Genomic DNA, 72,089 nt, shown 5'->3' with positions numbered 1-72,089 from the left:
CAACAGCAACAGCTGCGACGGCTGCATCAGGAACAAACGCGTTAGACACATTGACACGCCCTAAACAGTGTCACACAGATACACACCCACACATAAGCCGGCACACAGATATACACAGATATATCCACATAATGCTGAAAGCAATGACGACACCAGCTACATTGTCAGCAGAGTTCGCCGCTGCCGCTGCTGCTGCGGCTGCTGCTGCTGCGATGGATGACGATGTCCCCACGAGCATTTTTGAAATAGAACTGCCTGCCATTTTGCTCAACGAGAGCCTCTTCATCGAGCTGAATGGCAATCTAACCCAGTTGGAAGGCACGACCACCAATTTGAGCCAAATCATTTGGAATCGCAGCGATGACAGTAGCAGTGGCAGTGCAAACGGAAACGGAAATGGAAGCCCCATCTTCGGTCTGGACGAGCAGCGGCGGGTGGTCAGCGAGCGTCAGCAACATCTGCATTCGTTTGATTTGCATATGGTGCCCGGAGGAGGTGGATGCGGGTCCCAGACCGAGTGGGGATCTGAAATTTGCCACAATGCACTCTGGTGCCACTGGAGCCATGTGGATTCAATAACAAAAGCCAGCTAAAAGCGCATAGAGATTAGAGCTGAGTACGTACATGGATTTACAGAAGTAAAAGAGGAAGTTTGTAGGCGCCCAGGGAGTACAAGCGAGTCGAGGAGTTACCAACATGATCATAGAACCCTTTGGCAGGCGGAGTATGATCTCATGGCGGGTAGTGACTGGTCGTGGAAATTATCTGATTGGCACACTGCTCCCTTGCATGTCGCGGCTACCTTAAACCACCACGCCTTTTTCTCACCTTTCTGGCTTAACCTTTTCCCGGTTCCGTGGCGTGCTTGTAACAATTTTGGTTTTCCCTTCAGGCGGGTTCCTGCTTCACTTCTCTGCTCGGAAAACTCTACACACCTACGTTATTTTCCTCTTCTGTCTTTCTCCTTTCCTGTGGTTCTGTTTACCTTAGAAAGTGAAAATTATTCGCCATTTCTCAAGCCATGCCTCGCCTTTCCCTTCGGTCTTGCTCTCTCCTATACGCTTGCTCTTACACATTGCGTATACGCATACGAGTTCTGTAGAGTTTGTTGTAATTTTGTCAGTTAGAACGGAAGTGCCGTTAGAGAGAGAGAAAGGTTCGTGTGTGTGTATGTGTAAATGCATTTTCCGTCTACCCTGTGGCGTCACGTTTATTTTGGCAGCGACTGTAACCGGCTTCCCTCATTATTACGAACTCTTTTCCTATCAAGTGCCTCTGGTCGTTTATCTCTTTCTGAATACCGTTGGCACTGCAAATAAACTGAATCGAAATGAGCACTCTTTCACACTACATATCGTATGCTCCGTCTCTGTCTATCTGTTAATTAACCATTGAAGCTAAATGAAATGAAATTCTTCAAAGCGCCACTCCAGTCCTCCCTGTCGTTCGTTCACAGTGTCCTTCTGTTTCTACCGTTTCTGCGTTGGGTCGGGCGTTAATTAGCGGCTATAATATTTATACGCGACTGCAGCGGACCAGCACCAGAGCAGGGCTGCACTCGTTTATTGGAATTTATGGCGTGCCACAGTCCTGACTTCTAACCAGCCCTGCCCTGCCCTGCCCTGCTCTGCCCTTCCTTGCCATGCCAGCAATCGAAATGAAAAGCAGAACTCGCACGCCAACTCCACTGGCATTTCCGGACAGGTCATGTCCAGGAGCAGGACCTGTCCAAAAATACACCCAGACCATAGACCGCGCTTGGGGTGGGCGTTGCGTGCCATTTAACCGAAAGCTGTCATTTTATTGTTAGCCAAATACAAATCAAAGTGCGCTAATAACAGTCAACAGCAGCAGCAGCAGTGGCAGTGGCAGTGGCAGTCGCAGCTGCAAAGGCAGTAGGCGTGGTACCTCGTTCATGGCATGCAACTGAAAGTCCCCCTCCCCTGCCACACCCCCCTGGTGTATAGGAGGTGTGGCCGCAGCTCGGGGCGAGCTAATTCCTTTTGATTGCAGTGCAAAAGTGTGAAATCAAAATTCAGCGCGTGCTAAACCCTCTGCTTCTCACAAACACAAGCACACAAGACTAGTTCTCTCACTCGCATTGTGTTTTCGGGTTTGTGTCTTGTGTGTTTTTGTGAGGGTTTGCTTTTTTTTGTGTATTGCAAAGTGTATTGTAAGTGGCACAACGGCCGCCGCCGCCGTTGCCGTCGCCGCCGCCTGCTGTTCCAAGTCCAGTGTGCTTCGTCCACTTTTTGGGAATTTGTTAATTTTTGGCACGTTCTCCGAGTGCCTCGCTGCATTTATCTCTTCATCTTTGGCTGCCACGGCCGTGCCATGGTAATGAAGTGACTAATGGCTGCCAAAGCGAACTTCCGGTGTTAAACCAAATTGAAAAAACAGGCAGCCAAGCAGCCTGAGAGTCAAGAGGAGGCGAGGCGAGGGTAGATGGTGGATTTCTCTCAACTTTAAGTAAAGAAACATCCCAATCCTTTAATCGAACAATTCCTTCAGCTGCAGCTCTCAATCGTGGATTCCTCTTAACTTGATTATCATTCAGCTAGAAGTAAAGCAGCAATTACACATACTGAAAAATAAAAGAGAAGGAAAGAAACCCAACCACAAGCAGACATCTAGAGTTACAAAGGAATCCGACGGCTGCAGCTGTCGAGTGGGCCCCTCGCCAATATATCAAATGTCAGTTGGGCTTTGGCAGCATTTGAAATGTCCAGAGAGTCCAGAGTTCCCAGTGTATTCATAGTATCCAGACAGGACACACGAGTGCACGAACACGTATTGTATCTGCATGGCTCTTGCTCCCTGTCCCGTTCAACCTCCCGCCTCCTCCTTAATCTTGGCGAGGTTTTTGGTGTGATTGTGATGAATGCGAACAGGAGCGGCAGCAGCAGCCGCAGCCGCAGCCGCATCACCAGAGAATGTATCATGTGTATGGCAGTGGCTGGGGAAAGGAGACACCAGGCTACCCCCGCCCCCGGGTAAAGGCAAAACAAATAGCCCAAATTAATTCGCAATGCTCGGACCGATCCCTGCCAGGTCCAAAGCCGGAGCCGGAGCCGGAGCCGGGCCTGGCCAGGCACATTTCTTGCACAATCAGACGGCCTAATAAATGGCAGTGCATATATCAGAGCCACACCACACCACAGGCCTCCTACTACATCCATCCATCCATCCATCCATCCATCCATCCATCCATCCGGCTAATAAAATGCCCTCATTAGGTGCATGCAGGTAAACGGAGCGGCTCGAAGCAACGGCCCAAGTCCTTTTGATGTTTTGATGCCAGAGCATTTAATATCAATTTTCAGCTTAAACATGCAACAGGACTGAACATGAACCGGAACTGACCCCAGCACTGACATCACCTCAACCTACAAGGCACAACCTATGCCTCTGACACTCTGACTTTACCCCTTACTCTACAAGTACGAGTACGTGTGGCAGTTTCAATCGCTTTCGTGCGTCTAATCGCTAAATGGCCAAAACAAAGTAACAAAAGCAGAAATAATGCCTGCTCCAATTGTTGCGCGCCACTTACATTACATATTCCAGCCCCTGTTGCTGTTTCTGTCTCTGCCATGTCCACCTGCCACTGCACACTTTTATCCCCACATTACTAGCCGGCCGGCCACGCCCTCAAATTGCATGGTCTCACGATAATACCTTACTTTGCATACAAATTGTTGGCAGCGCCTCCAGCAGGGGAGAAGGAAGAGCTAAACGTAAGCCAAACCCAACCCAGCACAGCCCAATCCAGCCATGGTTCAAAACTGCCACCGTCTCGTGCCAAAGTTGGCTATAAATTTGTAGTACATGCCAAGAGGCAGGCAGGGAAAAGAGGCATAGCTTTGGGACGGACAGGAGAAGGGTAACCCGTTACTTCGTACCTATCAATGTGTGTTCTACCAAACCATAAATTATGTCTGAGGTTATATTCTCATAACAAAAATATTGACAAGAGCTCGTAGTCTATTTTAATTGTTATACATAACCAGAGGCAGTCATTCCCTCTGGAATAGAGCCCACTGTGGCCAAGACCAAGATTAACTTCCCGCCGCCACAGACTAATGCAAAACCAAGCGGATTTGTCTCTGGTTAAAGTGCTTTTTAACTTATCGCCGGCGCCACGACCACAGAGAGAGTTCAGAGGACTAAGCCGCGCCAGAACGGGGCCAGGACACAATGGGGAATTTCAATTTAACACCAAAGAACGCTCTATGATAAATTGCGGCAACGGATGCCGTCGATACAAAGAGTTATGAGCACGGGACGACCTCCATGGCCATTTAAATATAAATCATATGCTCGGAATGATCCAATGAAGATGGGCAACTACGGGTGTTCCTTCCAGACAAACGACCATTGTCAAGGTCAGAGATGTATCCCTCTACTGCTACTGTTGCTGCTCCGCCTCCTGCTCCTAATGTTGTAGTTGTTTTGGCCTTCCTGCTGCCGGTTCTCTGTCTGTTTTTATTAACATAACTAACGGCAGAAACATGCCCTACGTGGGGAGTGGCGCTGGCGCTTTGATGAATCGCTGGACCCCGAAAATGGAAATAAATATCAATGCGATTTCTCTTCTGATTTGCACGAGCCTTTGTTTTTGTGCAGCAACAGGGGATCTCTATCCGTATTGGAATCTGAATCATAGCAGTGTCGGAGTCGAAGACGGGGACGGAATCGGTCGTGTGATAAATGGATTTCTCGTGGCGCATGATAAATGTTAATTCGTCAACAAAGCCAAGCAGCTGCCGCTGAAACATTGACCTTTGACAAATGCCAAATTCATGATATAGGTTACACACACAGGACCACATATGGCACGCATCGAGATCGAGGCCAAGTCTTTACCGCACTTGTGGGGTGGGTTGATGAATCTAATACATAATGCAAGCCCTGAAAATATTCCCAGCCCATTGCCATAGATTGCGTAACTGCATTTTCAACGGCAGAAGCATCTTCTCAAGTAACTGAAGCAGAACAAGCTGGAACGTTGTGAGCCACCGCAAGGGCCGCGGCTCTGCTTTTATAAACGGTTTTCAGTCACTCAGTAACTCAGATAAAATATCTATTGTATATTCTATAATGACAATGGATGGGTGTTACACACATCCGCATCCCCCCAAAACCTATATATAAAACGAGGGGGAACGTTGTGAGTTGCTGCGGAGACCGCAACTCTACAGTTATACCCTATACTAAGTCAGTATGGCTCTCCTCCGGCAGACGCCGCTAATATTAAACGACACGACAAGGAGTGCGTGCGAGAGAGACAGAAAATCAGTCTGAGCGTGACGTCGGGTGCTGCGTAGCCAGTGCAAATTGATTTGTTCCTTTTGGCTATAAAAATGATCTGATCTGATCCAGATTCAGCAGTCTGATATATATGATCATTATCTATGATTCTGCGTTTTTAGTTTTCTCGTATCCTCAATATTGTGGATGCAACAGATTTTCGTCTTTTGTGGGGGCGGAAGGGGGTGGGGCGAAATTTTGAGATATACGTTTTATAGTGAGATCTAACAGGAGTGCGGATACCAAATTTGGTTACTCTAGCGTTAATAGTCTCTGAGATTTGATAATATCCCCAGATTTTCATCCTTTGCGGGGGCGGAAGGGGGTGTGGCGAAATTTTGAAACAAACTCGTCTCGGTCCGATATATTAGGAGTGTGGATACCAAATTTGGTTGCTCTAGCTTTTATAGTCTCTGAGATCTAGGCGCTAATGTTTTACTCTAAGCAAAGCCGCCTATGCTACGTGTGTGTTAGAGAGAGACAGGGCGAGAAAAAATGAAATTGTTTTCTTGATTCTGGCTATAATAATTATACGATCTGGTTCAGATTTTGCACTCTAGAAGATATAGTCATCTTCTACGATTCTGCGTTTTTAGTTTTCTCGTATCGTCGAAATTGTGGATGCCACAGATGTTCGCCCTTTGTGGGGGCGGAAGTGGGCGGGGCAAAGTTTTGAAATATTCTTGTAGCAGTGACATATCACAAAAGTCTGGATCCAAAACATCATTGCTCGCGCTCTTATAGTCTTTGAGCACTAGGCGCTGAAGGGGACGCACAGACGGACAGACGGACGGACGGACAGACGGACAGACGGACAGACAGACATGGCTCAATCGACTCGGCTATTGATGCTGATCAAGAATATATATACTTAATGGGGTCGGAAACGATTCCTTTTGGACGTTACACACATCCACTTTTACCACAAATCTAATATACCCCAATACTTATTTTGAGTATCGGGTATAAAAACAGGGGATTATTTTACATACATACGTGTTTGTGTATAACTATTATTTTGGGAGCTCCGAGTAGCTAGGGGGCGTGGACCAGAGCACGCTGGAGTTGCGCTTCAGCTGGCTGAGATCGATGTTGTGGAAAATCAGTTTCAGGTCCGGCGTGGTGGGGCCACCGAGAAGAAGCTGTCGATGACATCGGTGGGACAGTGGCTCTGCATGGCAATCGCTTCGCCGCGTACATGGCCTGAAAATGGGTCACAAAATTTTAGATTAGATCAGACACTGGCTAAAGAAAACGCTAACTTACTGCGACTCCAGGTGGGTGCTGGCGGACGCTTGTGGGTGACCTTTCCCTCGTCATCGGTGGCTCGTGCAGCATGTCCCATGTGTATTTTGTCTTCGGCGGCGGTGGCAGAATCTTCTTCTTGGCCCCGGTCAACTGTACCAGCTTCTTAGTCAGTATGGCTCTCCTCTGGCTGACGCCGCTAATATTGAACGACACGACAAAGAGTGCGTGCGAGAGAGACAGGAAATCAGTCTTAGCGTGACGTCGGGCGCTGCTTAGCCACTGCAAATTGATTTGTTACTTTTGGCTATAATAATGATCTGATCTGATCCAGATTCAGCAATCTGATAGATCTATGATTTATGATTATCTATGATTCTGCGTTTTTAGTTTTCTCGAATCTGCAATATTGTGGATGCAACAGATTTTCGTCCTTTGTGTAGGCGGAAGGGGGTGGGGCGAAATTTTGAGATATACGTTTTATAGTGACATCTTAAAGGAGTGTGTGTACCAAATTTGGTTACTCTAGCCTTTATAGTCTCTGAGATTTGTGGATGCCCCAGATTTTCGTCCTTTGCGGGGGCGGAAGGGGGTGTGGCGAAATTTGGACACGAAACGGTCAAGGTCCGATATCACAGGAGTGTGGATACCAAATTTGGTTGCTCTGGCTTTTATAGGTTCTGAGATCCCTGAACTCATATTTTGCAATTGGCAAAACCGACCATGAAACCTGTGTGTTAGAGAGAGACAGAGCGAGAAAAAATGAAATTGTTTTCTTGATTCTGGCTATAATAATAATACGATCTGGTTCAGATTTTGCTCTCTAGAAGATATGGATATCTCCTACGATTCTGCGTTTTTTGTTTTCTCGTATCTTTGAATTTGTGGATGCCACAGATTTTCGCCCTTCGTGGGGGCGGAAGGGGGCGGGGCAAAGTTTTGAAATATACTTGTAGCAGTGACATATCACAGAAGACCGGATATAAAACGTCGTTGCTCTAGCTTTTATAGTCTTTGAGCACTAGGCGCTGATAGGGACGGACAGACGGACAGACGGACGGACGGACAGACAAACAGACAGACAGGGCTCAATCGACTCGGCTATTGATGCTGATCAAGAATATATATACTTTATGGGGTCGGAAACGATTCCTTCTGGACGTTACACACATCCACTTTTACCACAAATCTTATATACCCCAATACTCCTTTTGTGTATCGGGTATAAACAATTTAGAGATCAACTGAGTTTAGCAATATTTTAGAGCTTCAAAATAATTGCACATTTGCACAATATTTTCTAATCCCATTAAGGGCATCAGTAGTCCTGCTAAAGATTTGAAATTGGCACTGGATGGATATTGAATGAAGATTTTCCTTTATTACAGAAACCCTCACAGGCACAGAATGTCAAAATCCATTTAATGCTCGAAACTGTAAGCAGCTTTTAGTTTTAAGTTCAATCTTCTCTTACTTTGATTTACACAAACTAAAAAGTTCTTCACAATGCACCACCCAGCACCATCCACATTCCCTTCTCCGTACTTATCCGAAAGCTGGTGTGTGTGTGTGTGTGAGTACCTTCTTATCTGTTGCAGCGCTATTTACACAGGTTTCCCTCAGAGCTGGCTGGCACTTCCTTTGGGGCCAGTGGAGCCTTCGTTCGAGGATTTCTGTTGTCAGTTCTGGGTGCTGCAAGTCTGCAGGCTCCAACTTCTGGTAGTTGGGTGTGATTAGTAGAGTCTTCGGGTTTAATTCTCCATTAACTTGGCCCATACGAATTTTGCTTGCCATTCTCGCACTCTGTCTAGGAGTGTCACCCCAAATATCAGTCGATTGGGTGGCCTGGTGGCCAGTCAGTCCCCTGACTCCTGGACCATTTGTAGCAGCTTTGGCCACGACTTGAGCTGACCATTTTATTTATTAAAATATTTATTCAAATGCATCCCAGCTGCCGGCTGGAAAACTCCTCTCCCGATTCTCCCTCTCCAGCAATCTTTTTCCATGAAAACAAAGCAAGGTCCAAAATGGAAATAATTAAAGTTAAAACTTTACGTTGCTGCTGGATGCATATAAAAATGTCTGACACGTTGCTAAAAAACAACACGAAAAATGCAAAAAAATGGAAAATAAAACAAAAAGGGAAAATGATGGGCACAGGGGAGAAAAACTAACAAACGGCAGACAAATGGCAAGGCTAAGTCCAAATGAACACAGAAACAAATGCCGGGCACACACGACCACTGTAGCACCCACACGCATACACATGCATCTCCACGTATACACGTACATATGTGCACTCTTCATTCTCACATATACATGTATGACTGCCTTGCTGGCCACGGTGGCCATAAAAAGTCACTAAAGCATCGGGAAGTGGCAAGTGCCAGTTGAAGAGGGGGATACCCGAGAACAGGAGCCGGGCAATGGACTACGGGCAACGGGCAGCGGGGAACAGGAAACAGGATGAGAACTTCGAGGAGCACCTGGCACAAAAGGTTAAGACCCAAGGCTACCCACACACACACACACACACACACACACACTCAGCTCAGAGTTGAGCGTTTTCAAGTGCGGTTGTTTTGAATCACGGGCTCCTGATTTTCCGTTTTTAGCATCCGCACTGCGCGTGTTACCTGGAAGAAAAGCTTTTGAGAGCAGGTTGCTATCGCGCCGGTACGTACTGCGTATAAAAACCGGCCCCACCGGCATCCCGCTCTGTTGCAGGGGCACAATCAGTGCGCTCCAGGCAGCAGGGGAAGGGGTGGTGAACCCTTGTTTTGGCGCCTTCCACTTCCACTTTCCACATTGTTGGTGGAGGGAAAAAAGGAATTTTCACTTAACTTTTCTTCTTTCTTCTTCTTCTCGTCCGGAGCTTCACACACAGCAGCTGATCGCGCCGCCAGACAGGTGATCGCGTAGAGTTGCCACACGGACGGTGTTGCCAGACAGCCCCGATCGACCCAGGGCTGCCAGAGTGTTGGAGAGAGCTGGAGTTGCGCGCCAACGGAGGGAGATTTTAACTTCGAAATTCAAATTCTAAAGTAAACAATAGGAATGGAGGAGGATGAAAAGCTCGCCTTCAGGAAGGGTAGCTGCTCGCCCGATCGCCGGCACCCGAGCCATCTGCATCTCCAGCAGCAGCGGCGCAGAGTCGGGACCTTGACTCTAGGGAGACCCCCAAGAGGGTTCGGGACCCAGCCAGCCCGGGAAGTTCCCAGAGGCAAACGCCGCCCAAGAAGAGCAAGGCCCACCAGGAGGCTACCTGCCTTGAGAACCTCTCGGAGCTGGGAAAAATCATTGATGAGGTTCAGACCAGGATGATGGACAAAAATACGCGCCACATCAACATGGCCACCAGAGCACTGTTCGTGCGCATGAAGGAGCTGCACTCGAAAATCATCGAATCGAGCCAAGAGGCTGCAGCGGGTAGAAGCGCGCTGCAGGAAGGCTCCGACGCCCAAGGCCTGTGCCCGAAATGCTCACAGAGCACGCGGAGTGCAGACAAGGAGCAGCAGACAACGACCATCTGGAGGAAAGATGCCGCAGCGCAAACCGAACCGTGGCGTAGACTTAGCCAGCCATCCGTGGCCGAAGGTCCAATGGGGGAGCCGGGAACCCCACCTACGCGCCCAAGGCAGCGAAAAGGAGCTATCGCAACCAAGAGGACCCTTAAAAAGGCCCCGTTGAGGCCACACGGAGACGTGGCGACGACCAGCGCCATGAGGCAGCCCAAGAGCCCCGGAATCCCGGACAGCGAATGGAGCGTGGTGGCCAAGAGGCCGAGAGCAGCACGCCGCGCTCGCCCAGACGCGGTCATAGTTCAGGCCCCCGGGAAGTCGTACAGCGAGGTTCTGGCAATGGTCACCAGACGACACGACAACCAGGTACGCCGCACCATAAACGGCAACCTTCTGCTGGCGGTGGCAAAAGACAGCGTGGAGAGTGCTGAGGGCATGAAAGCCAGCATCGCACGTGTCCTCGGCGATGGAGCGTCTGTGCGCGCAATGACGGAAGTCTCGAAGGTGGTCATATTGGAGATACGGGACATCGACTCCCTCGCGACGGAGCAGGAGATCTGTGCCGCTCTAACTCGTCAATTCAACATTGACGAGGGTCGAGTAAGAGTCCGCAGTCTGCGCCGCGGATACGCGGAGTCCCAGCTGGCGGTGGTCAGCTTGCCCTTCTCCCTGGGCCAAGCGGTCCTGAAAGGCGGCAAGGCGAGGATCGGCTGGACCATATGTAGGATCCGGGAAAGAGATGGACTTCCAAGGTGCTACCGATGCCTGGAACCCGGGCATATCGCACGGAACTGCAAGAGTACAGTGGACAGGAGTGGCTGCTGCATCAAATGCGGGGAGAAAGGGCACAAAGTTGCCGAATGCAAAAAAGAGCCTGCGTGCTTCATCTGCTCAGCAGCTGGAAAGAAGGAGGTCACGCACCAGGCAGGCACTAAAAACTGCCCAGCCACGCGAAGCGGGGTCGGCAAAACCAGGACGACATGCAGTTGATTCAACTCAACCTGAATCACTGCAGGGCCGCACAGGATCTCCTGACGCAGACGGTGCGCGAGCTTGGCTCTGAGGTGGCACTCCTCAGCGAACCACATAAGGTGGGCAGCAGCAGCGATTGGGCCACGGACCTTACTGGCAAAGCGGCCCTGTGGCTCTGTGGCGTCGACGCGCCACAATTGCGCGACACCAAGTCGGCAGACGGGTTCGTCCGAGGGTATGTAGGCGGCATATGGTTCTACAGCTGCTACCTGGCACCCAGCCTCTCACTGGAGTCTTTCAGCCGCATTATGGACGAGCTGAGCTGCGATCTGCGAGGACGGAACAACGCCGTAGTCGGAGGCGACTTCAACGCCTGGGCCCTGGAATGGAGGTCCTCCCGTACAAACGCCAGAGGCCGCACGGTGTTGGAGGCTTTTGCCTCTCTGGACGTCGTCCTTCTGAACGAAGGGTCCCAACACACTTTCAGCAGGGCAGGTGTAGGGTCGATCATCGATCTCACCTATGCCAGCAGCACGCTGGCCCGGCACGCCCGATGGAGGATCAGCGACGTATACACTGCCAGCGACCACGAGGCCATACTATGCACCCTGGGCACCCTTGCACGATCGAGAGGTACCCCGTTCCGGCATGGGAAGGCGTACCGCCAGGACACGCTGAGGGCCCAAGCCTTCGCAAGCGCCCTTGAGAGCTACTCTGCAAACGATGCAGACGGAGCCAACGATATGGCGACCAAATTGGCGGACGCACTTGAAGGCGCCTGCGACCAGAGCATGCTACCGGGAGGGACGTTCCGGAAGCACAAGGATCCAGTTTTCTGGTGGAGCGAAGCGATTGCGGTTCTCCGTAGAACCTGCCACCGGGCCAGAAGGCTGCTCCAGCGAGCCAGAGGCACACCGCGCTTGGCCCGATGCAGCGAGACCTACAAAGCGGCGAGGAAGGATCTGAAGACCGACATAAGGAACAGCAAGAGGGAATGCTTCCTTAAGCTGTGGGATGCCGCCGAAGAGGACCCCTGGGGAGGCGCGAACAAGATGGTGGTGAAGAGGCTGAACGCGGGCAGCAAAGCCCCAACAGATCCAGAGGCACTGGAGGGAATAGTCAGCGCACTGTTCCCTCGAGGACGGCAGATCCCTAGCTCCCTGCGGTTCGAGCATAGCCCGAGCGACATCTGCGAGGTTACGGAAGCCGAGGTGTTGCAGGCAGGCAGAAACCTGATACCTAGGAAGGCTGCGGGTCCGGATGCGATCCCCAACAGCGCGCTGAAACTGGCACTTCTTCTACTCCCGAGGGAAGTTGCGGGCCTTTTCAACAAATGCCTCCAGGAGGGGACGTTCCCCGAGAGGTGGAAAAGGCAACGGCTGCTACTATTAACCAAGCCGGGCAAGCCGCCAGGGGTGGCCTCTTCCTACAGGCCCATCTGCCTTCTGGACTCCATGGGAAAGGTCTTCGAAAGGGTGATCGGTGCGAGGCTGAGCGCAGCCATCGAAGCAGCAGGCGGTCTCTCCCAGAACCAATACGGGTTCAGGAAAGGGAGGTCGACCCTGGACGCCATCTTGAGGGTCGTACAAACGGCGGAGGAAGCCATTGCTGGGACTAGGTGGAGAGGCGGAACCAAGTCCTATTGTCTGGTGGTGACTCTGGACATAAGGAACGCCTTCAACTCGGCCGACTGGACCCGAACGCTGGAGGCACTGAGGTCCTTCAACATCCCGGGCTACCTACTAAATATAGCGCGCAGCTATTTCAGCAATAGGCTGGCAAAAACCCTCTAGCTGAACCCTCCACGAGGGTGCCGGCTGGGCAATGGACACTGCATTTTCCCGGGCGAGGATAATGCACTGTCGCTTGCCCTGCCCGGGGTAATGCAGTGTCTAGCTAAGGCTATGGTCCATCGTCTTCCCGATCTAAAGTCGGGGGAACTGAACCAAGGCCATGGCTAGAGGTGCCTGGCGGCCAGGCATAAAACGCTAGGGGGTGGTCCCCCCGAAAAACATTAACCGGTATGGACCTTCGGGCCAAATATGGAGGTAGATAAGGAGCAAACACGGGTTGGGATGTCAACCCAAACGTCGGTGGAAAGCGTGACTGCTACCACCGGCGGGCACGGGGAGGAGCAATCCTCTCTGCGTGTCACCAGCTGTCACACCTCGGGCATGGCGGGAGCAGGTCATGTCAGTTGTAATACTACTGCCACAAAAACGACGCGGACCTGGAGAGCGTGCTATCCCTTAGTAAGACCGAAACCAGGTACCAGCTCCCTGCGTAGGGAAGGGCCGAAGCGTTCCAGGGAGGGGATGAAGGCAAAAGCTCAGTATAAGGCGGCCCTCAAGTTACTGAGCCGGCTCCAGGGCAAGGCGGATATCTCCCAAGAGGAGAAGTCCAAGCTAGCCTGGGCTGAGCAACGGGTACAGGAGGGCCGCGAATACTACGCGCAGCTGCCGCAGATGAAGGCAACAAACGGTGGATTCGCCAACAAGGTGGAGGAGATGTTGGCCACCAAGAGGCAACGCTCGATCGAGAGTGCTGCCAAAGACACTCCGGCGAGCAAGCGGCAACGCGGGCCCAAGGTGGCCACCCCCCAGCCGAAGACGAGAAAGCCGAGGCAGAAGGCCATGAGCGAGGTGTCCAAGAGACATCTCATTGTGGCCTTGATCGATCGCAGCGATGAGAACGGGAAGATGACGGCGGCGCAGTGGAAGTTAGTCCACGCGCAGCTCGTCGAGGCCCTGTTCTCGCGAATGGAGGAGGACCCTAGCGCTCCCATGCCCACGTTCGATGGAGCGGGATGGCTGAACGGGGTCAAAATCCTCAAGTGCAATGACGACCCAACGCGGCAGTGGCTGGTGCAGAAGGTGCCCCTACTGGTAGCTCTGTGGGAAGGGGCCAAGCTTGAGGTGGTAGACAGGGAGCTGATCCCGTCCATACCAAAGGCGAAGGTGCTCTTCCACATTGCTGTCCAGGGGGAGCGAGCACTGAAGCTGCTGCAGAGGCAAAATCCGGATGTGCCAACTGCTGATTGGAAGGTTCTGCATGCCGGTAGCCCACTACCCAACGAGGGAGGCCAGCACGTGATCCTCCAGATCAGCAAGGTGGCGGAGGACATCCTGTATCCCAAGTTCGGGAAGATGGCGTGGGGCGTAGGCAGCGTATACCTACGGCTGAAAAAGCGCCACCCCGAGGATAAAGATGCGCACACCCTCCAGGCAGGCGAGGTCGAGAAGGACCTAGGTCTGGAGACCATAGTGGAGGCCGCCCAGGGTCTTGCGCTGGACGACTCGGAGGAGGAGGAAGACGGTGACGGTGACCTGACAATCATAGTCAACCCGTCGTGCGAGGTTGAGCTAGCCACCCATGACACTAAGGGTGCTGCAACTCAATCTCCATAAAAGCAAGGTAGCGTCGGCGGAGCTCCTCATTGCCATGGAGCAAGGGCCCGCCGACATAGCTTTAGTCCAGGAGCCGTGGATTGCGTCAGGCAACTCTGTGGCCGGACTAAAGTCCTCAAATTACAGCCTTCTCTACTCAACATCGGTAAGCAGGAACAGAACCGCCGTACTCGTACGGAAGGGAATCCATGCTCATCTTATGTCTCATTACAGCACGGATGACCTGACGGTGGTGATGCTGGAGAGCGAGGAAAAGCGCCTAATGGCAGCTTCCTGCTACATGGCACACGACAGGCCCGCCCCGCCGGAAGAACTTAGGAGTCTGGTGACAGAAGCCGGCTCCAAAAATCTCCCACTCCTCATCGGTGCAGACGCCAACGCCCACTACAATGTGTGGGGAAGCCCTGACACCAACGATAGAGGTGAGTCACTCCTAGAGTTTATCTTATCCACTAACTTAGATGTAGCAAACGTGGGGGAGGAACACACCTTCGTGGGTCCCACCTCGTCAAACGTGCTAGACCTAACTCTTGTCACGGGAAAGAGTACCTTGTTATCTGACTGGAGAGTCCTCGAAAGTCCATCCTTCTCAGACCATAAGTACATTCAGTTCAAGTGCGAATTCAAACTCTCTTCGAAGATAACAGTCTATAGAAACCCCCGAAACACAAACTGGGTAAAGTTTAAAAAGACTGTTACTTCGAAGCTCGCGAATCCGGGCTCAGTGAAATCCGCGGAGGATATAGAGAAGTCCCTAAAGACCCTATCCAACGAGTTACTGAACGCCTACCATGCATCGTGCAACCCCTCGAGAACGAAGAGGAGGCCCAAGCCACTCTGGTGGAACCGAGATCTCTCTCTCCAAAGGAACAACCTCAGGGAATTCTTCAAGATCGCCAAACAAGCGAACGAAGAGATTGTCAATGAGGAATATAAAATCCTACTTAGGAGCTACAAGAAGGAAATACGTAAGGCACAAAGGAACTCGTGGAGAAACTTCTGCTCCAACATTGAGAAAGTGCCCGAAACCGCTAGGCTCCGGAAGCTGCTCTCAAAGCAGCCCACAGTACAGAGCCAACTAAAACTAGACAACGGACAGTGGACAGAGGGCAGTAAAGAAGCCCTAACAGCACTAATGGAGGCGCACTTCCCTGGATGCACCGAGGTCACTGACGCCAAGGAGCATCAGGACCTAGCAACTGAGGAACAGCACCCCCCAATAGGTCTGTTAACCACTAAGAGAATCCACTGTGCCATAGACTCCTTCGCGGCCATAAAAGCACCAGGACTGGACGGGATATTCCCAGCCATGATGCAGTTGACCAAAGAGGTTATTACCCCATGGCTCTTCTCAATATACTCAGCATGCCTAAGTACAGGCTATATCCCCATCCAATGGGTTGTCTTCCTCCCTAAGGCAGGAAAGTGCAGCCACGTGAGTCCCAAGGATTACAGACCGATAAGCCTTACCTCCTCTCTACTAAAAACACTAGAAAAGCTGTTGGATTTACACATCAGGAATGAGGTAGGGGGACTGATGTCAATAAACCAACACGCCTACACTAAAGGGAAATCAGGGGAGACGGCACTACACTCGCTAGTAGCCACCATCGAGAGCGCCCTTCACAACAAAAAGTATGCTTTGGGAGCATTTGTGGACATCTCAGGAGCATTCAACAACGTGGCAACAGCCGCAATAACAAGTCGCCTAGAAGCGAATAACATACACCCTGCAATCAACGTCTGGATCAAAAACCTCCTAAGTTGTAGACGGGTGCAATCGGAGTGGGGCACCGCTTCCATGGTAAAGGGGGCACACAGAGGCACACCTCAAGGTGGAGTCCTATCGCCACTACTGTGGAATTTGGTGGTCGACGACCTCATTAAGAGATTTGAAAGGAAGGCCCCAAAAATAACAGCCTATGCAGATGACATAAGCATACTTATTACGGGTGTATGTCCATCGACCCTCAGCTCCATAATGGAACGTACACTCAGGGAGATACGTGAGTGGGCGGAAGAGGTAGGACTCAGTATCAACGCGGACAAGACGGACCTCATCCTCTTTACCAAGAGGTACAAGGTACCGATATGGACCCCCCTAGTTGACCAAACTAGGCTGACTCCAAAATCACAGGTGAAATACCTAGGCACAGTACTGGACAGCAAGCTGGCATGGAGGCCCAATGTAGTGGAAAGGGCGAAGAAGGCTACCATTGCGCTTTATGCATCCAAGAAGATGCTCAGCAGCACATGGGGCCTGTCACCTGCTCTAATGCACTGGATCTACATCTCGGTGGTGCGACCAACTCTGCTGTATGGAGCCTTAGTGTGGTGGCAGGCTATTGAAAAGAAGACATACCGTAAGCTTATGGAAAAGACTCAGCGACAGGCTCTGCTCTGTATTACAGGGGCGCTGAGGTCAACCCCAACAAAAGCACTCGAAACTATACTCGGAATCGACCCCCTGGACATTCACGCTCGCCTGATTGCGGGAAAGGCAGCACAACGCCTTATAGCATCAGGAAACCTATCCATACAAGGATACGGGCACAGTTCAATTGGCAGGGACATGACCAGATCAACTGATTACATGACCCCCCAAACTTGCCTTGACGTCAAAACATCCACATCTTTGGGACCTGAAGACTGGAAAATTGGAAAGGACCAAACTGAGCACCTCAACATATACACAGACGGCTCCAAGATGGAAGGAGGAGTAGGAGCGGGCCTATACTGTACAGACCCTGAGATAAGGCTGTCGTATAAGCTACCGGACCAGCAGCGGAGGTCGCTCTCCTAACAGAACGAGCACACGATGCGGTCAACCTATTCGTCGACAGCCAAGCGGCGATAAGATCCATGCAGTCGTCCGCGGTCAGTTCCAGAAGTGTCTTGGCGAGCAGGGAGGCATTTGACATCCTAAGCACGACAAAGACAGTGCGGATCTATTGGGTTCCCAGCCACCAGGGCATCGAAGGAAACGAAGCGGCGGACGTACTAGCTAAGGAAGGCGTCGGGCTGGAGAATAGGAGAACCGAGAACGTGCCTGTCTCCCTCAGAACGCTGCAAGGCGATCTAGAGAAGCAGGCTAGAGCACAGACTGATAGCAGGTGGAGGAGTACCACCACCTGCAGAACCTCGAAGATAATGTGCAAGGAGCGCAACGAGAAACTTAGCCACTACCTACTGCACCTTACACGAAAGGACTGTAGATTGCTAGTGGGGATACTAACAGGTCACTGTCTGGCTGCTGCACATGCAGCAAAGCTAGGCATCACCAACAGAGACAGTTGTAGGAAATGTGAGGAACCTGGGGCTATCGAAATCCTGGAACATCTCATCTGCAACTGTCCGGCTCTCTCAAGGGCAAGGAGGAGATACCTGGGCGCCCCAGTGTTGGCATCACTGGAAGATGCCTCCAAAAGGACGCCACAGGAACTGCTGGCCTATGCTAAAAACACCTCGATTCTCGGGGACTTTTTAAAACCACATTAACACTCCCGCGACGGTTCATACACACCCCCATCCGGATAACTAAGGGCCATATTGGCCTATGCGTGGCCCCACTGAGGGCCGTCCGGGTTAACCTAACCTTACCTATTTCAGCAATAGGGTGCTGACAATGGACACATGTCAGGGCTCTAGGGCATACGAAGTCTCAGCCGGAGTCCCGCAGGGCTCCGTTTTGGGACCTCTGCTCTGGAACGCCATGTACGACGGGGTCCTACGGCTCCCGATGCCAGCCAACACTAACCTGGTGGGTTTCGCGGACGACGTCGCAATAGTGGCGGTAGCGAAGAAACTTGCCGCAGTGGAGGAGCTTGCCAACGTCGCCATACAAGCCGTTGAGGCGTGGGTTGCCGCCGCGGGGCTGGAGCTGGCGGCCCAAAAAACGGAGGCGGTCCTGATATCCAGCCGTAAAGTGGTCGAGACCGCCAGAGTGCAGGTTGGTGGGACCGCGATCGAATCGCAGAGGTCCATCAAGTAGCTTGGAGTCCTCATCGACACGCGCCTGTCATTCAAAGAGCATCTGGAATACGTCCACACGAAGGCCGGTGGGACCGCGGGAGCGCTATCCAGAATGCTGCTAAACACCAGAGGGCCAAAGCAGGCAACGAGGAAACTGCTGACGAGCGTCGTGACGTCGCAGATGCTCTACGCCGCACCGGTGTGGGCAGAAGCCGCGAAGGTGAGGAGCTACATGCGAGGAGTGGAGGCAACGTACAGACTGTGCGCCATTAGGATCGCGTGCTCGTTCCGGACCATCTCAGACGAAGCCGCGTTAGTCATTGCCGGGCAAGTTCCGCTCAGGGAGCTGATAAGGAAGAGGAAGGAGATCCATGATGCCATGACGGACAGTGCAGCCGAGGTACGCTCCAAAGCAGAAGTTAAGGACGCCGCCAGAACGACCAGCATAGACAGATGGCAGACTCGATGGGACCACTCACCCAAAAGGCCGATGGACCCACACCCTCATCCCAAGCATAGCATGCTGGGTTGAAAGGAAGCACGGCCAGGTGGATTTCTACCTTACCCAGGCACTGAGCGGACATGGCTGGTTCCGCGGCTACCTCAAGCGCTTCGGCCACGAGACAGAGGACTCTGGTGCCCCGAGTGTGGCACAGGCATAGAAGAGGACGCTCGCCACGTCCTCTTCGACTGCCACAGGTTTGACCTCGAGCGTCAGACATTGGAGACAGCAGCAGGGTCTAGGGTCAGCACCGAGACTATGGTGCCGCTGATGCTGGCAGACCAGAAGGTGTGGGAAGCGGCCGCGGAGTTCGCCTCTAGCGTGATGCGAACGCTTAGGTCCTTGGAGAGAAGGCGGAAGGAGCAGACGGAGTAGGTGTCCACGCCACTGCGAAGCAATGCTTTGCGGCAGTACCGCTGTCCGCGGGGCCCCTAGTCCCAACATACTCTTGTCCGTTAAATTAAGTTAAATATAAATTGTATAGTATATATTATAGAGCAAATAAATAAGTATATGGATAAAAAAAAAAAAAAACCCACACACACACACACAAGCACTCCCTTCAAGTGTGTAGGATTGTGCGGCATATTAGAAATAGAGAAATAGTTTTGGTTGGACTCGAAATTGACTTTTTCTGTTTGCCGTGTAATTATACCCAAAACTCAAAATGAGTATTGGGGTATATTAGATTTGTGGTGAAAATGGATGTGTGTAACGTCCAGAGGGAGTCGTTTCCGACCCCATAAAGTATATTTATTCTTGATCAGCATCAATAGGCGAGTCGATTGAGCCCTGTCTGTCTGTCTGTCTGTCCGTCTGTCCGTCTGTCCGTCCGTCCGTCTGTCCGTCCCTATCAACGCCTAGTGCTCAAAGACTATAAAAGCTAGAGCAACGATGTTTTGGATCCAGACTTCTGTGATATGTCACTGCTACAAAAGTATTTCAAAACTTTGCCCCGCCCACTTCCGCCCCCACAAAGAACGAAAATCTGTGGCATCCACATTTTTAAAGATACGATAAAACCAAAAACGCAGAATCTTAGAGGATGACCATATCTTCCAGAGTGCACTTGAACTTCTGATCTAGATCGTTTTATTATTATAGCCAGAATCAAGAAAACAATTTCATTCTTTCTCGCTCTGTCTCTCTCTAACACACAGGTTTCATGGTCTTTTTTCCAACTGCAAAATATGAGTTCAAGGATCTCAGAACCTATAAGAGCCAGAGCAACCAAATTTGGTATCCACACTCCTGTGATATCGGACCTTGACCGTTTCGTGTCAAAATTTCGACACACCCCCTTCCGCCCCTGCAAAGGACGAAAATCTGAGGCTCAGAGACTATTAACGCTAGAGTAACCACATTTGGTATCCGCCCTCTTGTTAGATCTCACTATAAAACGTATATCTCAAAATTTCGCCTCACCCCCTTCCGCCCCCAAAAAGGACGAAAATCTGTTGCATCCACAATATTGCAGATACGAGAAAACTAAAAACGCACAATCATAGAGTATAACCAATGCTGAATCTGGATCAGAACAGACAATTTTTATAGCCAAAAGGAACAAATCAATTTGCAGTGGCTACGCAGCGCTCGACGTCACGCTCAGTCTGATTTTCTGTCTCTCTCGCACGAACTCTTTGTCGTGTCGTTTAATATTCGCGGCGTCTGCGGAGGAGAGCCATACTGACTAAGTATCGGGTATAAATGTAGAGTTGCGGTGTCTGCAGCAACTCACAACGTTCCCCCTCGTTTTTTATTGAAACTGAGTGGCCCTTAGTCTTCCGCTACCGTCCACCAAAGCGCAATTCAGTTCACCTCACTTTCCATTCTGCTGGAATTCAAGATCTTATTTATTTGGAAACTTTCGGCCGAGAGGACCAAATTGGGTCGGGTACGAAGTGGCTCGACGAAGCGGTCGGCAATAAATGGGAAAAGAAAGAAGGGCAGTTCCCAAGGAGGATTAAAAGAGTTGAGAAGTGCGCGCTGCTACCAGGAAACATAACCTTTGAACCGACGCGGAAAATTGAACGCGGCTAGAAGCAAATTCCGTCGGACCAAGCTTGCCGTAGCAGCTAACATCCCCGGCGATAACTTTGGACGTTACCGCCAACAACAACAGCTAGGCAGCAGTCATTCCGCTAGTCAGTTACAGCGCCCCCAAAACAGCTAGCCTCAGCAGCCCAGTCCCCCGCGTTAGCATCGGCCGTTAGCGCCAACAGAACGGCTTGCCGTAGCGGCCCAGTTCCCCCCGCGCTATCATCGGCCGTTAGCGACAACAGAACGGCTTGCCGTAGCAGCCAAATCCCCCGCGCTGGCACCAACAGTTCAAGCCAACAACAAAAGCTAGCTTCGGCAGCCGAAACTCCGACATCAAATCAAAATACAACCGGATTACCATCTAAATTAGTTTAGTCGCCTTCAGCGAAAATATTTATTAATTTATCCCAAGGGAGGGGAATATAAGCCGGGAAGGGTATAGGAACCCGAAAGCAGCATAGCTGAAGACCCTCGCAGTCCCTCTTCTATCTTCTCCTTCGTTCCCTCTTCTCTCTACCTTCAAAAAAAAAACAAAAACAAAAAAAAAACCATCCCGCCAAGCTCAAGCGTCGCTCCCGCGATCTGGGACGACCAGCGTAGAGCGAGACAGGCAAACGCCGCATCGGTGCGGATGAGCGTAGGGGCTTGGAGAGCGTAATAATGCTCTCTTAGAGGTCTTCGTGTTTTCTTTCTAGCGTTTCAGCCGACGTCGAAGCGCTTTTACGTTGGAGAGGAACGAAGTGCATGTAACTGCCACTTGCAGGTAAAAAAGAAATATTTTAATCTCGTTCCCGCTCTATAACCGGCCTATGCTGAGTAGTGTGTCCGAACTCCCTCGCTCCCCCTTTTTTCAATGACCCAGTTGAGGTGTTCAGAAAGCTTACCCTCGCTAAAATTGTGGTTAACATTCTAGCTGTATAACATAGTTTAACATTAACATTAATCATAATCGTACATAATCGTAACATTAACGTTATACTTTATATATCTACATGTTAATTTTACAGATTAGAGATTTTTAGGGTAATTAATGTTCAAGGGGGTGCATAAAAGTTGGGTCTTCTTCTAAATAAATTTATAATGTTTGATATGTGTTAGAGCGTGATTATTGGAGCCATGCGTCGGGTATCGTCCCTGTCAAGGTAGGCATAGTGGCCAAAGGGATCGTCAAAACGAGGAGATGGAGATGACGATCATGGTTGGGAGGGCTATGCGCAAGCTCAAAACCTGCTGCGTTTAAAGGCGCCACTATGGCCTAGTCCGTTTCCGTCCTGTCTGTCCGTCGCTATAAGTGTATGGGTTTTCTATGTTGTGGATAGCGTCAAATAGCACGTGATTAGTAATTGAGTTCTTTAATGGTTGCGAGCCCGGTGTCCGAGCGAGTTTCAAACCCATCCCTACTTTACCGAATATGGAAGCCGGATCCAGCACGTGCTTCGTGTCGGATACCACCACCACCCGCTCGATCGGTATAGGGAACATGCTACAAAGCACTAGGCATTCTTTTACACTTAACTGCCAAAAAGGTGTCCAGCTGTTGCTTCTAACCCACGGCCAACCCACGCAAAAGCGAAATGCAGAATGATGCCCCATCCCCATCTTTTTTCCATGACATTTTCGTGTGCAAGCGCACATATACACACACACAAAAATGAAATCAAACCCAACGGGAACTGCTGCATTCCCGCCAAACAGTACCCTTACCAAAAAAGCACAAAATAAAAGTAATAAGCGAAAAGGGTTTTTTATTTTGGCCAACACCAGAACGCAGCTGCCACCGGCAGCACGGAAAACAACAATGAAAATGTTTTGAGATATTAAACCAAGACAGGACTATTGCGGTGCACCGAAGCCTGCAACGACCCTCAAAGGGTTGAAGCGCCAAGGGTCAGAATGGGAAGTGAAAATTGAAATACGTTCTGTCTGGGTTCGACAGTCCCTAACTGGGTCACTACCTAACGTTGCTACCCATTTCTGATTCATCAACATTAGTCGAATCGAGAATTCACGATTATTCATTTTTGGAATAGCAAACTAATTGTACAAAAAGTAACCATACCTACTTATCGGTTTCCTTTTGTCCAAACTATTGCCATTAAATGGAACCGACAAGGAAGAACAAACAATGGAAGCAAAACAACTGCATAAATTATTGATTCTTTGGTTAATGCCTTTTAGACCACTTAATGAAGGATGCTTTCAGACTTGTTGAACAAGTACGCTGTGTATATTTGCGGCACTCTGAGGCTCGTCAGTCTAGTGATTTATTCCTCTTCCGATTCGGCATTTTTGATGTGTCCATGCTAAATTTCTACAAAAATCCATTTCCCATTCCATTTACCATAAATATGCAACTATTTGGCACTGAAATGAAAGCCAAAGCCGAAAATGTCTAGCAAATATAAACAAAAGCGGCGCCCCTCCATATCCTGCAAATGCCCCATGCCCCTAGCCACCCCGCCTGCCCAGCACTTCAACAAATTTCCCTTTTATACAACTTTCACTTAAAGCGTAAACAAACACAGAAAGGGGATGCGGAAAGGGAGGGGCTACATAAACTTTTACCAGCTCATAAAACGCTCAGGAACAAGCGAACAATATCGAATGCTCATAAAAATTGCACTGCGGGGTCAGATTCAGCGCAAAGGAAACGCTTCCAGTGGCAGCTGCACAGCCGGAATGGGGCACAGAACCCCTAGTTATATAGCCAGTTGGTCTGGTCTCTGCCACGTTCAGATTGTGTGGTCCAATGGATTGATTTCTTTTTCGGCGGCACAAAGAAAACGGGAACAGGCCATGGTCAAGTGCTGTCCTGATGCAAGTGCAAAAAGAAAAGGAAACGATAACCAAACACGGAGAAATGAAAATCAAAAGTAACTGCTTTTTGACGACGAGTACCTTCCAATCTACCCCACAAACCAGCCCAACAATCCTTTCCAAAACCTCGCACAGCGATAGTGAAATATTTAAGCTTTGTCGAAAGTTGCCAGGCTTCCTATTCTCTCTCTCACTTCTCGGGCTGACTATTGAAAGTTTTCCAGTTTTCTTTTGCATACTTTATGGCCTGCGGAGCTGCTCCTTCTATGGCGTGGAATTCTTTGCGGGACCTGCCATTTGGCTGTCGTAAAATAGCTGGCAGCAATCGCTTGATGGCAAACGTGTTCCAATTAAGCGAGATCCTACTGCCACCCCTCCAAAGTGTAGTTAATTTAAAAGAAATTTATAAATTTCTGTTGCAGGCACGTGACACATGCAAATATGGGAAATAAAAATTACTTCTCATAAAAATTTACTTTCGCACAGCGACGGTTCACGTCGTGGAAGAGAGCGACGAAAAAGAGCCAAAAGGTTGCTACTTGTAGCTATTTCCCAATTGCCACGCCCATGCGAGAATGACAGGCAGCCATAAAATTGTGAAACAAAAAAAAAAACATGAAAGGAAGGCTAGCTGGATGGGACTCACTTTTTGATACCCTCGAAGGTGAAAGTTTCATGATTCAGGGGTCCATAGAGCATATAAATTATATAAGGAAATGTCTCATACATTTGCAGGAATACAATATACCCCTGAACTTTGGCAGTACTGAGCATACATACAGGAAGGAGAGAATATATAGGGCTACTTTAAAAAATGGTTGTTATGCCTTAAATTCTGCATGCAAGGCACACATATGTGAACACACACGCACGCACAAGCTCGCGGTTAAATGTTTCGAATTCATTTTCCAATGAAGCGTAAAGTTGATTAAAATGTTGCAATTCCTTGCCACATTCATTGACCTCTAATTGAAAGGCAAAACTGTCGCATTACAAAGGTAATTGCCGCGCGAGGGTTAGGCATTTGGTTGGATGGTAGAGGTTATTCATTTCGCCTCAACGAATTTACTTCTAGTCAATCAAAGGTTAATTGCACATTGTTGCAAATCAAAGAATTTTATTATACACGCTGGCAGGGTTAGGGATGAACGAGCTGATTCAGAATTAGGGGTAGATATTGTAAGTAAGCCATAAACTTTCATAGCAGCTCAAACGAGTCCCACACTCACAATCACCCAGGCCCAGGCCCAGGCCCAGGCCCAAGCCCAGACCCCTGGCAACTCACATGCATTTTAATCACATAAACCCCACTTACGCTGGCAACATTCTGCGTAATTTGTATGAGCAAAGTGCGAATGCGATAGAAGGAGACGATGAATAAGGTAGGTCGGGGTATATCAGCTAGATATTGTGTCAGTCAAACATCGAAAGGAAAGGATGCTCCAGTCAGTCTTTACCTCAGCAAAACGAGGTTCGAATGAATATTATAGTACGTAAAGAGTATTAAGACCGCCCAAAGTTGTCTTAGAGGATTTCCTTTCGCTTCTTAGTTTTTTTTAGCGTGCGCACATTTCAGTTGATGTATGTGTAGTACATACATGGCGTATGCGCAACATTTGCTAGCAAACAAATTTATGCGGCAACATATAAATCCTGTAACAGTAGCTGCCACAGTTTCTGCCACCACGCAGTTGCCGGAACACACGCCACATACAGCTGTGAGCGGGTGGCAAATAGTTTATGCGAAAAAGCTTCCAAAAAAGTTTCCAATTTGCTGGCAAAGAACATCTTAATTTAATAAAGTCCCGGGGCCCCCAGAGGGGGGAGTAGGCGGCAGCAAATTCGGAAATTGTTGGTTTGCACACAGATAAATCTCAATTAGGCAATACTTGAATGCAGTAATAAACAGTTGGGTCCCCATTCAAAGGGAATGATGGAGCGGATGGACGGGATGGACCGAACTGGAAGTTGAAGAAGCAAAATGCGAGGTCTTTTCACTCAAACTCTGACGAGTTTTAGCTTTTTTATTCAAAGATTTCTCTTTTTCGCTCTAATTTAACAAAAAGTATTTCGATTTTCTTTTACTATTTGCTTTTTAGTTAGGTTAGGTTAGGTTAAGGCGGTAGCCGGGCGGGGGGGGATAAGAGCCTCCCGCCCCCAAGCTCACTTGGACCTATAAAAGGTCCGTTGTGTTGCCGCATGGGCATGTGCCCCTTCGCGTTGCCCGAACCGTGAGAGCATACTTCTGCAGGTTAAGGGCAGTCCCATCCGGTGGCTTGGATGTATTTGGACAAGGTCCCTGGTTTGATTACGGACAGGTCCGAAATGTCCGTGAGGAAAGCGGCCCCGAGAATACGAAGACGACGATTTCCAAGGGCTGGGCAGTGGCAGAAGAAGTGGGGGACCGATTCCTCCTCCTCCTCGTCGCGACAACTCCTGCAGAAGTCGTTATGAGGGATTGACAGTCTAGAGGCGTGAGTGCCGATCTGCCAGTGTCCCGTAATGGCTCTAGTAACTGCAGAGCACTGTGCTCTGCTGAGTTTATACAGCTCTGCTGAGCGCTTCTTCGATCGATATGGCCATATCAATCTTGAGACTTTACAGGAAACGGTTTGCTGCCATCTCCTATTGGCATTTTGCTCGAACAATTCGTGCGTTAGGAGCCTGCAGGTAGCCAAGGGCATCGCTACTTGCTCCCTCTCCGGTAGGAGAGGAATCGTAGTACCCTGCCTGGCTAGCTCGTCGGCGGCGTCATTCCCCTCGATGTCCCTGTGGCCGGGACCCATATAAGGAAGAGATCTAACTGCTCTGCGATCTCGTGCAGAGACCTGCGGCAGTCATTTACAGTCGCTGAGTTCGACGATATTGAGCCTAGAGCTTTGATAGCTGCTTGGCTGTCCGAGAAGACGCACACTAAGTGCGTATCTAGAAGTAATTTGGAGACAATCGAAATGGCCTCCTTGATGGCTTCAACCTCCGCTTGGAACACACTACAGTGATCCGGGAGCCTGAAGCAATGACTGATGTTCAGCTCGCTGCAGTAGACTCCGCCTCCCACGCGGCCGTCTAGCTTTGAGCCATCAGTGTAGAAGTGGACCGCATTTGCAGGTCCTGGTTCGCCCATCTCCCAGTCCTCCCTAGATGGGATTGATACCTGGAAGGGCGTCGAGAGGTGATCACTGGGGATACAGTAATCTGTCCTCTCTGGTAATTGCGGGAGTCTCATCAGGATTCCCGAGTGCCCAACCGCGGATGCTTTCCACAGTCTGGCTTCTCTCATTCTGAGGGCGGAAAGTGTTGCCACCTTCTTTCCCATGAGATCCACAGGGAGGAGGTCCAGCACAGTATCCAGGGCTTCCCCTGGAGTAGTGCGTAGCCCGCCAGTTATGCATAGCTCTGCCATGCGTTGAACTCTGCTGAGTTTATTGAGGCATGTCCTTCTGTCCAAGGCTGGCCACCATACCACCACTCCATAGAGCATGATTGGTCGTATGATGGCGGTGTAGAGCCACCGAACTATATAGGGGGTCATTCCCCATTTTAGTCCGATGGCTTTCCTGCAGGTATAGAGGGCCACTGTGGCCTTCTTTACTCTATCCTCTATGCTCAATTTCCAATCGAGCTTTCTATCGAGGATTAGGCCAAGATACTTGGCGTTGTTGCTGAAGACTAGCGTTTCCCCACATAGTCTTGGGGAATCAGTACCGGAACTTTGTACTTCCTAGTGAAAAGCACCAGTTCCGTTTTAGACGGGTTGACGCCTAACCCGCATTTGTCTGCCCATTTCGACATTTTCGTGAGAGTACTTGTCATGCACTCACACAATGTCTGCGGAAATTTTCCGGAGAATGCTATGGCAACATCGTCCGCGTACGCCACCACACGGCAGCCACCCCCCTCTATCTCCCGCAGCAGTGTGTTCACTGCCACGTTCCATAGGAGGGGCGAGAGGACTCCGCCCTGCGGTGTGCCTCTGCTGACAAATCTGGTACACGTTGACGTCCCCAGTGATGCCTCAACCGTCCTGCATTGTAGCATCTGATCGATCAGGCTCACCGTCCTGGAGTCAACGCCCAGATCCGTCAGTGCGCCCGTGATGGCGGTCGGAAGGATGTTGTTAAAGGCGCCTTCTATGTCGAGGAAGGCTACTAGGGTGTACTCCTTAAAGTTAAGGGACGCTTCGATGATCGATGTGATCGAGTGTAGGGCCGTTTCGGTGGATCTTCCCTTCCGATAGGCATGCTGGGAGTCTGAGATCAGACTGGACGGAATGCACGCCGTTAGATGCAGCCCCAGGAGCCGCTCCATCGCCTTTAGAAGAAAAGACGATAGACTTATGGGTCTGAAATCTTTTGGGGCAGTGTGCGAGGGCTTGCCTGCCTTGGGTATGAATACGACTTTGGTCTGAAGCCAGGTGTCAGGAATGCACCCGTGGGAGAAGATTCCCTCGTAAATTATTTTGAGCCAGTTAATGGCTTTATGTCCCGCGTGAATCAGTTGGGCAGGGAAAATGCCGTCTGGCCCCGCGGACTTGTAGGGTTTAAAGCTTCTGATCGCCCAGGAAATGTTTTCCTGGCTTAGCAGTCCCAAGATGGCATTTGAGGCGACAGAAGGAGGCGCGAGGTAGTTGGGTCTGTTTTCATCGCAGCCAGGGAAGTGGGTATTTAGGAGAAGATTTAGCGACTCCTCGCTGGACGTAGTCCACGACTGGTCGGTGTTCTTCAAGTAGCCCAGGGTGGGTGTTGTCTTCGAGAGAACTCTGCGCAAGCGTGAGGCTTCTGAGTTACTCTCGATTTCGCTGCAGAACTTACGCCAGGAGGCGCGTTTGGCTTTTCTAAGTTCTTTGTTGTAGGTTGACAGACTGGCCTTGTATTCGGCCCAGTTTTGCTCAACGTTTTCAGCCTTAGCTTTATTGAAGAGTCTCCGGGAGGCTTTCCGGAGTTCACCCAGTTTCGGATTCCACCATTCAGGTTTCTTCCGGCCTCTGTTCTTGCCAGAGGGGCATGCTTTGTCGAGCGCCTTATTGCAGGCGTCGGTAAAGATCTTAAGAAGACGAGTCGTGGCCTCCGTGGAGAACTCCTCCTCAGATGGGGGCTCAGGGAGAACACGACAGAGGTAATCAGAGTACCGAGTCCAGTTTGTCCGCCTGATGTTTCGGAATCGGACTGGCTTCGGTACTGAGAAGGAGAAGACAGTTTCCACGTACCTGTGGTCCGAGAAGGAGTGCTCTTCCAGGACCCTCCAGGATACAATGTTACGCTGTATCTCATGAGAGGCAAGCGTGAGGTCCAGGACCTCCTTGCGGTTTTTAATGATAAAGGTGGGATCACTACCCCGGTTTAGTAAGACCATCTGAGTGGTCAGTAAGTAACTGAAAAGGTACTCACCCCTTTCGTTTGTGTCAGTGCTTCCCCACTGACAGTGATGTGCATTGGCATCGCACCCCACAATTAGGCCGATGTCCTTGGCCGAGCAGTCTGCGATTAGAGCCCGGAGAGGCGCGTGTGGAGGGGGGTCTGTTTGTTCATGCCCCATGTATGCGGAGCAGATCCTCAGTGAGCGCTCCTGGCCTTCGAGGCTCACTGCGGTGTGGTCTTCATTGCTGAAATTTGGGAGCAAAAATAGGTGCAACTCTCTTTTTGCAAGAATGCAGGTACGAATTTTACCTGCGGTTTCAGCTACATATAGCTTGTAGTCAGAAGTCCTCAGACCGGAGACCCTGTTTCCGAGGATCCAGGGCTCCTGAATGAGGACTATGTCGGCTCCATCCTTGGCCAGGTGGAGCAGTAGAGCAGCGCATGCTGCCTTACAATGGTGGAGGTTTATCTGCAGGAGCGTCAACGACATTCCTGAGGCTCGCCTCCACCATTGTTACTTCTAGATCGCTGTCAGGGGACTCCGGCTCCTCCCCGACAACGATGTGGCTGAGACCTCTGGCTAGGTCGCTCTCGTCGAACGCGTAGTCGTCCAAGATATCGTCCGACATCATGGACGCCGCATCCGACGCCGGGTTGTCTTCCTCGCACGAGGCCCCCTCTTTCGGGATCTCCGGCAGCTCCGGGTCTGGCTCGACCTCCACTTGCCTGCCCTTGCGATCGGACTTGTAAGTGGATATGGTGACCTTCTTGTAGCCATAATCCACTACACCGTCCGACTTTGCGAGGAGATCAATGGATTCCTCATTTAGGACGAGGATAACCTGGCGCCTCTGCCCTTGGATATCCTCCACCTTTGCCACCTTCCAATCGGCTGTAGGAAGGTGGGGGTTGCAGACCTGCAGTAACCTGAGGATCTTCTCAGGCTCTGCAGGCTTAGCCGAGACCCACGCTCTGGCTCTCGGGCGACTAGGGACATCTTCCCACTTCACGGCCTCCAGTTTCGCCCCTGGATAGACCTCTTTTAGGGCCGCCACCGCCTTCATGTAGAGGGCCGCAGAGCGAGCGTCTTGGCAGGCGATGGCTTTCACCTTGCCTTGATGCCACCCTGCGTCCTCACACTTTGGCGGTGGTCCGCCGTTCTCCTCCAGTTCCAGTAGGAACCGGTCCTGGAGCTCGTTCTCCACCAGGTGCCACTTATCGCGAGGGACATGGCCGTCCTCGGCGCCCCTGTCCAGGACACCGATCAGGGTCCTGCCCCTCGCCACCTCAGCGAACGACCGGTTCGTGAGGTGGGTCTTCACCCGCTTGGCTTGCTGGGCTTGGCCTGGCTGATTTGCGGGGTCCTCCGCTGAGCGTTGCCGCTTGTTGGCGGCCTTGGCTGCGCCCTTTCCGGCTTTGGCTGGCTGGAACAGTGGAAGGATTGAGCAGGCCCACAGCCTCTGCTCCTTTCCTTCGGCTGACGCCTTGAAGTTCGGGTCTTCGTTGAACAGGATGAAAGCCGCTCGTCTCCTGTCCTGGTACGACGGCTTTCCACCCCGTGGTGCAGAGACGCTGCCCGCCGGGGCTCCCATGGGTTCTTCGGTCCCGGTGCGCTCACCAGCCGCGATTACGCTCTGCTTGGCAGCCACCCCGGTATCCGCTTCGCCCTTGGAGCCACCCGACTTGGAAGGACCCGATTGGCTTTTCGGGCCCCCCCTCACTGCGGCTGCTGCCTGAAGACGGTGGACCGACTCAGTCTCCTTCCCCGTCTTCTTTGGACCCGGTTTCCCAGGCGCTGGTGCAGAGGGATTGGCTTGTCCCTCCGGTACTTTAAGAGGAGTACCGAGCTCCTTTGCGGCTTTGTTGGTTTTTATTTGTTTTTTATTTGGCATAGTAGTTCCCACGAGTAGGCGGGAAGGGGATGGTCACCCGAGGCATAGCCCGCTTGCCCCGGGAAGCCTGATTTAAACTGGAGGTCGGCAGGTATCCAGAGTCCGCATATTAGCGACCGGGCACCCCCCCGGCCATGCATCCCTCGGCATATAACAGTGTCACCTTGGATTGGGGTAATTTCACTGAGAGTTTTCTTCTCTCCGCCCGACTACCATTCGCCAGCATCATAGCAGAGACATGACCGTGCTAGGACCTGTTTCCAGCCGCCCTCACGGGGAGAGTATAGTCGCACTTCCACCGGTGTGCACAGTTACGGCGGGTGACGGTTCGCTCGCAACCCTCTGTGTCCTAGGGGGGGGGGGTGTGAGACGCAGACCGCACCGGGTATTACTAACCGGAGCGGCTGCGCCTCAGTTCCGAGTTCACAGTTGTGCGAGCCGACCCGTCATCCGTTTGTCCCCCTGTAGCACCCGATGGCTGACGGCAACTGACAACATTTCTATGCATAGAAATAAAGACAATAAATTATTTGGCACTCGAAAGAAATGATAAATTCATTGTGAAACTTAAACAAAAATTAACGAGGGGGAACGTTGTGAGTGGCTGCGGACACCGCAACTCTACGGTTATACGCGATACTAAGTCAGTATGGCTCTCCTCCGGCAGACGCCGCTAATATTAAACGACACGACAAAGAGTGCGTGCGAGAGAGACAGAAAATCAGTCTGAGCGTGACGTCGGGTGCTGCGTAGCCAGTGCAAATTGATTTGTTCCTTTTGGCTATAAAAATGATCTGATCTGATCTGATCCAGATTCAGCAATCTGATATATATGATCATTATCTATGATTCTGCGTTTTTAGTTTTTTCGTATCCTCAATATTGTGGATGCAACAGATTTTCGTCCTTTTTGGGGGCGGAAGGGGGTGGGGTGAAATTTTGAGATACACGTTTTATAGTAAGATTTAACAGGAGTGCGGATACCAAATTTGGTTACTCTAGCTTTAATAGTCTCTGAGATTTTTGAATATCCCCAGATTTTCGTCCTTTGCGGGGGCGGAAGGGGGTGTGGCGAAATTTTGAAACAAACTCGTCTCGGTCCGATATATTAGGAGTGTGGATACCAAATTTGGTTGCTCTAGCTTTTGTAGTCTCTGAGATCTAGGCGCTAATGTTTTACTCTAAGCAAAGCCGCCTATGCTACGTGTGTGTTAGAGAGAGACAGGCCGAGAAAAAATGAAATTGTTTTCTTGATGCTGGCTATAATAATAATACGATCCAATTCAAATTCTGCAGTCTAAAAGATATGCTTATTCTCTACAATTCTTTTGGTTTTCTCATATCTTTAAAATTGTGGATGCCACAGATTTGCGTTCTTTGTTGGGGCGGAAGTGGGCGGGGCGAAGTTTTGAAATATTTTTGTAGCAGTGACATATCACAGAAGTCTGGGTCCAAAACATCGTTGCTCTAGCTCTTATAGTCTTTGAGCACTAGGCGCTGAAGGGGACGGACAGACGGACGGACGGACAGACGGACAGACGGACAGACAGACATGGCTCAATCGACTCGGCTATTGATGCTGATCAAGAATATATATACTTTATGGGGTCGGAAACGATTCCTTCTGGACGTTACACACATCCATTTTCACCACAAATCTAATATACCCCAATACTCATTTTGAGTATCGGGTATAAAAACGAAATTAAAGGGAGATAATGCAAAGGACGGCTGTGGCCATGGCCTATTAGAAGACTTGGACACGATGATTCTCGCGATCGCAGACCAAGATGTTGCCATTCGACATGATGGCCACGCCCTCGAGTCCTTTGAACTCCGAGTCGCCGGAGCCCCAGGAGCCGAAGGTCTTCAGGAAGCTGCCATCCGGATTGAAGATCTGTATGCGATTGTTGCCCGAATCGGCCACAAATATATAGCCCTGGTCGTCCACGGCCACTCCGCTGCAGAAGATGTTGAGAACACAAACTAAATTTACCGCTTTGTCAATTAAAAATTGTAATTCGATTTACTCACCGTGGAAACTTGAATTGACCTTCGTCAGAGCCCTCGCCGCCCACCGTGGACAGCACCTTGCCGTTCACATCGAAAATCTGTGTGTGTGTGTGTGTGTGCTTGTGGATGGGGATGCGGATCCGGATGCGATTGGCAAAGGAGGAAGAGGTGACAGTAGACAGTAGATAGTATACCAGGAGGGTCGGACAAGCCGAAGACGGAGAAAGAAGGTCAAATAAATTCGAATTAATCTCGATTGCGAGCATATTTTAATAAAAATTGTTCACATGGCCAGACAGCCATGAAGTTGGTTGCGGATGGCTACGAGGGGTATTGGCTTACCTGAACCCTGTGGTTATTCGAATCGGAAACAATCACACGATTCGTATTCGATACGGCTATATAATGTGGATGCTCAAGTTCTCCTTCGCCACGGCCGCAGGAACCAAATTTGCCAACGAAGGAACCATCGGATTGGAAAACCTGACGAATGCGAATTCGAGTATTCGATAAAAGTTGGCAAATTGAAATGGAAAAAGGATTCGCAAGAGGACAGCCAGAGGATTGGACGAGGCAGCATGGGCCAGGACCAGTACCAGAGACCAGGACATGAGCCTGGTGTGATGCCAGCAAAAAGTACACAAAAACTCGTCCATTGCAGTTAAGCTCATGAAAATTGTGGAGGAGGAGGAGGAGGAGGAGTGTATGGTCTCGAAGAGGCTCTGCACCAGCTGAAGTCTGACAAATTGGGCAAGGCTTCGCCTCTCGACCTCACCAGAGGAATATAAATATTTGCATGCAAATCGAGATGGAGGATGAGGCCTCACCTGCACTCTGTGGTTTTCCTTATCGCACACGTAAATGAAGCAGAGTGCATCGGTTGTTACTCCCCAAGGATAATTGAATTTGCCATCTGCGGTCCCCTGCGAACCAAATGCGCGCAGAAACCGTACTTGCGGATCGAGCACTTGTATGCGGTGATTGTATCTCGAAGTAAAGAGTAGTAAAGAAGTGGATTAATGGGCGGGTGGTTCAAATGGCCAGCGAACGCATATTCCCATGTTAATGACGGGAAAAAAAAGAAAGTTGAGAGAGCTCTCATTATCCGGAAAGTACATTTGGGGGCGGACCATAGCTATTGCGAGGCGGTGCGACATTGAACCTGGCATTCGGAGTAGGGTGTTCAGTGTCGGGCTTAGGCCTAAGCCGCTTAACGTGCAAAATCAAAGTTGACTCACATAATGAGTCCCTGTCACCAGGTTCCTGCGCGCGGTCTGCATCTCCCTGCCCGCCCCCTGTGTGCTTAACAAGATTTTGCGTCAAACAATGACAGCGGCAGATGGAGGCTGGAACTGGGATTGCCATCTAGATTGGGCATATGAAAAGGCTGGAGCAGTGCTATAATACGAGTATGCATGTGCTGAAGTAGGAGCACTGGCACATGTTTCTCATTAACGCGGCTATTATGCGCTTAGCCGTGCCAATTAGAGGCGGGTCTAAGTCCGATAATTAATCATGACCAGACGCTCGGACTCGCTGTACTCTAGCCCTAAGTTAGAGAGGCCTTGGAGGCCACTTACCTATCGGCAATGATGTATTGGCCGATTCGATTGACGGCCACGCCGGCCAGGCAATCGAATTCTCCCTCGCCGTTGCCATACTCTCCGAACTCCTTGACGAAGATGCCATTGGAGTCAAAGACCTGGACGCGATGGTTGCTGGAGTCCGCAACGACGATGCTATTGTCGGGACCGACGGCCAAGCCGCGCGGCCACGTAAAGGATCCGGGCTCTCTCCCCCGGCCCCCCAACTGGAACAGCTGCTGGTGCTTGCGCAGATACACCTGCTTAGGGATAGTACCTGCCACTCCGGTTATACCGGCTGCTGCCACTGCTGCTGCTACCGTAGGGGACGTAGGGGAGCCTAGCCCGTTTTTTGACCCATCGTCGTCGGAGGAGGCCAGCTCGTTGGCCTCCCGTAGCGGTAGGCCTAGGCTGAGGCGTCTCGACACCTCGCTGGCGGTGCTGCGGCCGCTGCCGCTGCTCCCAATGCCGTGCGCATGCGATGACGATGCCGCCGTGGAGCTGGTGGCATGCGAGTCGCGTGCACTTCCGGTACTGCTACTGGGCGTGTCGTTGCTACTCTTGTTCCCGTACTTGTTCTTGAGATAGCGCGCCCACGAGCTGAGGGCCTCCCCGTCCTTATTGTCCGTGGAGCTGCTGCCCAGCGCTACAGCACGAGAGGATCCCGCACTGCGATCGGTGATGGGCGAATTGTCGCGCGACTTCAAGGCGTGCGAAGATCGGCTCCTGGACAGGTCGCTGCTACCATAGCCGCTGTATCTGCAAGGCAACAATTTCATTAGTGATCCACAGAGCGGAGGCTTGGGGCTGAGAAGCTAAGAAAGGTGGAGTTCTATGGCTGATTTGTGCTGTTCTGATGGATGAGGCGTTCTACGGATCTAGATGGAACTGTGGAACTGTGGAACTATGGAGCTGCATGAGAATTGGCGGTGTGGTGCTCCTTATGTACAAAGAGAGATAGAAAGAGAAGTGGGCAGTTGTTGTAGTTGGGAAATGTTGTGCATTTCCAGTTAATTTCGGTTAATTTCAAAACCCGCATAATATTGTTTTTCTTCTCTTACCATTAAAAAAAACAAAAGTAAATATTACGGATTGCGGATTTAAAAAGTTGAATTAGTCTAGAGTGCAAAATTAACGAGAACGAAACTTCGGACGTGGCACGCACAGGAACTCAACGAAAAAATAAAACTCACGTCAAATAAATTAAAAAGAAATTAAAAGGAACAAGGAAAATCATATAAAACGATTCCTCGGGACAGCACACGCACAATGAAAGCGGCCAGCGCACGACATATTAGGGATACTATGTATATATGTATATAGCGAGAGATATGTATATACTGAGATTTCCATCTATGTATTTACAAAATTTTGTGGGTGTTCTGAAAGTTATGGTATAGCTTTTATCGATGGGTTTTTGTTATCTTTTTTTATTTGATTATTCTTTTTGGTGTGCGCACCTTGAAGCCAAGTAAGCGGATGGCGAGACCGTGGTGGGGGATACCGGCTCATCCAGATCGTCGTCCTCGTTGCCAAACTGATGCGAGGAGCGACTGCGCGCCAGCCGGGTGCGGCGCTCCTTCATGGCCAGGTAACGGGAGCGGCCTATCCCGTAGCGACTGTCCGAGTCGTCGCCCGTTTCGTTGGCGTCCTCGTTGAAAGAGGCGGTGGGCGTGGATAGCGAGGGTTGCGTTACAATGGCGCCGCTCTTGCTCTTGTTTATAAAGCGGCTTGTGTAGCTGCAAAAATGTTGATTCGGTTCGGTTTGGTTTTTGGTTTGGTATTGGTTGGGCTTGGATTTGGATTTGATATGCTTTTGGTTTGCTCTTTGGTTCTGTGTTTGTTTTTGTTTTTTTTTACTTTGCTGTAGCTGTAGCAGTGGATGTGTGTATTTTTTAATTTTCTTTGTCATTGCCTTGTATCTCGTGTACCTAGTGTTGCTCTAATCCCATCCCAACCCCATTCCAGTTGATTGTGGAAAATCCGCGACCGCTTAATTAACTAACTTTCGACTAGCTTAAGTCCTTCACGCTGTTTCTGTGTGTGTGTGTCTGTGTATCTCAATTATTAGGCAACAAAATTCAATTAAAATACACAGCTTGGACGAAAAAAAACAAAGCAACAAGGTTTCGGCAGAAAAGTTTCTAATTAAATTCACATTTCACATTATCGAAAGTTCAACAAAGTAGTTGCGAAAAGTTTGGTTAAGTAGAAGAAATTATGGCGCCAATTGGCGTGTGTGTGTATGGGGTTGGGAGGGTTAGCTCCAACGGAAAGAAGGGGCAAGACAACATCGACAACAGCTACAACATGTACGGTTACTCATACAAAAACAAAAATATACACGGAAAAAAACACATGAATTGAACACTTACATGCTAAAGTGAGTAACATAAATACAACGATATTGAAAAAGTTGAGAGCACAGGAGCGTAGACAGGAGGAAGAGTGGTAGGAGAAATTGTGGTCACTTCTCGCTTTTCCCCTGCCATTGCACTATGGTCCGAACGACCACTTTTGTTGGCCAAAATTAATAACTCCCGAACGGAACAAGATTTTTTCATTTATTTTTTTGTATTGGATATATATGTATAAGAAATAAGAAGTGGATTTAAGAAAAAAAAATGGGTGTGGCACCGCCCCTTTTTTTAATAATGCATATTTAAATTATTAGTTATAGTGAAAAAAAATATTAAGCATATTTTATTTAAGAAAACGGCGTTGCACGCCTAAACAAAATTTTGATTTAAATAAAAATAAAATCGTTTTAAGGTTTCCGTAAATTATTGCTGAGATCCTTGTCTAGAAGCAAGGTTAACGCCTCGTTAGGTGAGATATGTGCCGGCTTTCCGACTGGGTCCTGTACAGCCTTACGAACTTAGTAAGCATTCTCTGGGCATAAAGATAATAGTAGTGAAATAAAGGCTTGTGGCCAATCCACATATTTTCGTTCAAATATCTTTGAATTTTACTTGCATTTGTTCCGGTATGTTGCCAAGCGATAACAAATTTTCTTGCTGGTATCTTCAAAAGCTTTATTCATTTCATATGATATGTCGCCTTAAGATCCGTTTTCAATTAATTGATAATTTTAACCTTCTCTGAATTCCATACGGCAAACAACTCTGCATTTTCGAATTTGAGGTTATGCTCTATTAATGCAAATTCCAAGAATTGTGGTGAAAAGTGGCATTTCTTACTATATACATTGCAAAAAGAATTTATTAATCTACGAGACACAAAAGGTTTCAGGGTGGGACTAGGTAGGACTCACTTTGTACACCTTTTCAAAAATTAGTTTTCATTACAAGTTGGCACATGTTGAACCTTCACTTTAACTTTAACTTTAACACTTTAACCTTCAATTACGAAGATATCACTGTGGAGATAATGTTTTTTATCCCCAATCGGCCGACTAATTATTTCGAATTAAACAAAACTCGGCGCAGAAATAAAATTACGATATGTTCTTTAATGCGTGACATCCAAATTGCAAGTGTGGCTTGCCTGCCCTTTACATTGCCGCTCCGATCGCTAAGCGCAGCTTCGCTCGGCCGACGTCGGTAGGCAGACGCAAAGCGGAGATAGCGAAGAGCGAGCTGGCAGAGAGCGTTTAGCAGGGCAAGCAAGCGCAGAGCTTTAACAAACAAATGAGTGACATAGACATAAGTAACAAACAAAATAAGCGGCTGAGGGCCAAGAATTAGGTGCTATTTGGCAAGCAGCTAATCGGCTGGGTTCTGCTCCGAACATTCACCCCCCGTTGGAAGGCAAAGGCTTTCAACAGATCCATCCTGAAGGGGCAGAACCGCTATTTTTCCAACGGCCCTCTTGAAAAGGCCTTTTTGAGTGCGGATGACGGCTACTCTGATGGTTCCATCTTTTCCTGGGATGACGCTCTCAATGCGGCCAAGCGGCCACCTTAATGGTGGCAGCGTTTCCTCCTTGATCATGACGAGCGCTCCTAGCTTGATGTTTGGAGACGATGACCGCCACTTGCTCCGCTCCTGAAGAATCGAAAGATACGCCGTGCTCCATTTTCTCCAAAACGCCTGCTTCATTTGACACAGCCGCTGCCATCGACTAAGTAGGTTGACCCGGAGATGCGCCACATCTGGCTCGTCGAATGCAGCTTTCGGGGCTCCATTGAGAAAGTGGTTTGGCGTGAGCACATCTAGATCATCGGGACTTTCTGTAATTGCATAAAGCGGACGGGAATTTAACAAAGCAGAGATTTCACAAGCCAAGGTCTGAATTTCATCAAGAGTAAAAATGTAGGTCCCGACGATGCGATGAAAATGATATTTAGCTGCTTTAACAGCCGCCTCCCACAAACCCCCAAAATGAGGTGAGCGAGGGGGGATGAATTTCCAGTCGATTCCACTAGAAACGCAGAGATGTGACACAGCCGACGTATGAGGATCGCTGAGGAACATTTGCCGAAGCTCCAAAAGCTCATTTTTTGCTCCTACAAAATTTGTAGCGTTGTCTGACCAGATGATTCGAGGTTTGGGACGTAGACTTATAAAACGCCTTAATGCTGCCAGAAAGGATTCTGTAGATAGATCCCGAACGACTTCCAAATGAGTTGCTTTGGTACTAAAGCATACGAAGACAGCGATGTAACATTTGATAGGAGGCCTGCTTCTGACTTCCGACTTGTGATAAAAGGGTCCGCAAAAATCAACGCCCGTTGTGTGGAATGCTGGATTAGTCCTTACGCGATCCGCAGGCAAGTTTCCCATGATATGTTCCCTCAGCACTGGCTTCAAACGAAAGCATCTAACACATTTGCGAATGATTCCCGCAACATATTTGCGTCCGCCAATAGGCCAGAATTTTTGCCGAAGCAGTCCGAGCAATCCTTGAGCTCCTGCGTGGAGAAACCTTTCGTGAAAGAAGATAATAATAGAGACAGTGACAGGATGTCCCTTAGGAAGCAGGATCGGGTGCTTCGCGTCGTAGTCCAATTCGGCATTTTGGAGGCGGCCTCCAACACGCAGCAATCCAAAGCTATCCAGAAATGGATTCAGTGAGGCCATCGTGCTTTTTGGGGGTAGGGCCTGTTTGCTGGCGAGGGCCCTTATCTCTTCCGAAAATTGTTGCTGCTGTATTGCCCTTATGAGCAAATGCGTACCATTTTTGATGTCGATTACGGTAAGTTGACCCTTCGACCGCGCTATGCCTTTGTCCTTGAGAATGTAGAATCGATATATGTAAGCAAAGACGCGCTGCATGGATCCGAATGAGTTTTGAAATTTGCAATCGTACGATACATCCCTTTCGTTTGAAACAACCAATGCTGCATGACGACGTTCTGGTACATCGGTCGGCAATTGCAAGCCTGCAGGCCACTCTGAGCTCTCAAGACGCAAGAATGGTGGTCCAGAGATCCAAAGGCTGCTATCCATTAGTTCAGCGGGCGTGGCTCCACGTGATATGATGTCGGCAGGATTCAACTTTGTGGGCACGTGATGCCAAGTCATTCCAGCGGTGAGCTCCTGAATCCGCTGAACTCGATTAGAAACAAATATATTAAAATTCAATGGTGATTCTCGAATCCAGGCAAGGGCTATGGACGAATCCGACCAGCAATGTATTTGGCATGGAGCTGATAATCCCTTAACTATGGTGGACACTAGTTCGGCTAATACGAGGGCAGCGGACAGCTCAAGCTTGGGGATAGTCATACTTTTCAAGGGCGCGACTCTGGATTTAGAGCATAAGAGATGACTTTGCACAATGCCAAGAGCTTCCGAACGCATGTATACACAGGCGCCATATGCTGCTTGGCTCGCATCAGAAAACGCGTGCATTTCTAATCTGGCTTGCTGCCGCAGCACGTAACGTGGAAACTTAAAGTTTTTAACCATCGACAACTGCGAAGTCAGCTCAATCCAAGTCGTATGTAGATCCTGGGGCAGGCTTTCGTCCCAATTCAATTTTAGGCTTTCGTTCCATAGCGACTGCATAAATATTTTAGCTTTTGTGATGATGGGAGAGATGAGCCCTAGAGGATCGTAGAACCTAGCTAGTGTAGACAGGACCGAACGCTTCGATATTGGGCCTGCAGCGGTTCCGACGTGAGCGAAGCTAAACAGAAGATTGTCCGTGGTGGGATCCCAAACTAGACCAAGCGCCTTGGTTACTTCAGTCCCGTCATGAAAGGTAAGGAACTTTTCGCGATCCGCCTCCGATACGCCTTCCAAAGCAGCGGGTTCATTGGAACACCATTTACGTATGGGAAAACATCCTTTCGAAAGTAGCTCCTTTACCTGCTGACGAATCTTGATGACAGAATCCATGCTGTCCCCTCCAGATATGAGATCATCGACATAGAAATCTCTTCGAACAACATCAGCGCCAAGCGGAAAACGTAACTCTTCATCATTTGCCAATTGATGCATAGCACGAATTGCTAAGAAAGCGGCAGGTTTGGTTCCGTAAGTAACAGTCTCCAACTTGAACACCTGAATCTCCTCCTTCGGGTCATTGCGCCATAGGATGCACTGCACGTGCGAATCGGGGTGGGAAACGCGTACACAGCGGTACATTTTGCAGATATCGCCACACAAGGCGACTTTAAAAAAGCGGAAACGAAGCAGAGCTATCAGAATTTTAGGTTGGATGGTGGGTCCAGCCATTAGCGCATCATTCAGTGATACTCCAGACGCTGTTTTGGCAGATCCATCGAACACTACGCGTAATTTGGTGGTTGTACTATCCTGCTTGTGGACGCAATGGTGAGGCAAGAAGTACTGCGGGAGGTCTGACTGCAGCGAAGCTGGCGACATGTGTCCTAAATCACGATACTCCTGGAGAAACTCCATATATTTTGCCTTAAGCTGTGCATTTTTTGCTAGCTTCCTCTCCAAATTGAGAAATCTACGTAGCGCCTGCTGATACGATTCTCCTAATTCCTCTAGACTGAATTTGGTTGGCAAACGCACGGAGTAAGCTCCGGACTCTAGGCGAATGCAGTTTGTGACGAAATGCTGTTCGCAATGAACATCTTCCTCCGAAATTGATGAGGGCGAATAATCTCCATCGACTTCCCAAAACCGCCTTACAATATCGCACAAATTAGTCTCGCAAGCGGAGATGACAGAGGGATCTTCAACGGCTGCTAGCGCCGCACGGGCTTTCTCAGAGTTTTTAATACTTCCTGACACTATCCAGCCAAGTTTCGTCTTCTGCAATGTTGGCAATTGGTCTGACAGTCGAATCTGTCCAACGCACATTAATTCGAAAAACAAACCAGCACCTATCAACAGATCGACACGCTGGGGCCTGGCGAAATTAGGATCAGCCAGTTTTAGATTATTTGGCATTGGCCAATCCTTTGCGTCTAGGCCGAAGTTAGGCTGCATTCCTGTGATTGAGGCAGTGATAATTGCAGAGAGGAAACCGCGATAGCTTTCGTCTTGAGATTGCAGGACGATGTCCACAGCCTTGCTGGATGGTAGAATTGACTCTCCAATACCGGCGATTTTAACGTGAGACGGGTGAGGATCTAACTGCAGCTGATTGGCGAGTCTCGATGTTATAAAGTTAACCTGAGAAGCGGAATCTAAAATGGCACGACATGGAATAAGCGATCCAAAACGGCCCCTGACATATACGATTGCAGTAGCTAGCAGCACGTTTTGGCTAGGCAGAGATTTTTGACTCGAGGGGGGAGGGCTAATATATTTGCTTGCTACTAGGGCACTTGCAGGATCATGCTGGGTCGATTCCGTGCTCGGCGACGGCAACTCAGCGTCAGCGCCCGACTGCATGTGGAGCAGTGTGTGATGCTTGGCTTGGCAATTTCTACATGCCCCTGACTTGCAGCGTTGCAATGAATGGCCTTTGTTGAGGCAGTTTAGACATAAATGGCGCTTCTTCACCTCCTTGTATCGAGAAAAAACAGGGAGATCTATAAATGCCTGGCATCGGGATATGTAGTGATCGGAGGATTTGCAATACTTGCATGTTGAGCTATTATGATCGTTAATGGAGGTGATTAGGGTGCTAGGTTTACTTTCTCCCACCTGCTGGCTAGGAATTGTTACCATAGCCGATCCCAAATTTTCCAGCATCCGACATCTTGCTTCCAAGAATGAGGCCATGCTTGACCACCGAGGCAATCCTGACGTCGGCAAGTTCTCTTCCCATTTCTCCTTGGTCTTGTGGTCCAATTTCGTGCCTATGATGAAGATCAGCAACCCATCGGAAATCTCCTGCGGGGTCGCCAAGGTCTGAAGTGCACGCAAGTGCGAATTGATTTTATCGCTGAGCGCGCGCAAGCCGATAGCCGAGCCCTTCTCCACCCCTTGCAGCCCGAAAATAGCCTTGACGTGTGCCTGAAAATGTAACAGTTTATTATCGAATCGCAACATTAGTAAATTCAACGCCTTGTCGTAATTCTCCTCAGAAAGTTCCAAGGAACGAATCGTATCCAGCGCAGCACCATCTAGACATCCACGAAGATATTGGAATTTTTCGATGATTGGTATACGATGGTCTTTGTGCACCATTGTCGAAAACATCGCGTGGAATTCTGGCCAGTCCATGTAGCTCCCACTGAATCGCGGAAGCTGCAACTCGGGCATTCGAGAACGGCCTGTACTATTATAGGCGAACAACGACGAATTCCCCTCGAGAGTATGCCGAGCCGTTGAATTGGCAACATTTACCGTGCGAGCAGCCATCAACTCCCGCGACAGCCTGGACCTAACCTTGACATAAACATTCGAAAAGTCCAGCCGGGCATCATGGGCTAACTGCAGGAAATCCAGCCTTTCAAGGCTCGTTTGAGCGGCATCGAAATCCGCATTCATTCGCTCGATTTGCTCTAAGCGAGCTTGAAGTTCTGCCTCATCTAACTCGGCAAGCTCTTCCTTGGTAAGAAAGCGATCCATGGCCTTTAGTTGGCGCGCGATGGACTCGGCCTTGTGCTTGTAGAAATCTACATCACTCGGCATTGCTGCGTTCGCGACATTGGTAGGCTCAGGTGCTGCCATGTTGAGGTTTTAAAAGAGTCACTCAGCACGACCGAAAAAGACACCCTGTATACGTATAAACGTGGGAACCGAAAGCAAAGGGATTACAGCTAATGCCTTTAGCTGTGCGGCTGTGCGAGCTGTCCGATTCCGCTTTGTACTCCGCTTGTGTGTATTAGTGAGTTCGCTGCACTGCCTACCGCACTGCACTGACCGAATTGTCGCGACAGAGAAATTAATAGCCAGCAATGCGTGTATGTAGGTGTATGTAAGTGTGTTTTAGCACCGAATTGTGCTTAACCGCCGAAAATTTGCTAGGGCTAACGAATGTCGATCGCGAATGATTATTAATTGACACTGCAACTCTTCGATCACGTGGGGTCACCAAATTTTATGTGGAGATAATGTTTTTTATCCCCAATCGGCCGACTAATTATTTCGAATTAAACAAAACTCGGCGCAGAAATAAAATTACGATATGTTCTTTAATGCGTGACATCCAAATTGCAAGTGTGGCTTGCCTGCCCTTTACATTGCCGCTCCCATCGCGAAGAGCAGCTTCGCTCGGCCGACGGCGGGAGGCCAACGCAAAGCGGAGATAGCGAAGAGCGAGCTGGCAGAGAGCGTTTAGCAGGGCAAGCAAGCGCAGAGCTTTAACAAACAAATGAGTGACATAGACATAAGTAACAAACAAAATAAGCGGCTGAGGGCCAAGAATTAGGTGCTATTTGGCAAGCAGCTAATCGGCTGGGTTCTGCTCCGAACAATCACAACTACTAGAGACAGTTGAAAACTCAAAACACGTAGTAAGAACCCGACAGATTAAGATTCATCAAAAAAAATTTAATCACTTCTTGGCGTTTTTTGAGAGATCTAAAATGGTTATTAATTTGGCACTTTTTCCCTTCACGTGCTTTACTATAAAAACAGTTGGGTTGCACAGCTGATTTTGCGAATGTGGCGCCATCTATGGAAATTTCTGGTACGCAGCTTTAATGGTCCATCTTTTTCTAATGCAGAGTGATCAAAACCAAGTTTTAGTTGTGACTTTTAAAAATTAGGTTTTGGTTAACAAAAGTGGTCGTTCGGACCATAGTGCATTGCAGGAGGTAAAGCCAGGCGTTGCACCATCTATTTGCACTGCTTAATTGTCAAAGAGAAAAAAGCAAAGCTTGAACAAGCGGTAGTGTTACGGCATCGACCATTAAGCATAAATGGTTCCCTGTGGAACTCTTCCGAACAGAAACTCCAACAAAGTTACAAAGAAAACAGATCAATCAAAACGGAGAATCACAGTCTCTCCAGACAGAGGGTTCCTGTTCCCTAAAGAAAACGGACAAACGCCAAAGACTCGCCTTCAGTTTCTCATTGAAGCCCAAATATATGCAGTCTGAAATTCCCATCTCGGCCAGTGCAGCACAGTCAGAGTCCATCCATCCCTCCATCCATCCACACTTTCGAAATATCATACAAATAGCATAAATAAATACGAGTGCTCGCCGTACTGAATGGGAAATTGAGTAAGGACGGAAAACAGACGGATGGATGCCAGCAAACAGACTGATAGCAGATAGCAATTAGTATTGTTCCAGAGAGGTGAGAGAAGGTAGCGTCCGCTGTAATTACATTACGCAAGATTTGTTGCAGGCTAGGAAAAGGGGTGCTGGGGCGCCGAAAGGGTTCAATATTTGTTGTCGTGCAAAAGTAAAATTAAAGAAGTTTGTGTCGCCCAAGCACAAGACAGGCGGACTGACCGACAAAGGGAGACAGACAAACGGTGAAGTAAAGTTAATTTCCAGCCCTTTGAGTGGCTCTTTGAAAGCGACATCATCGTCAACATCATCATCATCCTCCTCTGGAAGGAAGAGACTTCTGTAGCAGCTCCAAGTACTCAAAAATATGCTATGAAAGAGGAAGCTTGCACAGGTTTTTATACCCAAAACTCAAAATGAGTATTGGGGTATATTAGATTTGTGGTAAAAGTGGATGTGTGTAACGTCCAGAAGGAATCGTTTCCGACCCCATAAAGTATATATATTCTTTATCAGCATCAATAGCCGAGTCGATTGAGCCCTGTCTGTCTGTCCGTCTCTCCGTCCGTCCGTCCGTCCGTCCGTCCGTCCCCTTCAGCGCCTAGTGCTCAAAGACTATAAGATCTAGAGCAACGATGTTTTGGATCCAGAATTCTGTGATATGTCACTGCTACAAAAATATTTCAAAACTTCGCCCCGCCCACTTCCGCCCCCACAAAGGACGAAAATCTGTGGCATCCACATTTTTAAAGATACGATAAAGCCAAAAACGCTGAATCGTAGAGGATGACTATATGTTCTAGATCGTAAGATCTCAATCAGATCGTATAATTATTATAGCCAGAATCAAGAAAACAATTTCCTTCTTTCTCGCTCTGTCTCTCTCTAACACACAGGTTTCATGGTCGGTTTTGCCAATTGCAAAATATGAGCTCAAGGATCTCAGAACCTATAAGAGCCAGAGCAATCAAATTTGGTATCCACACTCCTGTGATATCGGACCTTGACTTTTTCGTGTCCAAATTTCGCCACACCCCCTTCCGCCCCCCCAAAGGACGAAAATCTGGGGCATCCACAAATCTCAGAGACTATTAAGGCTAGAGTAACCAAATTTGGTATCCGCACTTCTGTTAGATCTCACTATAAAACGTATATCTCAGAATTTCGCCCCCCTTCCGCCCCACAAAGGACGAAAATCTGTTTCATCCACAATATTGCAGATTCGAGAAAACTAAAAACGCAGAATCATAGATAACGACCACATCTATCAGATTGCTGAATCTGGATCAGATCGGATCATTTTTATAGCGAAAAGGAACAAATCAATTTGCAGTGGCTACGCAGCGCCCGACGTCACGGTCAGACTGATTTTCAGTCTCTCTCGCACGCACTCTTTGTCGTGTCGTTTAATATTAGCGGCGTCTGCCGGAGGAGAGCCATACTGACTAAGTATCGGGTATAACTGTAGAGTTGCGGTGTCCGCAGCAACTCACAACGTTCCCCCTCGTTTCTTTTGCTTTCGTTGAAACATTTAAATATTTAATCAATAGTTCTTATCACTAATGGATTAGTGTTTCGATTGATTCGGAAGTTCTTTAGTCGGTTAGTGGGGAGCCGTGGGCCGAACTCAATTATCGTTAGGGTTAACAAGTAATTGAACTATGAATTGAATAGAATTTCACATATGTATTTGTAGATGTGTATATGTCTGTATATCTGGCTAGACATCGGCAAGACGCTTTCGGTAGCGGGCCCGGTTGGGTCTGCTTATGTACGGTATGCTAAAGGGCAGTGCACTGCAAAGATCAACACAGAGAGAGAGAGAGAACACAAAGAGAGAGTGATAGAAATGTGTAGAGCGTGTGTGTGTGTGTGTGTGTTTACCTATCTGGGGTTATGTGTATGTCTTTGGTTTCGTTCTTTGGCTTATGTGAAGGTTATGAACTTGACAATTAGACGCCACACGAGTCGTATGAGCAACAAAATGGCCAATACCAGGTTAGCGCCAGCACGGAGCAATTGTACAAAGCTGCAGCGGCGGGAGCAGAGAACAGATACAAAAGAGAGTCGAAATAAGCACACATTAAAAGGCATTCAACATGGGGAAGCTCGGGGAAACTCGGGGACCTCCGAACACAAAACGTGTTGCCTACTTTTCAGGGTAATGTATCGCAAACCAAAACCAACATGAAATCCATTATGCATTTCAATTAAAGCCAATCTGTGCGAGTATATAGATCTATTTAGAATTGAAATTATGAAAATTAATTGCAGGCAGTTTGGTTAAGTGTAATTCAATTAGTTTTGACCTACAAAAAAACAGTAAAACAAATTACCGACTGAACATCAACAGCGATACTTGACAGACAATCTATGCATGTTTACTCCGTGCTCATCAGATATGTATCTGTGCGGTGCGTGTATCTTTGTATCATCAGTAGCATATAAGCGTCTAGATTCGAGAGTGTGAGTGTGTGTATCGTGTTTGTGCCCTCGATTCATTAGCCATGCAAATTAGTCCAGTTATAGAAACTACAAAATGGCGGAACTGTGGCCCCCGGGAAGGAAATACCTGCTGCCAGTGCCGCTGCTGCTGCCATAACGGTCCTCGCTCTCTCCCGCATGATGTGGCGCGGGCACGGTGCGTGTGCGGGCGCTGCTGCTGCTCCCGCTGCCATAGCCGCTGCTCGAGGGCGTGGCATAAGTGCTGCGCGATGCCGCCGCTAGCGCAGTGTCGTCGCGGGAAGCACGCCGGGCTTCCAGGCGATCACGATAGGAGCTGCCGCTGGTGGAGCTGCCGTTGTCGAGCTGGGGGCGCTGCTGGGCGTGGACTTGCTGGCACTGTTGCTGCTGCTGGTCGCACTCGCCTTGGGCTTGGTCTCCGGCTCCGACTCTGACTCGGACTCCGAGCTGGTCTCCTCCTCGCTGCTCGAGCTGGATTCGGCCTTCTTCTTGTCCGCCGTACCATTAGCGGTGGCCGGGGTGCTGTGCTGGGGCAGGAAGCGGCTAACGAAAGGCTTCTTCTCCGGCACTGCGCCGGTGGCTACCGAGTCTCGGGCACTCGAATGACGCGCCGTGCTGGGCGCCTTCTGCTGACTTCTGCTGCTGGGAGCCGCCGAGGCTGCCGCTGCTGCTGCAGCTGTGGCTGCTGCCCCAGAGCTGGCAGAGCTTTCGGTGGAGGCACTGCTGTCACTGCTACCCGATCGCTGGGTCTTCTTTACTGCCGCAACTTGGGCCGAGACGGGCGGTTTCGACTGTTGAGTGGTAGGAGGAGTGGGAGTTGCATCAGAGTCTGTGGCGCTGGCTTTCTGTTAGTCGAAAGGGTCAAGCAACAAACGCAATTCAGATGCAGACAGAGAGAGAGAGAGAGAGAAACATGACGTTGAGGCATACGATGAACATGAAGATGATGGTTAGGCGGGAGTGCGGGCAGTGGAGGAATGAGGGAGATGGCAGGCAAAATTAATTCCATTCCCAATGCAACATTCGATATTACTTTTCCCTCAATCAACATCTAACAATCTAACAATGTCCAATGCCTCTCATAACTCATCATTGACTCGTTTTGTCATATCCCTTTGATGTTTTCCTAATTGATCGAACAACCTTTTCCTATTTCTTTCGGTAAATGCCAAAAACCAGACAAATATGTAGCTACTGTGCATATGTCCCTTTATAGCTCACACACACGTACCCGTCCTCTCACACAGATACTCCCATACTCACACTCACACATATAGAGAGCTGGAAACATTGTTAACTGACGGAAGCAGCCGCATCGCTGACAGTCGCATGATTGTGAAATATTCGCCATTGAACCCCAACTCAGGGTTGGCATTTTGTGGGCGTTTCGGGTAAGGCCAACGCAACAATGTGTGAATGAATGGGTGAATGAATGAGGGTGGAGCAGAGGATGCGGGTGTTAACAGAACAGAAAAAACAGAAAAAAGATTGAAAGACATGTACAACAGAAATATTTACAGCGGACATCAGAAATTGAAAAACAACGATATAGCAACGCAAAAAAAGAATGAAACAAAGAATAAATATTCAGAATAATAACAGAGAGACACTGGTAACAACGCGAGAGAGAGACAGAGAGGGGGAGAGAGAGGGTGAGAAAGAAAGACAGGAAGAAATGTCGCTTTGGTTGATTTAGGTCTGTGGTATATTCAGCTCGACAGCAATGACCAAATGTATTTAGTAAGATTTAAGCAAATTAGCATCACTACCACATCGCTTGTACACTTGCAAAAAGAAGAGAAAACAAACAGAGAAAGAGATAGAGAAAGAGATAGAGATAGTGAAGTAGGGTGTGCGAAAGAAACAGAATTGTAGGAAAATATTTGTTACATCCAAAACGAAAATTTTGTAAATTGATTTAGTTGTTTTATTCGTTGTAACCGCTGCCAGACTCTAACTAACGATAAGGTAATAGATGTTAAACTACTAAAATAACGAGGTGGAACATTGTGAGTTGCTGCGGACAACGCAACTCTACAGTTATACCCGGTACTAAGTCAGTATGGCTCTCCTCCGCCGCTAATATTAAACGACACGACAAAGAGTGCGTGCGAGAGAGACAGAAAATCAGTCTGACCGTGACGTCGGGCGCTACGTAGCCACTGCAAATTGATTTGTTCCTTTTGGCTATAAAAATGATCCGATCTGATCCAGATTCAGCAATCTGATAGATGTGGTCGTTATCTATGACTCTGCGTTTTTAGTTTTCTCGAATCTGCAATATTGTGGATGAAACAGATTTTCGTCCTTTGTGGGGGCGGAAGGGGGGGCGAAATTCTGAGATATACGTTTTATAGTGAGATCTAACAGAAGTGCGGATACCAAATTTGGTTACTCTAGCCTTAATAGTCTCTGAGATTTGTGGATGCCCCAGATTTTCGTCCTTTGGGGGGCGGAAGGGGGTGTGGCGAAATTTGGACACGAAAAAGTCAAGGTCCGATATCACAGGAGTGTGGATACCAAATTTGATTGCTCTGGCTCTTATAGGTTCTGAGATCCTTGAACTCATATTTTGCAATTGGCAAAACCGACCATGAAACCTGTGTGTTAGAGAGAGACAGAGCGAGAAAGAAGGAAATTGTTTTCTTGATTCTGGCTATAATGATTATACGATCTGATTGAGATCTTACGATCAACAACATATAGTCATCCTCTACGATTAAGCGTTTTTGGTTTTATCGTATCTTTAAAAATGTAGATGCCACAGATTTTCGTCCTTTGTGGGGGCGGAAGTGGGCGGGGCGAAGTTTTGAAATATTTTTGTAGCAGTGACATATCACAGAAGTCTGGATCCAAAACATCGTTGCTCTAGATCTTATAGTCTTTGAGCACTAGGCGCTGAAGGGGACAGACAGGGCTCAATCGACTCGGCTATTGATGCTGATCAAGAATATATATACTTTATGGGGTCGGAAACGATTCCTTCTGGACGTTACACACATCCACTTTTACCACAAATCTAATATACCCCAATACTCATTTTGAGTATCGGGTATAAAAAATATATATTTCTATATTCGAGTATACATATACGATACATACATACATATATGCACACATATATGTACATATAGTGATGAATGTCTACAATATTGTACAATTGACGATTTCTGATGTCCGAAGTTTTGGGCCGAAACTTTCTGCCCGGATATTCATGGCGACTTTCAAGCAAAAGGTTCTGACCCAAAACAGCATTAAGTGAAAGGCGCTCACGAGACAATAAAATGGGGGAAATGTGATACAAGTACAACGGAAAATGGGGAAAACAATGAAATAAATATAAATAAATGAACACCACAACTTAAAATACACTTAAACAAAAACCAAACAAACGAAATATGAAAGAACAAAACATAAAGTAAAATAAAACAGAAAAGAGAGGAACGGAAAGGCAAGGAAAATACCCAGGGAAATGTTTTGTTAAAGGAAATGGTATGATTAATAGTAAGAGTAACGATAACAGTTAACTGTTAACGGCAAGTTTAAGTTTGCCCTCTCTGTTTCGAACGGTTCGACAAACACTTATGGAGCGGAGGGGAAGTGTGAACGATGGAGCACAAATAAAGAACGAAGCACACATGGCGTATACGTAATTAATTCTTTAAAATTTTCTTTTTTCATTGGGGGATATGCAAACAGGGGAAATACTGTGCCGGAAAAACAGTGACAGCGAGACTTTATACCGATTATCATGTCTCTTCTTCTTCCTGATCCTCATCTTCTTCCTCGTCATCGGTCACTTCTATCTCGTCTTCTGTGTACTCATCATCGTCCTCTTCTTCACTCTGATTGGATGTTAAATCCTCTTCTGGTTTCTCTGTCTGAACTTCATTTGGATGACCTATGATCACGGCAGGACTTTCGTGAACTTTGCTGGACAGCTCTCCCTCTGGAGGCAGGACATTGATCACTGGCACCTCCTGGGGCTCTCCCTCAGGTACGGCCTCCACCTCCACATCCTCTTCTTCATCGCTGCTTTCGGTGACTGTTACTTCTTCATATTCCGATGAATCTTCGGACTCGTTTTCCGCTTCCTCTACTTCTGCCTGCTGCTGCTGATCTTCCTGTTCTGCCCCCTGTTCCTCATTCTCCTCGTCTACTTCGCTGTCACTGCCACTGGCCACGCCTTCTTCTTCTGTATTTGCCTCATTCACACTTACCTCGGCTCGCGTCGCTGCTGTCGCTGTACGCACCGGAGCTGACGCCTGATTGGAGCCACTGCCGTCGCTGTCCTCGCCGCCGCGGGGACCCTTGAGGGTCGCCACCCGCTCGCTGTTGGGTCGCTGATCCTGGCCAGCCTCACTGGTGGCCGCCGAGGTGGCTGCTCCAGAGGAAGCAGCACTCTTACGTTTCTGGCGCGCCAGTTCGTCCTCATCAACTGCTGCCGCTGGTTGTTGGCTCTTATGCTGTTGGCGCTGCATGGCCGCCTTCTGGGTCTGGATGGCTGCCTGGACGGCGGCCTGGGCCGACTTCTTCTCCTTGCCAATATCGGCCAGCCGCTGAACGACGCGGGAGCAGTCACTGAGGCGAATGATACCACTCAGCTGGCCACGCGACACATCCTCGCTGTCGAGAACGCGGTCCTTGCGCTCCTTCAGCTCCTGCTGACGCTGCTGCTGCTGCTGCTCGGTGTCCGAGTCGTCGTTCTGGTGCGAGCGAACAAAGCGTGACCGGAAGCGCGAGGACTTGCGTTTCCGTCCGGAAGTGGGCTCGTTCTCGTAATCGTTCTCGTAGTCATACTCCGAGCGGCCGTAGCGGCTGCTCTCGCCATAGCGATCGCTGTTGGTGGCACTGCGCTGGGGACGCTCTCCGAACTTCCGGCCGCCAAGGACAGGTTCGTCGTTGTAGCCACCACGCTCCTCCTGCTGCCGGAACTGGGTGGCCAGGCGGTGGTCGCTCTTGGAGCGCATTAGTCCGGGCTGGAGGCCGCTGGGAGGGGCTAGGTGGGAGCTGCTCACCGAGCCGCCCGGCGTCGAGTGTGGCGCGATGTTGACGTCGCCAAAGGTGGCCAGGTTCATCACCAGCTGGTTGGGATCGATGGAGACGAGGAATCGCACACGGCGACTGTAGTCGTTGTTCTCGTACTCGAAGTGCCGCAGGAACTCGACGGTCTTCAGGAAGATCTCCTTGGTGTCCATAAGCTCGCAGTCGTCCCACTCGACTGTTCCGTTCATGTACTTATCGACAATGTCGCAGTTGCTGCCGATGTTGGTGATCTCCAGGTCCAGATTCTCCTTGAGCGTTGTGAGGTTGCGCAGCTCGACGGCCAGGTAGCGGTCGATCTCGCCCTTCAGTTGGTCGGAGCGATCCTTGATAGCCTTGGTAATACGATGGTAGATCTCGTCGATCTCCTCCGTCACACTGATCGCGTTCGTCTGCAGACTCATGGTGTTCTTCTCGATGATGGCTAGGGAGTCCTGCAGTCGATGCAAGCTGCGGCGGATCTGAAGAGGGTATGTGATGCGTAAGCAAAAGCCAATTGAAAGATCAGTTCCGGACTCACCTGTGAGTTGAAGCGCGTTATCTCACGGCGGAGTATATCCATGTGGGCGCTCTTGCAGTCCTCGCAAATCTTCTTCTCGCAGTGCGCACAATGAGACAGATAGGCCTTCTCCGAGCAGACGCCACAACGTTCCATGATTTGACCTACGAATGGAGAGACACACAATTATTAATTAGCTTTTTCCTCCCCCTATCTGTCTTCCGTTTCCAGCAGTCCCCCCAAAATACGCTCCCAAATGGGGCCCCACATGACTTCCTGCCTGGCTCCCTTGAGTTGAACAATAAAATGCCAGCCATGCCAGAAGCTCATCAATTTGCACTCTTGGCAACAAAGTCCTTCCACATTCCGTGTCTGCCATGCTGTAGGGGGGCAGGGCCGGAGCAGACTCCGGGCTGGATGTCTGTTGCATTCACTGATGCGATTTCAAGAGCAAGAAATCAACTGAACCTAAGCGCCTGTTATGGATGTTTGTGTACATTATACACTTCTCAAGGAGGAGACTACTTACTCTCCATCTTCCAGAGAAGAAGGGATTATGGATTAGTAGGATCTACTAATACAGAAAATGTAGTGTATTGACACTCAGACTTAAGCACGCGTTGTCTTCAAGATTCTCTTTTATTCTATATCCCTTGGATGGTGTGACCGTATATAGATATTAATATAATACCTAACACGCCTCTCCTTAGATGTTTAATATACATGTCATTTACAAATCTATTTTCTTATAACAATTTGATTTGTGTACTTAATCTAATTAGCGTATATAAAATTTATGTGATTTCGTATTTTTCTTTCTTCTTAATCTGTTTAGTATTTGTTTCAGTGTTTAATTTGTACATAATTTGATTTCATAATTCCTTTCTTTATATTATTTTATTGTTAAATACGCTTTACTACCTTCCCTGCCTCACGTGGTCTCAACTCTCTCCTGGTGGGTGTTGGTTGAGAAACTATTTGTTCATTGTTGGTTTTGGAATTGTCATCTACTGAACAATTGCTTTCGACATCAGGTGTTTTCGCATTAGGCGATGTATGATTGTTAGTGCTTTGGTTTCTAATTTGATCCAGGTGACGTTTTATTTCTCTGTTATTGTTCGCCAAAATACAACAATACGAACGCGGGCCCAGTTGTTGTTTTACAGTTGCCTGAGTCCAGCTTGCTTTGTTAGGATTTTTGTAGTCCCTAACCATAACTTTTTGACCCTTTAAAAATTCTGTGCTTCGTCTACCTTTGTGATTTACAACACACTCAGTCTGTTTTTTATTTATTATGCTTTCGACCGTAGGTGGTTTTAACAACGAAAATCTTGTTTTTAGTGTACGACCAAAAAATAATTTAGCAGGAGATTCGCCCGTAGTACAATGAATCGTATTTCGGTAATCGATCAAAAATCTATTTAAAATTGTATTAAAATCTTGTCTTTCATTAGCCTTTATGTTTGCATATAGTGATTTCTTAACAGTCTTTACAAAATTTTCTGCTTGACCATTAGTCGCTGGATGTCCTGGAGCAGTAAAAATGTGATTAACACCATTGTTTTTCATAAACGTTTTAAAATCATCAGAAGTAAACTGTCGTCCATTGTCACTAACTAACACGTCTGGTAAACCATATCGACAAAATACTTCTCTAAGCTTGTTGATAGTAAACAATGAAGTTATTTCCTTCGTTTTGAATACTTCTGCCCATTTTGTATAAGAATCTATAATAACCAATAAATGAAAACCTCTAATTGGTCCTGCAAAGTCTATGTGTACTCGACTCCAAGCCTTTCCTGTGGATTTCCACGGTATTAACAGACTCTTTTCTGGACTTGATTGTAGTTCCTGACAAGGAATACAATCTCGAATTAATTTCTCAATTTCAGAATCCATGCAAGGCCACCACACATAAGAACGTGCTAACATTTTGGTTTTTACTATTCCCAAATGCGATGCATGAAATTCTGCTAAAATAGCTTGTCTCAGTTTGGTTGGAATTACTACTCTGTGTCCCCATAAGATACAATCATATTCCACTGAAAGTTCATTTGTTTTAGAGATGTAGGCAGAAAACTCGCTGCCTTTTAATCTTGTCTTCGAACCAGTGTTAATTGCCTCACAAACTTTTGATAATATTGGGTCACGTCGTGTTTCACGAGCTATTTCTTTGAAGCTAATTTTGAACACCTTTTCGGACTGTATAAAATGTATGTAATTATAGTCTTCGTTTGGTACAGCCGTTTCCCATTGAGGCATTCTTGAGAGTCCATCTGCTATATTTAAGGTCCCCTTTATGTGTTCAACTGTATATTGAAAACCTGACAAAGTCAGTGCCCATCTTTGCATTCGTGCAGAGGCCATCAATGGAAGTCCTTTCAGGTCTCCAAATATGCTTAGTAATGGTTTGTGATCTGTTCGAAGGATGAACTTGTTTCCTAAAAGATACTGTCTTAATTTACTCACACAGAACACTATAGCCAGGGCCTCTTTCTCGATTGTACTGTAATTATGCTCGCTTTTGGATAATGCTCTTGATACAAATGCTATTGGTTTGATATCTTCATTGCATTTATGTGATAAAACACCTGAAACTGCATGACTGCTAGCATCAGTCGTTAATACTAACGGTTGATCTGGGTTGTAGTGAACTAAAACTTGTTCAGAAGTTACTTCTTTCTTTACCTCTTCATATGCACTCTGACATTCGCGTGTCCAATTAAATTTGGTATTTTTCTTTAATAATGCATATAAAGGACTCATTATCTGAGCGAAATTATTGATAAACTTTGAATAATAATTTACCATGCCTATGAAAGCTCTAAGCTGTGATACGTTTTCCGGAGCCGGTGCAAACAATACACTCGCAACTCTATCATTGTTTTTGCTCAGTCCTATCCTGTCAATTGAAAATCCTAGGTAACAAATTTTGGATTTAAAGAACTCACATTTCTTGTCATTTAATTTAATTCCAACTGATTTCAGTTTTCTAAGTACAGCTTTTAGGTTTGAAATATGTTCTTGAAGATCTCGTCCTGTAACTGTTATGTCATCTTGATAAACCACAACTCCTCGCATACCCTGAAACAACCCTTCCATTGTTTTTTGAAAAATAGCTGCTGCAGTTTTTATACCAAATGGTAAGCGTTTAACTTTCAATAGTCCAATATGTGTGCTCCAAGTACACAAATTTTGAGATTGCTCATCTAAATTTAGCTGATTGAAAGCATTTGACAGGTCAAGTTTTGAATACAGTGTACCCCCTTCAAGCGCTGCAAAAATGTCGTCTATTCGAGGTAGTGGATACTTTACGTCGACTAAAGACCGGTTTAATGTAACCTTATAGTCACCACAAATTCGTATGTCACCGTTTGGTTTTAAAATCGGTACCAAAGGTGTTGCCCATTCAGAACTAACAACTTGCTCTAAAATTCCATCATCTATGAATTTTCGTAACTGCACTTCAATCTTTTCTTTCCATGCTAATGGTACTGACCTAGGCTTGAAAAATATTGGTTTTGCATCTTCTTTTAATAGTAACGATATCGTATTCGTAGTATATGAACCTAAACGAGGCTCAAAAACTTCAGCAAACTCCGATTTAATCTGTTCTGTAATTACAGAATTTGGTTCATTTACGTACACATTGTTCACCTGCATTAACTCAAAATTAAAAGCTCTCAAAAATGTTCTACCTAGCAAAGGTGGACTCACTGCATTGGTTACAACAACAACAATTTGTTTTTTTAGACCTCGATATTCGATCGTTGCATCGTACTCACCAATAACTTTGATTGAATCTCCATTGTAATCTACATATGGAACTAGACATTTTCTAAGTGGTCTGCTGGTATTTAAGCTTTCGTAAAATGTTTTTGGAACCAATGTGCACGGTGCACCAGTGTCGCAAGCAATTTTCGTTATGTTTCCATCAATTTTTACAGGTAAATAATATACTCCATTAGTTGAGGTTGTATCAACGCTATAGATAGAAAAGTTATAATTATCATTATCAAAATTATTATCAGAATAGGTGTCATGTTTTGTTTGAGATACATAATTTACGGATTTTTTTGATTTATTTTTACAAATGCTCGCCAAGTGACCTGTTTTTCCACAGCTGTGACATTTGCATGCCTTATACTTGCAATTGTTTGAGTTATGATTTCGCCAGCCACAGTGTGTGCATGGCTGCTGCTTCTTTTCTCTGCCAGCGTCGCAGTCGTTTTCGCCGTCGCCGTCACCGTCGCTTCTGCCGCCTCTGTAACTCACGTTTCGGTTGCCCTTGAAATGACTTCTGCCGTTGCTCTTTGCTTGATCTCTGTTCTCGCCTCTTTGCCTCTGCCATTGACTAGTCCCGTTCTTTTGATGCATGTAGTTGACGTTGTGTTCTGTCTTCCTTGTGCTGATCTTCGTCTCCATGATCATCGCCTTCTTGAGTGCATCAGCCAGAGTTAGATTTTCGTCTTCTTCACATATTCTTTCATATATAGGGTTGGGAAGGCTCATCACAAATTGGTTTAATACAAACGCTTCCAGATTTGAGCCAAATTTGCATTCCAATGCCAATTGTTTAACTCGAGCATACCATTCCGCTACAGTCTCATCTTCACTTTTTGTGGACATGTGAAATTTTTTTCTTTCTCTGAATATGAGTGTAGGTGGTGTGTAGTGTGTTTTTAAAATTTCACATAATTCTTTGTATGCTTTTGATACGGGTGATACCGGATTGCACAAACTATGTAGTACAGTGTAAGCCGCTGTACCGATCGACTTCAACAAAACTGCCTTTTTTGTGTTTTCCTCTTTCACATTCAATTCGCACAAATGTATGTCGAATTTTTCCTTCCAAATGCAGAACGTTTCTTGGTGTGGCGAAAACTCAGCAATTGTTGCCATTTGATAGAATGTTGGTGCTTCATTTTTCGTCATGTTGCTATTCATATATTATATGCTTTTTTAACATGTGTATGTATATTAATACGTTTTATTTTATGCTCGTCGCCAATTATGTAGTGTATTGACACTCAGACTTAAGCACGCGTTGTCTTCAAGATTCTCTTTTATTCTATATCCCTTGGATGGTGTGACCGTATATAGATATTAATATAATACCTAACAGAAAAGTAAATAGGGTAGCGCTGAAAGTTTAGCAATATAAAGTTTTGAGAGTAAGTTTTGGGAGGAATCGCTTATCTTCTTCGAGCATCCTATATTTAATTTGAAGGCACTCGCTATGTGCATAGATCAGGCAAAGTTTCTCAACTATATAGATCTACATAATTTAACCAAGTTTGATCACAAACCGGCCACTATGGCTATCAGATGGGTGACATATAAACTACTGTATCCATGCAAAGCTCACAAGGGACACTTTTATGTGTTTCTTCATCATGCTCCCAGATATGATTTCAATCTATTACTAGGAATACAATTGAGGGTATTTGAAGTTTCGTTGCTCCAGCAAATCCTTCCTTCTTGTTATCTCTGGGTGTGTGTGTGTGTGCCACATCCTTTGCCAAGGCAGTCCTGGCTCGTTGTCGATGGCTTGACTGTTGCAATGTAAATAACGAGCCGCCTCAGTTGCCTCAGTGGGGCAACAAAGCAAACACTGCGAAGATGTCGCTACTGCTGCACTCTCAGCTCGACAGCGTCAACTTTTCTGCATCAATTGCTGGCATTGGCAATGCCTGATGAACACTCCCCGCCTTACTCCTCAGCAGATCCGCCGGCCTGACAATAACTTGCCACTGAGCGGCACACAGAGGGGCACATTGAGAGATATGTATGCATGTACAATGTACTTAGAGCTGCCAGAATGCTGCATGCCAATATATGGCTTCTGTATATTTTCTGTGTAATCATATGGAAAAGTGAATTTACGAATTCCACATGAAAGTTGCAGTCGTTGTCCCTGCCATATCCATAACACGAAACGAGGAGCGAAACGAGAAGCCAAAAGGGATTCTTTTGTTTCACACATTTGCATACCCAAGAACCAAATTTATCCAAAATATAAGAAACAAAAAAAAGAAAATACGAATGAAACCAAATGCTTTGTCTGCCTTATTAGCTCTTACCCCATGCCCCATGCCCCATGCCTCGTACTCGACTTAATGCTGATTACAATTGAGAAGTTGCAATACATTTGCATATTTCACTCACTTCGACAACTATCAACCTTGCCACTTGGAATATATATATTCTGATAGATACGCAGAGTCATGCTGACAGCACGATCCGCAATTTGTGGACGGGCAAAATGCAAATTGTTCAAACAAAATCAATTTGGCTTTGCTTAGTTTTAATTGCTGTCAGATGGCCGGGGAAAGTGTCTGACTTTTTAATTGGAAACCCAAACATTATGGCGAATGGAAATTTTAGTATTTCGACGAGCATACTCGTACATTCGGCTGGCATACCCATAGCTTTTCCCATTTGTTGTTTTCCATTTCTTTTGTTTTCCCTTTTAGCGGAATTTAATTAAAGTTACACAAACGATTACATGGCAGCATTTTTTTTTTTAATAACATTCCTTGCTTGCCTCTGCCGCCAGGATTTCTGATTTCTGATTTCTAATTACTGATTTCTGCACTCAAAGGATTCTGTTTTATTGCACAAATATTTTTGCTCAAATCGAATGAAGCAAAAGGGGAAAATTGCAGTTTGGAATTTGACGTTTTATATTAAATAAGGCGAGAGACCCTTCAAAGGATTCTCCTCTATCGCTTTTCAGAGACTAGTAAAATCATTTTAATTGCTTGCGTTCCTTACCTGATGTCGGATCGGGCAGTTCTCCGGTGATTTCGATGTGCAGCTCCAGGAAGCGCTGTAGCGTTAAATTCGTTGGAAAGGCCTGCACGCCGTTGTAGGGTATGCGATGTTCGGCACGGCATTCTGGGCATTTCACCTGAAGATTGGAAGGTATTATTTGGATTAGTCTTGCTTATTCGCACGTAGAAAATTAACTACATCAATTCAAAGCTTAAAATCAGATTTAATGAATGATTCTTTGTATCCTTTGAGCTACCTTAAGGCTATCAAAGTTACTTGGTTCTTCCCCAACATTCCACTAAGATGTTAGTTATCTTTAATTGATATGCCTTAATCTTCTTGTACTAGCTGTGCGCAACTTTAAAAACCTTTCACATTTGTCCTGATTCATGTGAAGGCATCTTGAGTGCGTCTTTTCGTGAAGTTTCTTCATCTCCTGTCAGCCTTCAACAACAAAAATCAATCTCTCTTTGCGGCTTTTGCAATTCGCATGACAGTTATTGCAACTCTCTTTCTACCTTTCTACCTATCTATCTATCTATGCACGAGTATCCGTGAGTGGTTGTCTGTATTTTACCGAGTAGGGCCAACACAATGAAAATGCTTACCAATTATTTGCGTGGCGGTGGCTGAAACTAGATGCATCATGTTCCAATGACATGGCATCAATTGAGGTTCAACAAAACTAGGACTCTGAACCCGAAATGGATAGCGAGCAATTTAAAGATCCAGAAAATGAGCCAAAAAATCAGGAGGAGATTAGGTCTAGTAATGACATTCTTGTAATCCCAGACACCAATTCACCCAGAAACAGTATAAGACAGAAACAATAAACATTGTTTGGTGAAAAGCAGTGTTAAAAAAATGGCATAGACTCATTAGTGTATGTGTGTACATAGAAAGGCAAAAGAACAAGTTGAACAAATTCGCATTGTGTTTTTTTGATTAGATTTTTGCAGCGAATCGGACCGTTGCCGTGGTTTAAAGTCCAAAATAAAGCAGTCCCAACGGATCAAGAAACACAAAAGCGAACGGAGACTCAAGTGTGTATACCAAAAAGTGCGTATGCCAAGCCGCACAAAACCGCGAGTGTGTATACCCAAAAGTGTGTATACCAAGCCTTAGAAAATCCCGAGTGTGTGTGTGTAAATAGCAACTCGGAGGGATACTTAAAAGAAAACGAAAAAACAAAAGAAAGACACGGACAACAGTATTGTCGTCGTAGTTGCTTTGTGCATGAGACGATCGACAGTTACAAATTTTGCACTGTGGGACAATAAGTATAAAAAATGAGTGGAAATATGAATTTAAATATTGAGAATCTGGACGAAAACAATTATAGCACATGGGAAGTTTTGATGAGAAGTGTTCTCATACAAAATGATTTGTGGCCAATCGTCAGTGGTAAAATTGAGCTTAGTGAAAGTGCAACAAATGAGCAACGTGCGAAAACACCTCCTTGTGGTAATAGATGCATTCACTAAGTTTGTCAAATTGTTCCCGGTTAATAGTACCAGCACGCGGGAAGCGAAGGATGCCTTAAGTAAATATTTTGATTTCTATAGTCGCCCTACTAGTATAATATTAGATCGTGGGACCTGTTTCACCTCGTTAGAGTTCTCTAGTTTTCTGCAGGAGAGAGGGATAGAGCACATTAAGGTAGGTACAGGTGCACCGCAGGCGAATGGCCAAGTGGAGCGGGTGAATCGTGTTCTTACTCCTATGTTAGGAAAACTGTCAGAGCCCCTTGAGCAAGCCGATTGGTATAGGTTGATGAGCAAGGTAGAGCACGCCATTAATAACTCCGTTAACAGCAGTACGAAAAAGACACCTAGCACATTGTTATTTGGAATACCCCAGAAAGGACCCGTTGTAGATGAATTAAACGAATACCTAGAGGAGAAGTTAGCGTCAGAACTTAGAGAGTTGGAAACTATAAGAGAAATAGCAAGTGAGAACATACGGTTGTCGCAGAAAATAAATGAGAAGATGTATGCCCATAAACATAGAGCCCCATTAAAGTATGAACCTGGTGACTATGTAGCAGTCCGGCATGTGGACACAACACCGGGGATCAATAAGAAGTTCGCACCAAAATATCGAGGACCGTACAGGATCAATAGAGTATTGGATAATGATCGTTATGAGGTTGTCGACATTGAGGACTGTCAGTTGACGCAAATGCCATTCCGAAGTATACTAGAGCCAGCAAGGCTTAAACCCTGGGTAGAGCGTAAGGATAAAACCATGGTCTCATGTTGTTAATCGATGAAATAGTATGTTAAGTAAGACAATACCGAATAAGAAATGTTTAACCAACTGTATGCCTTAGTGTGTAGATCGTGGGCGATCTGTAGTCAGGTTGCCCGAATGTAAGACATGAATATTAGCTTATAAGATTTGAATATTAGTTTAAGATTTCCTCATCGATAGTATTATAAGAAATACCAATGTACTCGATATATCGATACTTGTCCTCGACAAGTGTTCCAACACACATTCATTCGAATACGACGATCAAGAAAGAAGAACATATAATAAAACCGTGCTATTAAAAGTTTACATAGTATATACATATGTATACTGATTTGATTGATGCTTAATGATGATGATATCCTTACCTGACGTCGCACGTAGTCCACCAGTCCCTCCATGCAGGGCTCCATGCAGAAGGAGTGCTGACATGGCAGCAGCTTCGGTATGCGATACCTGTCCAGGCATATGCAGCACGTCAACAGCTGCTCAAATTGCTCCATGGCTCACTGTGTCCCCAAAACGAAGCGAGGACGCACGCACACATAGAAAGATAAAGGAAGAGAGACAATCATTAGACCTGATTCGATTAGACCAAAAAGATGCTGTCAATTTGATATTCATATCATTATAAATTCACTTTCTCTCCCTCCTTAAGCTCATCATAAGACAACAGACAGAAAGACAGTCAGTCAGTCAGTCAGTCAGACAGTCAGTCGGTAAGCTCGCTCCCAAAAAAATCCACGCCAAAAATCCGATTGGCAGGAAATTCTTGCATTTGAATGAACACAGCCGTGGCAGCCCCCAAAAGTCATACAATAAATTGACCATTTCGTTGTCGTATTGTAAGTCGCGGGCTGCCATCGGAGCTTGCCCCTCCCTGTCGTCGGGCTTCATTTGGCCCGGCCAAAATACACTAAGCCACAAATCTTCTTATGGCTGCTTCATTAAAAGCGGCTCCGACAAGTTTATTTACAAGAGACCGATATTCTGCTGATGTTTCGGGTTGCGACCGGTTTAATACGCGCAGGAAATCTAATGCAATCTCCACATAAACTTTTAATGAGTCATACGAGACACTCATTGAAATTGGTATCCAAAGATTTTTGGATATTTCGCATTCAATGGGTTATTACAACAGTTGAGATTAATTTTAAATTTGAAGATAAACAAGGAAATATGAAATAAATGCATTAAATGCAATATATGTATGCACCCTTGCTTTTCTCTTTTTATTCAAAGCTCCTTTATAATTTTTTTCGAACTTTAAGGCAGACAAATCCAGAATGAAGGACATGGCGGAGTTTTTTCTGTTACCTCTGCATGAAATTTACCAAGCTCTTCTATATTTATTTTCGGACAATTTTCTCAGTAAGCCCTTAAATTCATTCCGATGATATCGCTCTTCAATAAAGGATTTTCCCTTCTCGTAAGCTACAATTCCTCATAAGCTCGAGTGCGCCTTAGCCATGTCAATTGCTCTTAATACGTCTCTTCCTGCACCTCTTGCGTTGAGATTTTAATAATAACGAGGGGGAACGTTGTGAGTGGCTGCGGACACCGCAACTCTACGGTTATACCCGATACTAAGTCAGTATGGCTAATATTAAACGACACGACAAAGAGTGCGTGCGAGAGAGACAGAAAATCAGTCTGAGCGTGACGTCGGGCGCTGCGTAGCCACTGCAAATTGATTTGTTCCTATTGGCTATAAAAATGATCTGATCTAAACCAGATTCAGCAATCTGATAGATATGGTCGTTATCTATGATTCTGCGTTTTTAGTTTTCTCGAATGTGCAATATTGTGGATGCAACAGATTTTCGTTCTTTGTGTGGGCGGAAGGAGGTGGGGCGAAATTTTGAGATACACGTTTTATAGTAAGATCTAACAGGAGTGCGGATACCAAATTTGGTTACTCTAGCCTTAATAGTCTCTGAGATTTTTGAATATCCCCAGATTTTCGTCCTTTGCGGGGGCGGAAGGGGGTGTGGCGAAATTTTGACACAAAATGGTCAAGGTCCGATATCACAGGAGTGTGGATACCAAATTTGGTTGCTCTGGCTTTTAAAGTCTCTGAGATCTAGGCGCTAATGTTTTACTCTAAGCAAAGCCGCCTATGCTACGTGTGTGTTAGAGAGAGACAGAACGATAACAAAAAAGGAAATTGTTTTCTTGATGCTGGCTATAATAATAATACGATCTAATTCAGATTCCGCAGTCTTAAAGATATGGTCTCTACAATTCTACGTTTTTGGTTTTCTCATATCTTTAAAATTGTGGATGTCACAGATTTTCGTCCTTTGTGGGGGCGGAAGTGGCCGGGGCGAAGTTTTGAAATATTTTTGTAGCAGTGACATATCACAGAAGTCTGGATCCAAAACATCGTTGCTCTAGCTCTTATAGTCTTTAAGCACTAGGCGCTGAAGGGGACGGACAGACGGACAGACGGACGGACGGACAGACAGACAGGGCTCAAATGACTCGGCTATTGATGCTGATCAAGAATATATATACTTTATAGGGTCGGAAACGATTCCTTCTGGACGTTACACACATCCACTTTTACCACAAATCTAATATACCCCAATACTCATTTTGAGTATCGGGTATAAAAATGACACACATATCTTAAAGAGAGAAAGAGAGAGAGGCAGGCAGCGCACAGAAGAGAAATTCTGCTCATACTCGTATATACATATAATGTATAAATATAAATGCGATTTTGCGCTGACTGCCCAAACGGTTGTCGTGCCCAAACCAGTGCGCACTTCCTGCTCGTAAATATACGTATGCTATGTGCCCAGATAGTGGTATTATTATGGAAGCATTTTGTTGTATGTTTGTTGCTACGGATATTTAAGTCATCAATTTAATGCGGCCAAAAGTTCAAAATATATGTGACACGCCTCTGCCACGAAAATTGTTGTGCTTGTATCCATACGTCCGACACACGGACATATGCGAAAGCTGTGCAATTAACTGGAAAATGCGCTTAAAATCAAATTGAATAGAAATTTTGTCGCTAGCAGAAATTGTGCGTACAGCAGAGCGGGTCCTGAATAGAGGGGGTGGGAAGCGGGGGGGGGGGGGGGGGGGGGGGGGGATGTGTGGCAAAACTAATTTAGCCATTGCATTTGTGAATGGCCCGCTGAAAGGATTAAAATGAATAGAGCAGAGCTCTGCTCTCCGGCATAATGGAAACAACCAGCGAACTCGTCTCCCGGCGATCTCTGGCAGACTCGAGCTCTGAGTTAAATCTTTCGGCGGTTCCCCCAGCTATGAAAAGAGTTCAGAAGAGAGGGTTGAGAGGGTGTCAGCTGGCATTGAAAAGCTGAAAGGTCTCCCATGATGCTCGTGTGTGGCTGAGCGCAGCCCGTATAAGTGTGTAAAATATCTGATAAAATTCCGTGCAACTCCAAAATGCTTTTAATACGCAGCAAATTAGGCGGAAAGTGGATAGCGGATGTCCGCAATGAATGTGTGGCATTGGATGACAAACCAAACGGATAGTTCCTCTAATTAGTCTATAGATGAGGTTGTTTTTCTTTGTTTTCCTCGAGAGATCGATGGCCACAGTTGCTGGTACAACAGAAAACAGCAAGAGATTCATTAACCTTGGGTGGGTTAAAATTAAATCGAGTTATGTGAGCAGTGTGAGCGTTAAACGGTAGACAGGAAACGGAAATGCGGCAAACACTTGACCCTCAACAAATTGGCATGGCTCACAATGCGCTGCCAAAAGAAAAACTTAAACTGACACAGACACAGAAATGGGTCAAACTCCTTGCCGTCGAGTGACAGGCAGCGGACACAGAGCCATCATCACCATCATCAGGAGCAGCAGCAGCAGCAGCAGCACGCAGAAAACATTGAAAATTGAAATCAACACAAATAAATTGAAATGAATTCGATGAAATTTGGGTCACACTAAACCGCAGCCAAACAGCCAACTCGTCTAAAAACCCCACCAACAAAAAAGAAAAGGCGGAGAAGGAAAACTCACCAATAGAAAATGGAAAATGGGCAAGCGTTGCTGCTGGTGCTGTCAAAGCGGCACTCGAAGGCAATCATAAAATGCAATTGGTTTTTCCTCGTTTCTCGATCCGGGGCACTTTCATTAAATGTGTGCGCGACTTCCGATTGATTTATATTTGCTAAACTTTCAATAAATCTATATATAGTATATACAAGTTGTTTTTTTTTTTGTTTTAGTTAAAGTTTTGTTGGGCAACGCGCCTCGTAGAATTCGATTGGAAATGTAAAAAGCGACTGAAGGCAAGTGAAAATTGCCAAGCACATGAGCCAAGCAAAACAAGAGCAGTCTATAATATTTTAAATATATACAAATCGTCTCTCACTCGCTCTCACTCTCTCTCACTCTCTCTCTCTCTCTCTCTCTCTCTCTCTCTCTCTCTCTCTCTCTCTCTCGCTCTCTGTGTATCTGCAGACGACCATGTATCCCGATATGAGAGAGAGAAGCAAAACAAAATGTGCGATCGTCAGAGAAACGCAAAAATATATATGTGTGTATATCTATAGGTGCAGCCCATTAATGAGATACAGAAGATACAAATACTTTACATGTAAGAGTTCCTCTGTGCGTGTGGCTTGCGGCTTGTGGATTGGAGATGAAGTTCTCTCGAAGAAAGCATTTCTAAGTGCGGCCAACTTATTTGCTTATCCGTCGGATACCAATTGGTCCAACTCGTATAATCTATGTACACACCGCTGGTTGACGTCATGAAATGAGTGTGTATTAATTTGGCCACACGCCGGCATTTTCCATCTATCCCATGGCTGCGGAACGGGCTATTTCTGCGTGCGCCTCTGTATCTCGCTGTAACAGGCCCTAAAAATAAACTTCATTGAAAATTGGAGCGAGCATTGGTCGGAGAAAATGCTCTACTCAACATTCCACTTGTGCCACATACTGCTAATCTCGAGTTGGCTAATTGAAAAGTTTTCACTTTCCCCGACACTTTCCCAGTACTCCCTTTCGGGAGCAGGGGAAACCTTCGTTGAACAGCAAAAATGTTGCTTCTCAAGGTCGGAACTTTGTCACGACTCCCGCTGCCAGTCTCCCTTTTGGGAGTGGAAATGTGTTGGCTAAAAATAGAAGCCCGCTAGCCCGGAATTCACTGGCTGCAGATTGCAGAGGGAATTCCAAAGATAGAAATGCAAAATATTTTCGTGCTATAAATAAGTGGAGCAGACAGATCCGAGCACAGATGCAATCGAAACTTCTGCAAAGGAGAAGAAATCAAGTGAAATTTATACTCTTTGGATAACTTTAAATATTCAGAGCCGTTCAAATGGAACGATGGTCATCAACAATTACTTACATTTTCTGCGCTGTTTCTGCTTTTGCCTCTTCTTCGACTGGGCTTCCGGTATCCGAGGCGGCCTTGGGCGGGGCCCTGCTGTTTGGCTCTTAGCTCTGCTTCCTGCCAAAAAGAGAGGAGAGAGGAGAGCGTAGAGAGTGAGAGTGAGAAGTGGAACCGAATTAAAGCGATTGACAGTGCCAAATTTGATGATTAATCGACTGAGCTCTTGGCCGATGCTTTACAGGAACCCAAACAGAAACAAAGGCCTGCTTCTGAATGATCAGTTCCATTTCGCCAATAATTTGGTACCTGCCCATTGATATGATGGTCATAAGCCGCATGGTGCCGACTTAATTATAGTGCCACAAAGGCAGCCACAGTCAATGCGATAATGAATGCGTTTGGACGCACTGCACAGCGGTGGATTGTCAGTGGGTGCTCTATGAAGCTGCATAATGAAATTGCGGCTGTGCTCAAAGCATTGTGCAGAGTGGCGGATAAGCGCCTTGAATGCACCCATGAATATGTCCAGGTTAATGAGCACCCCACCAGTGCGCAAATTTCATTGGCAACAATAGGCGTACAATCGTAGCAATGCCCATATGGCAGGTGTCATGGCGCCAGAGATGAGTTTAATTTACCCCCAAGCAAAGGAGAAGTCGTGTTCAATTAAAGACAATAATAGCAGGCCGTTTGCAAGCTTGTAATACACTGCTTCCATTCTCCGAGGCACAATTCAAAAACAGACACATTTCGAGTCAATAATTTAATTAAAGTTCTGTTTTGGTTCTCAGAAGATTACCAAGAAAATTGAGAGAGTAGTTTTCTAATTGAACCCACAGGCTTAACCAGAAGTTGGCCAACGACCTTGAACTTCCTCAGAAGCCATGACAACGGAGGAGAGAGTGGAATGAAAGAGGCGAGTGAATGGTCACACTAAAGCATAATGAAAAAGCGTTGCCTGCTTTTCGGCTACCAACAAAAATCCATTGCCAAATGCCATGTCATCTTTTGCATTTGTTTTTTACCTCTCGAAATGAAAAATGAAATGCAATTGCAGATTGCTGTACACATCTCATGGTGTATACTGAAATAAGCGACACAAAGATATTAAAGGTGAAAATGAAGCCACAAGCAAATGGGAAATGGGAAAAAAGAGGGAACAGCGAAACAAAAGAAAACAAGACAATCGATGATAAGAGAGAGAAAGAGCCCAAAAGACAAAAACAAAACAGCAAACAGCTGGCGCAAAATATAATCAGAAAAGCTCTGAAAATGTCGCTGATTGAATCGAACTAAAAATAAGGCAACAACGCGGCGTATGAGCAATGTGGTGCCCCTGCCTGTGTGTGTGTGTGTGTGTGTGTTTGCTCGTATCTGTGTGGGCAAATTATTGCTATGCTTTTTGATGAGCACACTACACTACAAACAAACACACACACAGGGGGATCCTCATATAGCCATAGCCATCTATATACATTATTGTGTCGAGCTTAATAAATTTCAACGGCTACAAAAGATAGAAATTGCCAAGAACGCTACTGAAGAAATATGAAAATAAATTCTGACAGCTTTTCACGAATGAGGGCGAATGGTTAGTGGCAACCAGGTGACATTTTCACGGCTTTCGTTCTCTATCATTCACACTCTCTTCTCCCTCTCTCATTTGCACACTTTTTCACTCGTTTTTTACATAATCAACGGGCATTGAATGCGCTCAGCTCATCTCCATTTGAATGGTTCTCCAAGAATTGTTTGGCATCAGGCATCAGCCATCACTCACTTGGTTTTCGCACTGCAATCTGAGGATGTGTCTCGTAACTTTTGCAAATTTATTGAAGAAATGCCTTTCACTGGCTTCATGTTCAAACGATTTTTGATTAGAAAAACACTCGCGCTTCGATCACGAACTTTATTTTCACAGAGAGGTTGCAACCTCTCGCGACACGCGACAGGTGACAGATCTATGGATAGATCCTACCACCTCTCTATATGTATGGGCTTATATATGTAGTATATATAGAGGTATATCGAATTCGGGTATATCTATTATCGGCGTATCGGTCCGCACGTCCACTCGCGAGCGTACCAGAAATGAAAATGAATGTTTGACTCTGCGATGGCAAACTCTCAGCCGCCAGCTGATGATCAGCCGTTCTTGAGGTGAATCTTTATAAATATAACCTGCAGAACAACAGCAAATATTTCTGTGTCTTCTTCCCACTTTCACACAGATAATTTTGTTGTATTTCAGCTTCACCCGACCCCAACGAACCTGTGTGGTAAATCTATATAAAGTCTCTGTTGCTTCAGATACGCCAGCGCCTATACAATAATTGTCTGTAGAAATTTATCGTTTTACAATGTCGCGTAGAAAGTCCAACAACATATATACATAAGTATACACATGTACTATATATACACTACTGGCCAAAAAAATAAGTACATCGGTGTCGTGCTAGTTTGTTACGGAATAGCTCGAATGTTTGTAAGTGTATGGATGCCAATTGTTTATATTTGGAAAGTTTAAAGTCTAGCCAAATATTTAAATCAAAAATTAAAGTGGGGAACCATCTTAATAAAATTCTATTCATACATTTTTGCAGAATGGGCATTTTTGGTCTGGCCAAAATAATAAGTACACTGGTGTTATTTATATATTTGAAAGGATTGGATAAGGATTTGGTCAAAGGATTGTTGGTTTTTATTGAGTTCCTTCATATTTAAGTACATGAGAGTTAACAAAAATTCTTTAGATAGGCCGTACACCTGAAGAATGGAAGTTTTCCATAAGTCTTCAAAAAGAAAGGAAAATTCTCCGGGAAATTGCGAAAGTCTTGGACGATCGGTATTCGTGGTTCAGAATACTTTAAAATCTAAAGTGCTTATTGAAAATCGAGGATGGAAGAAGAAATCTTTACAAACAACGGATACCCGCATCATCAGTCTTACAAAAAAGGATCAGTTCATGTCTTCCAAGGTCAAATACGCTCAAATTGGGAAAGAAAAAACAGGTCTGATGGTTCGTCGGAGACTTCAATATATAGACCTAACAGGACGTATAGTCCGAAAAGTTCCCTTATTCCGAGTAAAAATTTTGAAGATGAGGCAAAAACTCGTTGAAAATCATTTGGCATGGTCTGGGTCAGATGGGTCTTAAAAGTGGAATAATATATTATTGAGAGACGAAACAAAAATAAATCTTTTTGATAATGACTCCAGAAGATGTATACAAGGACCCAAAGGCAAAGAATTCGACTTCCGGTGCACAAAGAAAACGGTTAAGAACGGAGGCTGATGTATAGGTATCTGAGGCTATTTTTCTTGGCATGGCGTTGAGCCGGTACATCGCATAACTGATCGTGTGATCCAATTCGGGTATAAAAACATATTGACAGACATTATACAACCTAATGCAGTGGAAAACATGCCCTTGAGATGGGTCTTTCTACCAGAAAATGACCCAAAGCACACCTCAAAGGTGGTGAAGGTTTGGTTTACGGAAAAAAATGTAAACGTTATGGCTTGGCTAAGTCAGTCTCCTGACTTAAACCCATTTGAAAACCTCTGGGGTGACTTAAAACGTCGAATTGGTAAAAATGCTTTTCGGAAAGAAAAAGAATTGTGGAGAATTTGTGCAAAAAACGAAGTGTGAGATTTCAGTGGAGACTTGCCGCAAACTTATTGCTAGTATGCCAAGAAGAATGGCCGAAATCATCCAAAATAAGTGTGGCTAAATAGGATACTATTAAAAGATTATAAATTATAAGAAAAAAGTGTAAAAATTTTGATACGCTTTTAGTTTTTCGCTTTGGAGAATTGCTGTACTTATTATTTTGGCCAGTAGTGTATGTAGGAGTGCAGAGCTCATTACTTGCTATTGTTCTGGCTTATTCCGCAGTTTCTTTCCTGACGACCATACCATGGAAATTTCTCTTTCCTGGGTCCAGCCACAGCGTCCATCCGTCAAGCATGAATCATTTAAGCAATTTTCATAAATATTTATAGAAATGAAAGGCATTTATGTAAAGGACAGTGTATCAAGCAGTTAGCACTATCCCATCTAAATTAACATTTGAACTTAAGATACCATCGATAAGACCTAACCGATATAACCAGACTTAACCGATGTTTAAAAGACCTAACCGATAAGGGGTTATCGATACGGGAGTCGGTTGTTGGAAGTAGAAGCAGAAAGTTGAACAAAAAGTCGGAAGAACAGACTCATTAATTGCACATCTTAAATCATACACTTTGTACTCTTTTTCGAAAAACACTATTAATAAACGATACATTATTATTAATCTTACATTTGGGGGCTCGTCCGCGTCGAATAAAGAGCTCGGAGTGTGTGAAAAAGAAAAACAGAAGAAAGCAGAAGCTGATGCAAGAAGAGGATTGTTGAAAAGTTGTTAAAGTTGTTGTTTGTAGCTACATAAAGTTGTAAAGTTGTTGTTGGTGGCTATAAACATTAAGTTGAACAATCCAAATTCTGTGAGCCTAACAGTAGACACGGAGTTTAATAAAAGATCGGTCGTTTAATTCGGTTGGAAAATTGTGAAATTCATTGTCGAGCCGCA

General features: G+C 46.8%; 1 pseudogene; it reads right to left on the bottom strand.

The window, feature by feature from the left end:
• Positions 1-32,734: 32,734 nt before the first annotated feature.
• LOC117190884 lies at positions 32,735-69,568 on the bottom strand (annotated as a pseudogene).
• Positions 69,569-72,089: the final 2,521 nt, after the last annotated feature.

This window comes from Drosophila miranda, assembly GCF_003369915.1.
Source record: "Drosophila miranda strain MSH22 chromosome Y unlocalized genomic scaffold, D.miranda_PacBio2.1 Contig_Y1_pilon, whole genome shotgun sequence".
In the NCBI taxonomy this organism is placed as follows: domain Eukaryota; kingdom Metazoa; phylum Arthropoda; class Insecta; order Diptera; family Drosophilidae; genus Drosophila; species Drosophila miranda.
Note: the sequence above shows the minus strand (reverse complement) of the source record. Positions and strands in the feature narration are given on the sequence as shown.